Source organism: Heterodontus francisci, chromosome 1 (assembly GCF_036365525.1).
Source record: "Heterodontus francisci isolate sHetFra1 chromosome 1, sHetFra1.hap1, whole genome shotgun sequence".
Classification (NCBI taxonomy): Eukaryota; Metazoa; Chordata; class Chondrichthyes; order Heterodontiformes; family Heterodontidae; genus Heterodontus; species Heterodontus francisci.
Genome location: NC_090371.1, coordinates 175507796 through 175566964, shown reverse-complemented (window position 1 = coordinate 175566964; position 59169 = coordinate 175507796). Strand labels below are relative to the sequence as shown.

At 43.4% G+C, this 59169-nt stretch overlaps 1 protein-coding gene across 2 annotated transcripts; it reads left to right on the top strand.

The window, feature by feature from the left end:
• Positions 1–2645: 2645 nt before the first annotated feature.
• Positions 2646–58283, top strand: tmem175 (transmembrane protein 175). 2 transcript variants are annotated; one of them, XM_068038919.1, is made up of 10 exons: positions 2646–3043; positions 35393–35431; positions 37153–37250; positions 37545–37596; positions 41238–41273; positions 41666–41749; positions 46158–46322; positions 50342–50420; positions 50811–50940; positions 56768–58283. In XM_068038919.1, the coding sequence occupies exons 1-10, from the start codon at positions 2816–2818 to the stop codon at positions 57429–57431; spliced, it is 1575 nt and encodes a 524-aa protein (XP_067895020.1). In that variant the 5' UTR covers positions 2646–2815; the 3' UTR covers positions 57432–58283. The 2 variants fall into 2 exon arrangements, with proteins under 2 accessions (XP_067895020.1, XP_067895030.1); XM_068038929.1 differs by lacking the exon at positions 46158–46322.
• The last annotated feature ends 886 nt before the right edge of the window (positions 58284–59169 follow it).

Genomic DNA, 59169 nt, shown 5'->3' with positions numbered 1-59169 from the left:
TTCGCTCCCCGCGGCTCTCTACGGCCTCTCGCTTCGGCCCCTCTCCATTCAGCCGTTCCCTCCAGCTGCGGATGCCCAATCCAGTTGCTTTCTCCCCTACCCAGTTGCTTTCTCTACTTCTCCACAGTACTTCAGGCATTGCAACTGTTTGGTCCCTGCATTTTGCATGCTCCCTCTCCCCACCCCTCCCCGCTCTCCCCACCCCTCCCCCTCTTCACCCACCCCTCCCTCTACCCCCCCACCATAGTCGAATATCTGAAGTGCAGTTGCAAAGTCGGGGAAATAGCATGCAAAACAAAACCTCAACAATTCTGGGTTTAATTATTGAAAAGTTTTATTAAGTTCATTAAGTATCCGAGGAACTGCTGTGCATGGATACATGAGTGTTGTGTCCAGCATTCCCGTTAGACAGACAGGCCGAGTCTCTGCTATGCACAGCTAAAGAGATTGTTCCTGGAGAGCCTTGAGGTGAATAAACGCTTGGCTCTCTATCCACTACTGTATTGTCCATGTAAAGAAGGCAAAGTCACAAGAGTCTGAGCTCAGTCTATTCTTGGTGAATGTTCCCCAAGCGCATCCCAATGTGCATTCCCAATTCATCCATAAATGCAATGTTCCTTTCCACATCGTGATGAGCTCCGCAGCATGATCCAGTTGCCTTCGTTGCTTGAATGCTGACCTTAAGTCTCAAGATTGTTTTCTCGACGGCATGTTTTACATGAAAAGAAATAAAGCAAATCAGAGTCAGAGCTTGCCTCCCTCCATCCACTGAAATTACTGTTGTGCACACCTTTTTAAGTTCTGCAGTGAAGGCACCAATTGATAACGTCGCCAATGAAGCACTTATTACCCACCTCAGATGCAGGAATCAGCACATCCTTGCGTCCTCTCCCGCACTGCCTCCTTTGCTTGAACGCCGTCCTTAAGTGTCAAGGATTGTTTTCTCAAGGGCACGTTTTACATGAAAGAAAATAAGGAAAGAACATCAGTGTCAGAGCTTCCCTCCCTCCAATGAAATTACTGTTGAGCATGCTTTGTGTTCTGCGGTAAAGACATGAACTGATAACACCGCCAATGAATCACTTAGTACCCACCTCAGCTGTAGGAGGCAGGATGATGTTACTGCCCCTATCTCATGATGGTTCAATGCTGCTCTCAGGGAAAACATGAATGATGTGAGGGTGCTGGAAAAGAAGCACATTTCTTTTGGGCTATGAACATAAAGCTGGCCATTTAGCCCAGCAGTTCCCTGCCAGTGGTTATGTTACTCGTGCGTCTTTCCATCCATTCTCATTTAATCCTGCCTACTAATATCACCAGTTGTGTTCACAGCAAGAGCATTCACATTTTTGCTACCACTGGACACGGCATGCTTGTTTCTTTTAGTGCTCAGTCTCTTCTTGCTGAATGTTCCCCAAGTGCTTGACCCCTTTGGACGCCCTCTCTGCTTGACAGGCAGCAACTGGCAATTGCGGAGTCTCACAAGGCTCTGCATGGTTGTTTCAACGTCGGATGGGGAAACAGGTGGCTCAGTGTCCATGAGCACTGCCCTGATGGGTGTAGGAGCAGGTAACTGTGTGCCCATGAGCACTGCCCTGATGGGTGTAGGAGCAGGTAACTGTGTGTCCATGTGCACTGCCCTGATGGGTGTAGGAGCAGGTGACTGTGTAACTGAGCAGCAAGGAGAGGGTACCGCAGGTAGGGGAAGTGGAGATTTGAACAGGCTGGCATATGTATGGTCCATCAGATCATTAGGCCAGGGGGTGAGACGCTCAGGATCCAGGGTTTGTGACACGTGACTGATGTCCAGTGCGCGGCCACCTCCATCCGAAGGTGCTTCCGGGCAATTGTTGGGCATAGTAAATGGCTCCATCTCATCAGCCAGTCCTTGCTGCCAGCGGAGAGTCTGTTGCCGCAGCCAGTCCAGTCTCCTCATGAATGCTGCCGTTCCACTCTGCAGAACGGCCTGTTGTAGCTTGTACAATTGATCTGAAAGCAAGCGGTATTTTTCATTGTGGCTGAGGGGCCTTGGCTGTTCCTCTGTAATCACAATGGCAGCAGCCATGCCTGTCGTCGTTGGTGTCTGAGATGCACGCCAGCGACAATTGGGGGCGAGCCCGTCCAAAGGCAGACCCAGATGCCTCTGCACAACAACAGCATCTTTGCAGGGCAACAAAGTCTGAATGGAGAAGATGCAGCTGCAGGTAGCCTGGCCATCATGTATCTGCAGTGTGTACTGTTTGGCGCCAGAAATCACAGTCACTGTGCCTTCATCCTGCTACATGCGGTGGCCCAGACAATGGACATGTTTTCAGAGCAACTTACAAAGGCAGAGCAACTTACCTTGGAACAATCTCCTGTGTCAAATAAAAATGAAGCAAGTCTCCAAAACGAATAAATAATTCAGATAAAATGCGAGAAAATGCCCGACGAAACCTCCCCTCCTTCCACTTTCAAAAAGACGCGCCGAAGCTTTGACGCATGCGCAGAGGCCAAACTGGCACGTCGGCGAGGAAGACGAAATAGCGCGATGAGGAGACTGTGTACGCATGTGCGTAACGCATCATCTGCGCATGCGCACCGCCGTCCTGGTAAGCCGACCGCAGCTCATGCGCAGGGGGCATGAGACCGTCTGCGTATGTGCGCACCGCGGCGCATCCTGATGACGTGTCTGATGAAGTCGCGTTGTCATGAATTACTTTGGCAAACGCGCGCCCAACCGCCGTCTGTGCCCGCGAAGGGTGAATGACAGGCACGAGCGCGGCGGGAGGAAGGCTGACGGTCGCCAGGTGAAGGTTCGCCTCTTGCCGTTGACATGATGTCGGTGTCGCCGCATGGGGACGGGGAGGCCATTGAGGAAGAGGCGAGGCCCCTGAGCCCGTCTGCAGCCGGAACCGAGTCTCTGTGCCTTAGTCCCAGCCCGAGTCCGCCCAGGGGGTTTGCAGAGGGGCATCGAGGCGGCCAGGGCCACGGCAGCGAGCAATCATCGCACAGGCTGCTGGCTTACAGCGATGCACTGATCTCTATCATAGCCACTGTCATGGTAAGAGGGGCAGTGACAGGCAGCAGGGGCGGCGATGTGGAGTTTGGTTTAAATTCTGATTAAATTGCATTAATGCCCAGTCAGAAAGGCGAGGGCGAATCAGCATTTCCTTCGCAGACGAAGTTCCGGATAATCAATCACTTGGGAGAATAAGCAAGAACAATCTCGAATACATGGTTAGGCTGCGGCATTATTGCAAGTGCAACCTTTGTAATAAAACATGAAAATATTTTGTTGAATCTCATAATTTTTACCGGTATGCCACTGCTGCCACAGCTAGCCTTTTATGCAGTTTTGTGCTTTCAAGTACAGTTTTTTTTTAAATCAGCATTTTAAACTAACTGGATGTGGAGATTGACCAAATAATCATGAGTGGTTTGTTCTTAAGACAGTTATGTGGCTACAAAGCTGAGGCATGAAAAATGATTTATTAGAATACTGTACAAACTTTATGAACTCAGGATTGCATAACCAATTCATATATGAACGAAAAGTAAAATCACAGCAGATGTTGGAAATCTGAATTAAGAACAAAAATACTGAAACACTCATCAAATCAAGCAGTATCTGTGGCGAGAGAAACATGGGGTGAACGTTTCTGCTCAATGCCCTTTCATCAGAACTGAAAGGTCATCAACCTGAAATGTTGACCCCATATTTCTCTGTCCACAAATGCTGTGTGGCCTGGTGAGTATTGCCAACATTTTCTGTTTTTATTTCACACTTTGAGCTTGTGGCTTATGTAGTTGTGAGAATAGTTTATCTTCCTATAAATACTACTTGCTGTCATTTGTCCTCATTAACCAATCTGGGTTCATATGCTTAATTATTAATTACCAGTTTAATCACTAAATCTGAAAAAACAGGGGAGTTCTCACATGATCTTGGCTAACATTTAGTCAAGGATGGGCTAGGGTTGTTTTCCTTAGAGCAGAGAAGGCTGAGGGGGGACCTGAATGAGATATACAAAATTATGAGAGGCATAGATAGGAAGAAACGTTTTTCCTTAGCGGAGGTGTCAATAACCAGGGGTCATAGATTTAAGGTAAGGGGCAGGAGGTTTAGAGGGGATTTGAGGGAAAAAAAATCTCACCCAGAGGGTGGTTGGGATCTGGCACACACTGCCTGAAGGGTAGAGGCAGGAACCCTCACAACATTTAAGAAGTATTTAGATGAGCACTTGAAACGCCATAGCATACGTCTACAGGCCAAGTGCTGGAAAATGGGATTAGAATAGATAGGCTTGATGGCCAGCACAGACACTGTGGGCCGAAGCATCTGTGCTGTATAACTCTATGACTCTATTTATTCTTCAGTCACCAAGAGCAGATTAACTGGTCATTCATTTATTTCCTTGCTGGTTGTGAGATGTATGCGAATTGGCTGCTGCTTTTGTCCACAAAACAAAGGTGACTACACTTCAAAAGCAATTCTTTGGCTTTATAGGGCTTTGGGATGTCCTGAGAATATGAATAGTTCTATATAGATGCTTGTTTGTTGTTGAATCCTGTGGCAGGTACTTCTTTTAGTTTGTCAAGTAAATGCAGATCTTTATCCAGCCCTTTCCAAATCCTGGAAATGAGAGAATATTGTATAGTATTCTATTCCCTTTATATTAAAAATAGGTGCAAGAATTCCGTATCTGCTTTACCACTAAAATTAACTAATACCCCAAAATGTAACCCCAAGTATTCTGTGTGATGTTTATTATGCTGAATAAATTTATCTTACCTCAGAAGCTTCTGAAAGTCTTCAGGTCGTGAATTGCTTAAATAACAATGAACAATTGAAGATGTGTAAACAAACAAATATTTTAAATTACATAAATTTGATGCAGCAGGGTCATAATTAGATCCTACAGGATATAAGTAATATGCCACGTAATCAAAACACAAATAATTTTAAGTTAAGCCTCAACTTGCTTGGGTTGCTAGATAGATATGCTCAATAAGCACATGGTATTTACAAAAGGTGACCGCGGTGACTGCAACAACTACCGTGGAATCTCCCTGCTCAGCATAGTGGGGAAAGTCTTTGCTCGAGTCGCTCTGAACAGGCTCCAGAAGCTGGCCGAGTGCGTCTACCCTGAGGCACAGTGTGGCTTTCGTGCAGAGAGATCGACCATTGACATGCTGTTCTCCCTTCGTCAGATACAGGAGAAATGCCGTGAACAACAGATGCCCCTCCACATTGCTTTCATTGATCTCACCAAAGCCTTTGACCTCGTCAGCAGACGTGGTCTCTTCAGACTACTAGAAAAGATCGGATGTCCACCAAAGCTACTAAGTATCATCACCTCATTCCATGACAATATGAAAGGCACAATCCAACATGGTGGCTCCTCATCAGAGCCCTTTCCTATCCTGAGTGGTGTGAAACAGGGCTGTGTTCTCGCACCCACACTTTTTGGGATTTTCTTCTCCCTGCTGCTTTCACATGCGTTCAAATCCTCTGAAGAAGGAATTTTCCTTTACACAAGATCAGGGGGCAGGTTGTTCAACCTTGCCCGTCCAAGAGCGAAGTCCAAAGTACAGAAAGTCCTCATCAGAGAACTCCTCTTTGCTGACGATGCTGCTTTAACATCTCACACTGAAGAGTGCCTGCAGAGTCTCATCGACAGGTTTGCGTCTGCCTGCAATGAATTTGGCCTAACCATCAGCCTTAAGAAAACGAACATCATGGGGCAGGACGTCAGAAATGCTCCAGCCATCAATATTGGCGACCACGCTCTGGAAGTGGTTCAAGAGTTCACCTACCTAGGCTCAACTATCACCAGTAACCTGTCTCTAGATGCAGAAATCAACAAGCGCATGGGTAAGGCTTCCACTGCTATGTCCAGACTGGCCAAGAGAGTGTGGGAAAATGGCGCACTGACACGGAACACAAAAGTCCGAGTGTATCAGGCCTGTGTCCTCAGTACCTTGCTCTACGGCAGCGAGGCCTGGACAACGTATGCCAGCCAAGAGCGACGTCTCAATTCATTCCATCTTCGCTGCCTTCGGAGAATACTTGGCATCAGGTGGCAGGACTATATCTCCAACACACAAGTCCTTGAAGCGGCCAACACCCCCAGCTTATACACACTACTGAGTCAGCGGCGCTTGAGATGGCTTGGCCATGTGAGCCGCATGGAAGATGGCAGGATCCCCAAAGACACATTGTACAGCGAGCTCGCCACTGGTATCAGACCCACCGGCCGTCCATGTCTCCGCTTTAAAGACGTCTGCAAACGCGACATGAAATCGTGTGACATTGATCACAAGTCGTGGGAGTTAGTTGCCAGCATTCGCCAGAGCTGGCGGGCAGCCATAAAGACAGGGCTAAATTGTGGCGAGTCGAAGAGACTTAGTAGTTGGCAGGAAAAAAGACAGAGGCACAAGGGAAGAGCCAACTGTGCAACAGCCCCGACAAACAAATTTCTCTGCAGCACCTGTGGAAGAGCCTGTCACTCCAGAATTGGCTTTTATAGCCACTCCAGGCACTGCTTCACAAACCACTGACCACCTCCAGGCGCGTATCCATTGTCTCTCGAGATAAGGAGGCCCAAAAGAAATAATTTACAAAAGTGCAAGTCAACTTGGTCAAGGAAACTTGGTATCTGATATAAAGCGTTATGATCCATTATTTTGTCACCTCTACATCAAACGGTTATCTGCTTTAATTTTAAAAGTGCCAAGAATTATTTTGAGTAAGGTGCTGTAAATTAGGGTTTTCAGAATTAAATTTCTGAAAAGTGTAATGTGCTATGCTTTTAGTTGAGTAGATTTCAGATGATTTAATTGAGTTTTGTGTGGTTTTACCATAGTAGAAAGGGACAATTATCCTGACCATTTTAAAGGAATTGTATGCCTTGTCTTATATTAAAATAAAGGGATACAATTTATATTTTTAAAGGATATATTGGCCCAGATTTTGCTGGAGCGTGACTTGTTAAACTTGTTCGTGCACTTACAGGTTTAAAAAAAAAATTCCAACAAGTCGCTGGAAGTGCAAGCTGATAAGGCACACAAGGACAACAGGACATCTGGGACTTTGGTGAACAATTGGGACAAAAGGCTTTAGAGAGGATGCAGAAAAGATTTATGAGAGTGGTTCCAAGGATGAGGGACTTCAATTACGTGGATCAGTTGGAGAAGCTGGACTTGTTCTCCTTAGAGAAGAAAAGGTTGGGAGGAGATTTTATAGAATGTTTAAAATCATGAGGGCTCTCAACAGAGTAGATGGAGAGAAACTATTCCCATTGGCGGAAGGGCCAAGAACCAGAGGACATGATTTAAGGTGGTTGGCAAAAGAACCAACGGCGTAATGAGGAAAAACTTTTTTACTTAGCGAGTGGTTAGGATCTGGAATGCACTACCTGAAGGTGTGGGGAAGCAGATATAATCAGGGCTTTCCCAAGGGGATTGGATAAGCACCTGAGGAGAGAGAATTTGCAGAGATACGGGGAAAGGGTGAGGGCATAAGATCAGCTGAGTTTCTCTAGCAGAGAGCTGGCACAGACACAACTGGCTGAATGGCGTCCTTCTGTAACCATTCTGTGATTCTAAAACAGAGTAAAGAGGGTGAATTAGTATGGGTGAATTCAATGTCAAATCAGGTAAGTAAAGTGAAATAAAGAGAGGGATTAAGAGATGGAAAAAAGAGACAGAAAGGAAAATGAAAAAAAATTAAATTTGACACTTTTAAAATGTCCAAGAACATCACACACTTGAAGGAATGAGACTCCACATGTTTAATCATTCTGGGCAGTCATTTACAACTATCATAAAAGCAAAATACTGCGGATGCTGGAAATCTGAAATAAAAACAAGAAGTGCTGGAACCACTCAGCAGGTCTGGCAGCATATTGTTTGCCTTTGTTCCATGACCTTTTGGTCAGCTATGTGGCCTTGTCCAATCTACACCTTCTTCTTTGTATTCTCTTGCCCCACCCCCCCCCCCCCCCCCGCCTCACTTGCTTATAACCTTTTACATTTCTAATATTTGTCAGTTCCGAAGAAGGGTCACTGACCCGAAACGTTAACTCTGCTTCTCTTTCCACAGATGCTGCCAGACCTGCTGAGTGAATCCAGCATTTCTTGTTTTTATTAACAATTATCATGTTGTTAAAAGGGTATTTACGCTGTCAATTATTAAACCTAACTTTCTGCAGCGAGTTTAATGGGCAATTATTGTGCAAATACACCAACTTCATGAAATCATGGGGAGGTTAAGGGCGAAATGCTGTTTTGTGAAGCTAATGGCAGAGCAGCACAAATCAGCCAGCAACTTGTGACAATTTGCAATTCACAGGGTATCTCTTCCTCACTAAATTGGCTGATTTTCAGATTAATAATGGCATGCGTCATTCACATTTTTCTCCAGCACATTCTGGGCAGTAATTTAAAGGATTTGCTTCTAGTCCAGGCAATCGCACTTTCTGGCCTGAAACAAGGCAGCTGTAGTGATGTGAGCTTCTTGGCAGATTGCAGGTTGTCAAAGTTCCTACCTGCGAACTATCATGTGTTGTGAACTCTGCTGAATATAGTATACTGGAACTAGTTTATTGTGTTTGACAACTTACATTCCTAATTGGTATTATGCAGTTATTTTAGGGGAGGACAGTTTTGCTCTAGATGTTACTGTAGGATGATAACGCTGATTTTAAAACACTACAATGTCCGTATGAATTTAAGTGCAGATCACAAGATAGACACAGATGAGGAATGCCATGTACAGAAGTTAAAATCAGTAAAATTTTAAGATATTAGCAAGTGATTATTTTAATCGTGATCTGGTTATAGCATGACTTTTCTTGACTCAGTCAAATTTTCCTGTGTTCACATGACAGCATACATTCCTACCATTAAAGTATTTTTTTGTAAACAAAATCAAGTCTTCCATTTTCAAGGAATATTGCACGATAAAGCTAAAAATGAAATTTACAAATTAAAACCATGATTTTCCACCTCAATGTACTTTAATATTAAAAGAATAACATTGATCACTCAACTAATTTATCCAGCCATACAGACCAGGAAGATTACATTGCTCCATGTTAGAAAGAGGGAAATTGCCCAGGGTTTTCTGTTCCTGAAATAGTATTTTATGTAAGGTCTGTTTATTTCCTGAAAAATTACGTGTTAGCACAAATAAAAACTGTCTTTTTCATAATTAGCCACATTTAACATATTAAAAATACAGAATCAGAACAACTAAACAGTATATCTATAGTACTGTTATGCTCAGGTGAGGAGGGGTTGTATGGTTCCTCCCCTCTTTTCCCTCCTTGTTTGACTGCAATAGGTTTACTTTCCTTTTGAAAAGAATCTACTTACCAATTCAGTGAGTGTTTGACTGTTTACTCGCTGTGTTCATAAAAGAACCAATCAGACAGGTTTTCTTGAGCTTAACAAAGAAAGAGGTTAGCTTTATTATATTTAAACCGATCTAAGTAAAATAATATACTTTTGGACTTTCTCTCTCTCACACACACATGCATAGATTACAGAGTGGGGGAAGGATAGATTGGTCAAATTAGAGTCCAGAGAAATAAAAGGGGTATACAGTTAGTGAATGTTGGTGACTTGGCTGGCTTCAGGCTGAATTCAGCATTCTTATGACTTTCCTTTGGTGATCCTGATGCTTCTGATTTAAAGATATAGACAGTTGATTTGGCTGTTCTGGAGACAGTAGTGCAGTGTTGTTTTCCTCCAAGGAATCACTGTCTGCGGAAGGGGTGTCCCTGGGTGGTCATGGTTAGCAAACGGGGATCGAAGCTTGCAAGGTGGGTTGGAGAGAGAGGGAGGAAGGATGGACCCCACTCGAGTCTCCGCTGCTTGTCTCCCTATTGCAGAGAAAGCAGAGCTTAAACACACGAAGGATGGGCCTGTCACATGACCATCATCCAGTGATTCAAAATGGTCATTACTCGTGTCTTTCTCCATTGTTTAAGTGATTGTGTTTAAGGAATTCCCATTATGGCTTGATGAGCTCACGTCTGGGAACCCCCTCTCTAGGGTCCCACTGTCCACGTGTTTAGGTTTAGTGGTTCGTCTCCACCAATTGAATACCTCAGCTGATTGCCTTGATGTCTTGTTGATGGGGACAGGATATGTGGTTCACTCATATTCCCCAGGTCATTGTCCTTGATGCGTCTTTACACACATGGTATCTCCATCTTAATGAATTGGAATGTGGAAGGTATAGTGATACAAATTGGAGTAGCCATCTTTAGGTGCAAGTTCAAGTCACCTTTAGTCTCTGTTATTTAAAATTCAATTTAGGTTTCTAGCCGGTGGATTAAAAATCATCATTTGACGTAAAGCATGTTTTCGTGATACCTCCATACCACGTGAAATGAAATGCGACAACAGGTGAGAAATGTGTCTAGGGGTCTTTTGCTGTCTTTACCTGGTCTTATTGTAACGGTTTTATTTTTAAACACACTGATTTTTGAGATCCCCCTTTTGTGAATCTTTGTTCACAACTTTCCAATTATAAGGCAAAAAAAAACACACCAGGTTTTCTCAGGTTTAAAGAGGAAAGAGTGAAATTTATTAAAACTTAAACTCTAATACAGTTAACACCTAGAGATATACGACACACCCACGCTAGCTTGCACACACGATATACACATGCAAATAGGGACAGAAAAGAGGAGAGGAAAACAAAGTATAGAGGGGTTTGAGGCAATATCAGAAGAGTTTCTTCTTTAATGTGCTGCGAGCTCACTTGATTGTAGGTAGTCTTGCTGTTCGGGGCCCAGTGTTCGTCTTAAACCTTGTTCATGTGGGAGACTTCTCTCTTTGAGGTGCACGTGTTTTCAATGGATTCCAAAGCTGGTGAGAAATGAGATGAAAGCAGACAGGAAAGAGGTCTTCTCAAACCAGGAGCTTTCTGAGTTCAACTCCTCTGTTGGAAGTTCAAATTCAAAACCTGCAACAATCAGTCATGTGACCAAAACTGGTCTGACCACTTCTTCTGTGTATTGGGGAAGCAACGACTGGGTCCCCATTGTTCCAACACTGTCGGTTACTATGCAAAGGTCTTTCCAGTCAGGGGCTTGCAATTTTAAGTTTGAATGTTCATGTGGCGAAATCATGTGTGCCTCAGTTTTGGCAGGTGGGGGGTTTGCCTAACAATATAAAAACAACTATACACACAGATTCATCCTCAAACAGTCACTTATCAATCTTACACTGTTATAGCTATGCTCTGGTCAAGTTTTCATCCGATGATTCTGGATTCTATGCTGAGTTAAACTTTAGATAAAGCATCAGCTATCACATTGTTTTCCCCTGCAATGTGGGTAATCTTTAGGTGGTAAAGTTGCAAAAGAAGGATCCATTGATATAGCCTTGCATTCTGTGTTTTGAATTTCTCCACAAGTGTTGTCTGTATAAGCTAAGGTCTCTCTGTTTCCATTTCGGACATTTGCTTCAAAGTGCTTGAGAGCCAGTAACAGTCCCAGAGTTTCCTTCTCCACAGTAGAGTATCTCTTTTGACGTCTGCTTAATTTTTTGGAGAAATACCCAACTGGTCTCTCGATGCCTGATCCATCATGGAGCAGGACAGTAGCTACCTCTAGGTCACTAACATCAACTTCCACTTTAAATGGTTTGTTAATGTTTGGAGCTGCCAGCAGTGGTTTGTTGGTTAAGATGGCTTTCAGCCTCTCAAAAGCTGTTTGGCACCTCCCTGACCACACTAACTTCGTTCTTTTCTATAACAAGTCTCTCAGTGGGGCAGCTATAGTCCTGAAATTTGGGACGAACCTGCGGTAGAACCCACACATCCCCAAAAATCGCATTATTTCCTGTTTATCGTAATGACGGGAAAATCCATCAATGCCTGTACCTTTGCTGCTCTGGGCAGCACACGCCCTTGACCCACAACATGCCCTTGATAGGTTACCTGAGCTTTAGCGAACCAGCTCTTTGCAAGATTTACCTCCAGGTCAGTCAACTGTATCCTTTGGAAGAGGGCTTCTGACTGGTCTAGCTGGTCCCCCAGGTGTCACTGTATACAAACAGATCATCCAGGGACACTACACAGTTGGACTGGCCAGCCACTACCTGGTTCATAAGCCTTTGGAAGGTGGCTGGGCAATTTCCTAATTAAGACGTCACCCGGCACTGGAATAAGCTGTCTCGGGTGATGAAAGCCGCAATCCCCTTAGCTCGGGTGGTTAAGGGAACCTGTCAGTATCTTTTTAACAAGTCTATTTTTGTTATGTAAGTGATGTTTCCTGCTCTATCAATAGTCTTCCAGGCAGGGAATCAGATAGAAGTCAGCTCTGGTTACTGCATTAACATTTCTGTAATCAATGCAGAGCCTTGTTGAGCATCGGGCTTGGGCATAAGCACAACTGGGGAATTCCAGGTGCTTTGACTGGGCTCAATCAGGTTGTGCTCCAGCATGTACTGAATTTCTTCCGAACCTGGGTCAGTTTCCCAGGACTTAGGTGATAGGGATTTTATTTTATGGGAAGGGTCTCCTTTATCCACATTTTGTGGGGCTAGGGTGGTGTAGTCTGGTTTATGCCTGCAGATCGCTTTAAACACTGTGAGCAATCTTATTAGGTCTCTTCTCTGTTCTGCGTTTAAATAGGAGAGAATGGTGTCTAACATTTCAGTGTTAGCTAACTGGACGGTGGGATTTGATATGGGAATTGTCCAGGCCTCCCTTGAACTCGTCCTCACTGTCCCTTTTGCCCTCCTCTTTCTTGACTGCCTGACAGAGCTGTGCTTGTTTGTCCCCTTCCTGGCTGTGATACTGCTTTAACATTTTGACGTGACACAACCTTTGCTTTTTCCTAGGTCTGGGGTGTCAATTAAATAATTCACCTCGCCACTCTTTAATATTCTGTATGGGACAGTGAACCGGGCTTTCAGTGACTCACTTGTATTGGTAGTAGCACTAACATATGGTCTCTGGGCTGAAATGTTCTGGCTTTGGCATGTTTATCTACCTGCCTTTTCATAGCTGTCTAGGAGGTTTTAAGGCGCTCCTGACCCACCGGCACAGGCTCTCTTGAGCTGCTCACAGAGCACGGAGATGCAGTCTAACATAGAGAATTCATCCCTTTGCTCTAAAAATCGCTCCTTGATTTGTTTACGAGGACCTCTCGCATCGTCTCCATAAACTAATTCAAAGGGACTAAAGCTGGTGGACTCATTGGTGAGTCCCTGATAGCAAACAGGAGAAAACCCAGCCCTTTGTCCCAGTCATGGGGGTACTCAGCATTATGCCCTAATCATTGTCTTTAGGATCTGGTGGTGCCATTCCAAAGTCTCTTGTGACTGTGGGTGGTAGGCTGAGGACTTTAGCTGGGTTATGCCCAGATTACCCATGGCCTTTTGAAAAATACTGGGCATAAAATTTGTGCCCTGATCCAACTGGATCTCGGCAGGATGGCCATATCTGATAAAGAATTGGGTTAGCCCCTCCACAACTACATTGGCAGAGATAGTTCTTAGGGAAATGGCTTCTGGAAATCTGGTAGCCACATCCATAATGGTGAGAAGATACTGGTAGTCGCCTTTTGTTTTTGACAGGGGCCTCAACAATCCACCAGCACCTTGCTGAATGGTTCCCCAAAAGCTGGTATGGGAATTGGGGGTGGAGGTTTTATTGTAGGTTGGGGCTTCTCCACAACCTGGCACACGTGGCAAGTTTTACAGAACTCCACTACATCCTTGTGGAGGTGTGCCCAGTAAAAATGCTGGCTAATGCGGGCTTGGGTTTTTCGGATACCAACATGTCCAGCTATTGGAATCTCGTGGGCTATCCTCGGCAGCACCACTACCTGGTGGACCACTCTTTGTCCGCAAGTCTGTGAGGTGGTCTCCACTTTCATTATCACCTCACTCTTTAATTAGTAGCACTCTGGAACTCCCTCAGCTTCAGTTTGGGCAGTCTGTGCTAACTTTTTTAACACTGGGTCGGCTTGCTGAACCTCGACCAAGAAAGACTTACTTAACACTTCCTTTGGCTGATTTAAATTTCTGAAGAAGATTTCAGCTAACCAGACAGCAGGGTTATCTGTCTGCAGTACCAGTTCAGCCTTCTCTGACGGAGCTTATTTGGCCATGGACTGGATCACCACACAGTCCAGGAAAATGCCAAGGACCTTCTCCAGTAACTGCTCTGTCTCTCTGACCTCGTTCCGCCTCTCTAAGCCCACTGGGCAAGCTATCACCTTCACCCCTGCCAGGTCATTACTGAGGAGCAGGTCAACCCCGTTCACAGGTAAACTAGGGACAATCCCCATGGTTACTGGTCCTGAAATAAGATCGCACTCTAGGTACACTCGGTATAAAGGTATTTGTATATGCCTTCCCATGATACTGTTCACTAATACTTTGGCATTCAATGTCCTTTCTGGGTGAAAAGTCATGCCTTTTCCCAGCAGAAGGGATTGGGTGGCTCCTGTATCCCTATGTATGAGTATGGGCTTAGTTGCCTCACTCGAGGGGTAAGGGGTCACTTTTCCTTTAGACACAAAATCCTGGTAACTCTCAGGGATTTTGTTAAGTCCTCTTGCACTCTCAGCGGTGCATTTACAGGGACTTACTGCTGCAGCCTGGTCAAGGACCCTTTTCCTGCACTGGTCTGATGTACCCCGACTAATCGTATGGGTTTTTCCGCATAATTTCCAGCAGTCAGCTCAAAGGTGACCTGCCTTGTTGTAATGGAAACACACAGGTTTTCGGGCATCACGCCTGTTCTCAGCACTTCCTTTTTGGCCTAAAGAGGGCCCCCTGTATTTCCAGCTTTACCTTCTTGCCCAGGGCTGATCATCCTCCTATCATCCTACCTTCTATCCTTTTGAGGTTTTTGGAGGTGACTAAGGAAAGGTTTCCCTTGGGGCAAGGGCTTGTGGACAAGCTCATAAATCTTCAGCCAGAGTTGCTGCTTGCCTGGCTTTTGAAACGTTTTATTCCTCCACGTGGGTTTTTATGGAAAGGGGAAGCAAGGTTTTGAACTCCTCAAGGAAGATCACCGCTCTGAGGCGTTCATAGGTGGACTCTTATCTTAAGCATCTGTATCCAACAGTCGAAATCGAGTTGCTTAACCCTTTCGAACTTGATATAAGTTTGTTCAGGACGCTTACGGAGAATTCAGGAATTTTGACAGTACACCTCCGTAGAGGCCTGCTTTAGGTTGGGAAAAAGAACCCGACCGAACCACAGCAGAGCCGAGCCTGACCCCGCCCGAGTCCCTCCGATTTTGCCCCGAGTCCGACCCGACCCAAACCCGCCACTACACGACCCGACCATCCCTTTACTTACCTTCCTGACACTGATGTGCAAGACATCATAGTGATATCACTCGCTCACTGCGCAGACTCTGTTTCGTCCCGGACTCTCAGCTCCGGTAAGTTTTTATATTTTTATACTGACTAGCAGAGCACTTACCCTGTGTGTCCGGCCTGACCCGAGCCCGAAAGCCAGTCCCAGAAGATGGGCCTGACCTGACCCGAACCCGACACATGTCGCTGGGTCCCGTCGAGTTCGGGTCGGGTAGCAGGCCTTTACACTTCCGGTACCAGCTTGTATGCGCTCAGGATAGCATTTCTGATCATCTCATAGTTTGATGAACTCTCATCGGACAATAGAGAATAATTTCCTTGCGGGACGTTTTGCTAGTGCTGTTGGGGAGTGTTTAAACTAGTTTGGCAGGAGATGGGGACTTGAGGGTAGATTCAGTTGGAACAAAGTCAAAAAATGAAAATGGAAGGCAAAACATTAGTGGATGAGTCTGGAAGGAAGCGGAAACAAAGGTTAGAAAGTAAAGAATTTGGCAGTGCTCAAGGGTATCTATTTCAATGCAAGGAGTAAAGCAAAGCAGATGAGCTGAGGGCACAGATAGACACGTGGCAGTATGATATGCTAAGCCAATGTGTTTTGTATGATTTTCTTTAATCCACTGACTGGAGATCTGAATTTATATTTTTAAAAGACAAGCTGTCAGCAAAGTCATCCTTTCAGCTTAAGGTGATCACCTAATTTGCAGTGCTTGTGAGGAGAGAGATGAAACATGTGCTAATATCCCAGCAAGAACCACGACCCAGGAAGTTTAAAGGAACAACCTGTTCTCTCAGGAAGCAGGGAAATACTGCCAACTGCTATGTTTGTATGACTGAGTGACTGTCATGTGACAAGCCCCTCCCCATGTGGTTTTTAAGCTGGTGTTTTCTCTGTTCTTGTTCTGATCATTAGCAAGTAAGTAATCAAGCACCTACTGAATTGGCCAGGGCATTCACTTTAAGAAAGAATTAAACTTGTTATGGTCAAACAAGGAGAGGGAAAAGAGAGAAGCCCTTCGACCCCTCCTCAAGTGAGGAGGGGTTCTCTTAATGGAAAGTCAGCTTGGTAGGTGTTGGAATCAAGTTGCTTCAAAGCAATACAGGAATTTGTCAATTCATGTTGTTTTTTCAAAGCTGCAATTACATCCTTCAGTGAGTCTCCCATTAGCAAGGCACTTTAATGAAACCGTAGCGATGGACATGAAGGTATGGGATAAAGACAAAAACATTTTTCTTCTACATTTTATAGAGGTAGCGACTAGATCCAGTCTGTCGATGGTAATTTATAGTAAAGACAAAAAGATAATAGGGGACAAGATAATGGAAAGGTGGACAGGAACGGGACTGGGAGCACCGGCTAGGTTTCTATCTGACAATGGAGGAAAATTTGCGAAAGATGAGTTCAGGAGTATGTGTGAAGATATGAATATTGTAGCAATGCACACGGCAGCAGAAAGTCCTTTTAGAAATGGGATTTGTGAGAGAAATCATGTCACTATTGACAAAATGCTTCGAAAAATTTTAGCTGACCAGCCAAATTGTAAATTGACTACTGCTCTGGCGTGGGCAGTACAAGCGAAAAACACACTTCAAATGGTTGGGGGCGACAGCCCCTATCAATTAGTTTATGGCAGGAATCCGAAAATACTTTTGGTAACGTGGGATCATCCCCCGGCTTTAGAGGGGATTACAATTAGTTCAGTTTTTGCAGAAGATTTGAATGCCATGCATGTAGGGAGAAGAGCACTTATTAAGGAGGAGGTTTCTGAAAAAATCAGGAGAGCTTTGAGCTATCGGATCAGGCCATCTGAAAAGAATTTTGATACCGGGGAGATGGTGCATTACAAAAGAGAAGGGCAGAAAGAATGGAGAGGCCCAGGAAAAGTTATAGGCACTGATGGCAAAACAGTGATTTTGCAGCATGGCAACCAAACTGTTTGAGTACATTCCTCGCGGCTTATTGGCACTGATTATACATTAACAGAATCTGAACAAATGATGGACACTGATGATGCACTATGTATTTCATATGCACATATGTCGGACCTTTGCGAGCAACAGATTGTGGCAGATAATAAAAGCAAAATACTGCGGATGCTGGAAATCTGAAATAAAAACAAGAAATGCTGGAACCACTCAGCAGGTCTGGCAGCATCTGTGAAAAGAGAAGCAGAGTTAACGTTTCGGGTCAGTGACCCTTCTTCGGAACTGACAAATATTAGAAAAGTCACAGGTTATAAGTAGGTGAGGTGGGGGTGGGGCAAGAGATAACAAAGGAGGTCTAGATTGGACCAGGCCACATAGCTGACCAAAAGGTCACGGAGCAAAGGCAAACAATATGTTAATGGTGTGTTGAAAGACAAAGCATTAGTACAGATTAGCTGTTAATACACTGAATATTGAACAGCAGCAAGTGCAAACCTGAAAAAAACAGTGGGTAAGCAAACTGAACAAACTAAGATGAAATGAAATAAATACAAAAAAAAAATAGATTGTAAAAAATGTAAAAAAGAATGTAAAAAAAAAAGGAAGAAAAAATAACTAAAAATGAAAGTAAAATGGGGGGCTGTCATGCTCTGAAATTATTGAACTCAATGTTCAGTCCGGCAGGCTGTAGTGTGCCTAATCGGTAGATGAGATGCTGTTCCTCGAGCTTGCGTTGATGTTCACTGGAACACTGCAGCAATCCCAGGACAGAGATGTGAGCATGAGAGCAGGGGGGAGTGTTGAAATGGCAAGCAACCGGAAGCTCAGGGTCCTGCTTGCGGACTGAGCGGAGATGTTCCGCAAAGCGGTCACCCAGTCTGCGCTTGGTCTCCCCAATGTAGAGGAGACCACACTGTGAGCAGCGAATACAGTATACTACATTGAAAGAAGTACAAGTAAATCGCTGCTTCACCTGAAAGGAGTGTTTGGGGCCTGGGATAGTGAGGAGAGAGGAGGTAAATGGGCAGGTATTACATCTCCTGCGATTGCAGGGGAAGGTGCCATGGGACGGGGACGAGGTGGTGGGGGTAATGGAGGAGTGGACCAGGGTGTCGCGGAGGGAACGATCCCTTCGGAATGCTGACAGGGGAAGGGAGGGGAAGATGCGACTGGTAGTGGCATCACGCTGGAGGTGGCGGAGGATGATCCTTTGGATATGGAGGCTGATGGGGTGAAAAGTGAGGACAAGGGGAACCCTGTCACGGTTCTGGGAGGGAGGGGAAGGGGTGAGGGTAGAGGTGCGGGGAATGGGTCGGATACGGTTGAGGGCTCTCTCAACCACAGTGGGGGGGAAATCCTCGGTTGAGGAAAAAGGAGGTCATATCAGAAGCACCGTCATGGAAGGTAGCATCATCAGAGCAGATGCGTCGGAGACGGAGAAACTGGGAGAATGGAATGGAGTCCTTGCAGGAGGTGGCAGATAATGGGCTGACTGAGAGTGGACCAAGTGATAGTGAAGATCCAGATAAGGCTATTTATCCCAAAGGTCAATTACCAAAAGTTGGGACGAGAGTGACATATATGTCAGAAGGAACTAGTGAATGGAGGGAAGCCACCATTATAGGAAGGGCAGAAAGGCCACAGGGAAATACAAACGTTGGCTGAATGTGCAAGGCAAGGGACAGGATATCAGACCTATAGATTGGCAAAAGGAAGTGAAAATGTGGAAGGCCAGAAAATGTAGTGCAAGTTCAGACAGTGGGCCTGAAGATGATCATAGTCCAAGGAAAAGGTCACGAACTTGTGAAAGAAAGGAGGACAGGTCGAGTAGTAGCAGTCCAGTTAGGGATAAGAACTCTAGTAGGGGACGTGGTTTCACAAGAGCAAGGACCAGAGAGCAGATGAGGGGTGCCACAAGAAGTAGGAGGCCTTACGATAGAGAAGCTCTGGTGGCTACTCACAAGTTAGATGGTAAATTGATAAAGGATGTCAAGCAAAAAGAGCTTGACAGTTAGAGAGAGTTTGGCGTATACACGGAGGTGCCAGATAGAGGACAACCAGCATTGTCCCATAGATGGATCTCTACAGAGAAAGTACTTCCCAATGGTACGTATAAAGCGAAGGCCAGACTTGTAGCTCGGGGACTTGAGGAACGACTAAGCGACCAGGCAGTGGACTCCCCAAAAGCAGAAAAAGCAAGTTTCAGGATTTTCCTAGCCCTTTTAGCGACACATTCGTGGGAAGGTAAGTCCATTGACATCAAAGCAGCATTTTTACAAGAGGAGAAATTTAAAAGGGAAGTATTTTTAAAGCCTCCAAAAGAAACTGGAGATATAGAAGGAAAATTATGGAAGCTAAACACGTGCATTTATGGGCTAAATGATGCATCCGGGCTGTGGTATTTTTCAGTTAGGTCCGTCCTGCTAAAAGCTGGTTGTATTCAACTAAAGGTGGATCTGGCAATGTTTTATTGGTACTATGAAGAAAAACTTGCAGACATTTTCTTGATGCTCGTGGACGATTTTCTGTAGGGAGGATCTGAGGCATTTGAGAAATTTGTGGTAGATAAAGTTCTGCAGGAATTTAAAATTGGAAGTCAGGTGTCCGGAGCTTTTAAATATATAGGGTTGAATATTAGGCAGACTAAGTTGGGAGCAACACTAAATCAACAGTCTTACTGAGAGAAAGTTAATAGGATCCCAATAAATCGGGCCAGATCCTCACAAAAGGAAGACTCTGCAACCAAAGAAGAAGTAGTCCAGTTAAGGAGCTTAATTGGGCAGTTGAACTGGTTGTGCACACAAACTAGGCCAAATTCTTGCTGTGATGTGTTAGAGTTGAGCACCATTCTGAAACATGCTACTGTTGGGGAAGTGCTGAAAGCAAATAAGACATTGAAGAGTTTGAGTTTTGACAAATGTACAGTCATGTTTCCAGCATTGGGTGACCCAGAAGAAATGAAATTAGTCATTTTTAGTGACACCTCACACACTAATCTTCCCAATGGTTATTCAAGCGTTGCAGGGTTCATTATATTTTTGGTGGGAAGAAATGATAAATGTTGTCCATTAGCCTGGGAGTTGAAGAAAATAAAGAGGATAGTTAAAAGCACCTTGGCTGCTGAGACACTTGCATTGATAGAAGCGATAGATATGGGTATGTATTTATTGAGTATTTTAAAGGAATTCTTATTTAAGGGGCAATCGGAGAAAGGTTTTCCTATAGAATGCTGCTTAGATAACCATTCTCTCTGGGACAATGTCCATTCGACAAAAAGTGTCACGGAAAAGAGGTTGAGGATTAATGTTGGAAAGAAAAGAAATTTCCAAAATAAAATGGGTTGACGCAAGTCATCAGTTTAAAAAGAGAGGTGCTTGTTCGAAAAAATTGTTAGATGTCCTTGAAGAGGGCTGTCTTGTGTTATAAGTTAGGAAAACTTGGAACATTTTTTATAAGGTAGCTTTTTCTTTAAAGAATATTTTTTAAAGGGGGGAATATACAGCATGTTAATGGCTGGTGCTGAAAAATGAATCATTATGTTGTTTTTTATTTATTTTGTGTATGCGTATATATATATATATGTATTTAATTTAAAGAAAAAAGAGGAATCTGTTAGGGTCTGAAGTTCTGTTAATGGATGATAGCTGATAGTTCAAGATTATAGGGTGAACAGGTGTTGGGCGTCAATTAGTTAATTGTATTCAAGTGTGTATATATAAAGAAGAGCCAGCCAGCACAGACTGTGGGGGTGTTTGGAGAGCAGAAGTGTGGCAAGCAATAAACAATCTCCACCAGAGCATCCTAGACTCAGTGTCTTCTTCACAAACAGGCTTGGAGGTTTCTCTAACACATTGTACCTTTGTTTAAAAAGGGAGCGAGGGATAGACTGAATAATTACAGGCCAGTCAGTCTAACCTCAGTAGTGGGCAAATTAATGGAATCAATTCTGAAAGACATGCTAAACTGGCATTTAGAAGGGCACGAATTAATCAAGGATAGTAAGCATGTATTTGTTTAAAGGAAGATCTTGTCTGACCAATTTGATTGAATATTTTGAAGAAGTAACAAGGAGGATTGATGAGGGTAGTACAGTTGATGTGGTCTGCATGGGTTTTAGCAAAGCTTTAGACAAGGTCCCATATGGCAAACATTTTTTTTAAAGCCCATGGGATCCAGGGAAATGTAGCAAGCTAGGTACAAAATTGGCTCAGTGGCAGGAAACAAACGATAGTTATTGACGGGGTTTTTGCGATTGGTAGGCTGTTTCCGGTGGTGTTCTGCAGGGCTCAGTACTGGGTCCCCTGATTTTTGTGGTCTATATTAATGTTTTGGACATAAAAGTAGGGGGCATGATTAAGAAGCTTACAGAGACACAAAAATTGACTGGTTGATAGTGTGGAGGATAGCTGTAGACTAGATAGCTGTAGCCCTGACGACCACGTGTGCAGGAAGTGTATCCATCTGCAGCTACTGGCTACCCGCATTACGGAGATGGAGCCGCGGGTGGATTCACAGTGGAGCATCCACGATGCTGAGATCGTCATGGATAGCACGTTTAGCAAGGTGGTCACACCACAGGCAAATGCTGCAAAGGCAGAAAGGGAATGGGTGACCGCCAGGCAGAGTAGAGGAAGGCAGGTAGTGCAGGAGTCCCCTGTGGCCATCCCCCTCTCTAACAGATATACCGCTTTGGATACTGTTGGGGGAGATGGCTCAGGGAAAAGCAGCAAGAGCCCAGTTCATGGCAACATGGGTGGCTCTGCTACACAGAAGGGGATGAAGAAGAGTTGCAGGGCTATAGTGATAAGGGATTCAATCGTAAGGGGAACAGACAGGCGTTTCTGCGGCCTCAAAAGAGACTCCTGGATGGTATGTTGCCTCACTGGTGCTAGGGTCAAGGATGTCTCTGAGCGGCTGCAGGGCACTCTGAGGGGGGAGGGTGAGCAGCCAGTTGTCATGGGGTACATATCGGTACCAATGACATTGGTAAAAAAAGGGATGAGGTCCTACAAGGGAGTTAGGATGTAAATTATAAAGTAGGACCTCAAAGATAGTAATCTCAGGATTACTACCAGTGCCACGTACTAATGAAGGCAGAAATAGCAAGATATATCAGATGAATATGTGGCTGGAGAAATGGTGTAGGGGGAGGGATTCAGATTCCTGGGACATTGGGACTAGTTCTGGGGAAGGTGGGACCAGTACAAGCTGGACGGGTTGCATCTGGGCAGGACCGGGACCAATTTCCTCGGGGGGCTGTTTGCCAGTGCTGTCGGGAGGGGTTTAAAATAGAATGACAGGGGGATGGGAGTCTGAGCAGGGAGACAGAGGAGGGGGAAACAAGGCTAGAAATGAAAGATAGAAAGGTAAAAAGCAAAAGTGGAAAGCAGAGAAAACAAGGGTGAGAAACAAATGGGGCCATTGTGCAAAATAAAGCTAAGATGACGAACAATGTTAAAAAGACAAGTCTAAAGGCATTGTATCTTAATGCACAGAGCATTCGCAATAAGGTAGATGAATTAACAGCACAGCACGATGGGCCAAAGGGCCTGTTTCTGTACTGTATGACTTTATGACAGCGCAAATAGATATAAACGGTTATGATATAGTTGCAATTACGGAGACATGGCTGCAAGGTGGCCAAGGATGGGAACTGAACAGGAGTATTCAACATTTAGGAAGGACAGGCAAAAAGGGAAAAGAGGTTGGTAGCGTTGTTAGTAAAAGAGGAAATCAATGCAATAGTGAGGAAGGATATTGGCTCAGAAAATCATGATGTGGAATCTGTATGGGTGGAGCTAAGAAACACCATGGGGCAGAAAACATTGGTGGGGGTTGTCTAAGGGATGGCAGTAAACAGGAAATTAGAGATGCATGCAATAAGGGTACAACTGGAATCATGGGTAACTTAAATTTACATATAGATTGGTCAAACCAAATTAGCAATAATACTGTGGAGGAGGATTTCCTGGAGTGTGTACGTGACAGTTTTATAGACCAATACGTTGAGGAACCAACTAGAGAACAGGCTATCCTAGACTGGGTATTGTGCAATGAGAAAGGATTAATTAACAATCTTGTGCGAGGTCCCTTGGAGAGGAGCGACAATAACATGATAGAATTCTTCATTAAGGTGGAAAGTGAAGTAGTTGAATCTGAAACTAGGGTCCTGAATCTAAATAAAGGAAACTACAAAGGTATGAAATGCGAGTTGGTGATGGTAGATTGGGGAACTTTACTAAAAGGGTTGACGGTGGATAGGCAATGAATAATATTTGAAGAACATGTGCATGAATTACAACAATTGGTCTGGCACAAAAATAAAACCGGAAAGATGGCTCAACTGTGGCTTACAAAAGAAATTAGGGATAGTATTAGATCCAAAGAGGAGGCATATAAAATTGCCAGAAAAAGCAGCAAGTATGAGGATAGGGAGCAGTTTAGAATTCAGCAAAGGAGGACAAAGAGGTTGATTAAGCGGGGGAAAATACAGTATGAGAGTAAACTTAAGGGGAACATAAAAACTGACTGTAAAAGCTTCTATAAATATGTGAAGAGAAAAAGATTAGTGAAGAAAAATGTAGGTCCCTTACAGTCAGAAACAGGGCAAATTATAATGGGGAACAAAGAAATGGCAGAAAAATTAAACACATACTTTAGTTCTGTCTTCACAAAGGAGGACACAAATAACCTCCCAGAAATGTTAGGGAACAAAGGGTCTAATGAGAGGGAGGAAATCAGTATTAGTAAAAATTAGTGCTAGGGAAATTAATGGGGTTAAAGGCTGACAAATCCCCAGGGCCTGATAATCGACATCCCAGAGTATTAAAGGAAGTGGCCCTGGAAATAGTGGATGCATTGGTGGTTGTCTTCCAAAATTCTATAGACACTGGAGCAGCTCCTACGGATTGGAGGGTGGCAAATGTAACCCCACTATTTAAAAAAGGAGGGAGAGTAAAAACAGGGAATTACATACCAGTTAGCCTTACATCAGTAGTGGGGAAAATGCTAGAGTCTATTATAAAGGAGGTGATAGCAGAACGCCTGGAAAACATAAACGGGATTGGACAAAGTCAGCATGGCTTTATGAAAGGGAAATCATGCTTAATAAATCTACTGGAATTTTTTAAGGATATAACTTGTAGAATAGATCAGGGAAACCAGTGGATGTGGTGTTTTTGGATTTTCAGAAGGCTTTTGATAGGGTCCCACATAAGACGTTAGTGTGCAAAATTAAAGCACATGGGATTGGGGGTAATATACTGGCATGGTTTGAGAATTGGTTGACAGACAGGAAACAGGAGAGTAGGAATAAACGACTCTTTTTCCGGGTGGCAGGCAGTGACCAGTGGGATACCGCAGGGATCAGTGCTTGTGCCCCAGCTATTCACAATATATATTAATGACTTGGATGAGGGAACTAAATGTAACATTTCCAAGTTTGAGGACAACACAAAGCTGGGGGGGAATGTGAGCTGTGAGGAGGATGCAAAGAGGCTCCAGTGTGATTTGGACAAGTTGGGTGAGTGGGCAAATGCATAGCAGATGCAGTGTAATGTGGATAAATGTGAGATTATCCACTTTGGTTGTAAAAACAGAAAGGCAGATCATCAACGCAAGCTCGAGGAACAGCATCTCATTTACCGATTAGGCACACTACAGCCTGCCGGACTGAACATTGAGTTCAATAATTTCATAGCATGATAGGCCCCCCATTTTACTTTCATTTTTATTTTTATTTTTTTACATTTTTTTTTGTATGTTTATTTTATTTCATCTTAGTTTGTTCAGTTTGCTTATCCACTGTTTTTTTTTCATGTCTGTATTTGCTGCTGTTCAATTTTCAGTCCATTAACACCCTATCTGTACTAATGCTTTGTCTTTCAACACACTATTAACATATTGTTTGCCTTTGCTCTGTGACCTTCTGGTCAGCTATTCTGTGGCCTTGTCCAATCTACACCTTCTCCTTTGTTATCTCTTGCCCCACCCCCGCTTTACTTGCTTATAACCTTTGACATTTCTAATATTTGCCAGTTCCGAAGAAGGGTCACTGACCCAAAACGTTAACTCTGCTTCTCTGTCCACAGATGCTGCCAGACCTGCTGAGTATTTCCAGCATTTCTTGTATTTATTTAAGGCAGATTATTATCTGAATGGTGATAGATTGGGAAAGGGGGAGGTGCAATGAGACCTGGGTGTCCTTGTACGCCAGTCGCTGAAAGCAAGCATTCAGGTGCAGCAAGCAGTTAGGAAGGCAAACGGTATGTTGGCCTTCATTGCAAGAGGATTTGAGTACAGGAGCAAGGATGTCTTACTGCAGTTATACAGGGCCTTGGTGAGACCACATCTGGAATATTGTGTGCAGCTTTGGTCTCCTTATCTTGCCATGGAGGGAGTGCAAAGAAGATTTACGAGGCTGATTCCTGGGATGGCAATATTGACGTATGAGGAGAGATTGGGTTGACTAGGCCTATATTCACTAGAGTTTAGAAGAATGAGAGGGGATCTCACAGAAACCTGTAAAAGTCTAACAGGACTAGATAGGCTAGATGCAGGGAGGATGTTTCCGTTGGCTGGGGAGTCCAGAACCGGGGATCACAGTCTCAGGATACGGGGTATGCCATTGAGAACCAAGATGAGGAGATATTTCTTCTCTCAGACGGTGGTGAACCTGTGGAATTCTCTACTGCAGAAGGCATTGGAGGCCAAGTCATTAAATACATTCAAGAAGGAGATAGATATATTTCTCAATGCCAAAGAGATCAAGTGATATGGGGAGAAAGCAGGAACAAGGTACTGAATTAGACGATCAGCCATGATCTTTTTTGAATGGTGGAGCAGGGCTGAAGGGCCGAATGGCCGCCTCCTATTTTCTATGTTTCTATGATTACAGGAAGATATCAATGGACTGGTCAGGTGGACAGAAAAGTGGCAAATGGAATTCAACTCGGAGAAGTGTGAGGTAATGCATTTGAGGAGGTCAGACAAGGCAAAGGAATACAAAATTAATGGGAGAATACTGAAAGGTATAGCGGAAGTGAGGGACCTTGGAGCAAATGTCCATAGATCTCTGAAGGTAGCAGAACAGGTCAATAAGGTGTTTAAGAAGGCATATGGAATCTTTTCCTTTACTAGCTGAGGTATAGAATATAAGAACAGGAAGGTTATGCTGGAACTGTATAAATCATTGGTTAGGCCACAACTTGAGTACTGTGTGCAGTTCTGGTCATCTCATTACAGAAAGGATATAATTGCACTAGAGAGGGTACAGAGAAGATTTATGAGGATGTTGCCAGGACTGGAAAAATGCAACGATGAGGAAAGATTGGATAGGCTGGGGTTGTTCCCCTTGGAACAGAGGAGGCTGGGGGGAGATTTGATTGAGATGGACAAAATTGTGAGGGGCCTGAATAGAGTGGAGGTGAAGGGCCTATTTACATAGCAGAGAGGCCAGTGACTAGGGGGCATAGATTTAAAGTGATTGGTAGAAAGATTAGAGGGGAGATGAGGACAGGTTTTTTCACCCAGATGGTGGTGGGGGTCTGGAACACTCTGCCTGTAAGGATAGTAGAGGCAGAAACCCTCAACTCATTTAAAAGATGTCTGGATATGCACCTCAAGTGCTGTAACTTGCAGGGCTATGGACCAAATGCTGAAAGTGGCATTAGGCTCGGTAGCTCATTTTTCGGCCGCGCAGACACAATGGCTAAGTGGCCTCTTTCTGTGCCACAAAATTTATATGATTCTACGATAAAGGCATTCAAAAGGCATTTGATACAGTGCCACACAACAGACTTGTGAACAAATGTGTAGCTCATGGCATAAAAGGGACGGTAGCAACATGGATACGAAATTAGCGGAGTGACAGGAAGCAAAGAGCAGTGGTTATTGGATGTTTTTGAGGCTGGAGCAAGGTTTGTAGTGGAGTTCCCCAGCGATCAGTGTTGGGATCCTTGTTTTTCCTGATATATGTTAATGACCTAGACCTTGGTGTACAAGGCACAATTTCAAAGTTTGCAGATGATATGAAACTTGGAAGCATTGTGAACTGTGAGGAGGATAGTGGCTTGGGCAGCACAGTGGCGCAGTGGTTAGCACCGCAGCCTCACAGCTCCAGCGACCCGGGTTCAATTCTGGGTACTGCCTGTGCGGAGTTTGCAAGTTCTCCCTGTGACTGTGTGGATTTTCGCCGGGTGCTCCGGTTTCCTCCCACAGCCAAAGACTTGCAGGTTGATAGGTACATTGGCCATTATAAATTGCCCCTTGTATAGGTAGGTGGTAGGGGAATTGAGGGAAGGTGGGGATGTGGTAGGAATATGGGATTAATGTAGGATTAGTATAAATGGGTGGTTGATGGTCGGCACAGACTCTGGGTCGAAGGACCTATTTCAGTGCTGTATCTCTAAATAAATAAATAGATAGTGTAGAACTTCAAAAGGACATGGACAAGTTGGTGAAATGGGCAGACAGGTGGCAGATGAAGTTCAATGCAGAGTCATGTGAAATGATTCATTTTGGTAGGAAGAACATGGAGAGACAATATAGAATAAAGGGTACAATTCTAAAGGGGGTGCAGGAACAGAGGGACCTCGGTGTAGATGTGCATAAGTCATTGAAGGTGGCAGGACAAGTTGAGAGCGCAAGGTGTGGAACTAATTTGGATAGCTCTTTCAAGAATCCAGCACTGGCACAATGTGCTAAATGGCCTCCTTCAGTTCTGTAAGATTCTATGATTCTCCATGGAATATAATGGCTACTCATTTACAGTTTTCATAGAATAATGGACAGAGTTGTGAAACTGAATCCCAAAGTATCAGAATATAGCTGAATAAACATGGTATTTGATGCTTAATCAGTGGCCCAGATGTTATCTTTACATGACATAAACACTCCTGTTATAAAACAGGAAATCCTTGACTCACCAAGTACAGTGCCACGGGAGATCTACATATATGTGTGTATTCACTTCTAAGTCCTCCCAGCTACTGTTCTTCACAGCTGCACCCATTACAAGGCCTCTAAAACATGGACCTGTCATCTGACCATAACCCTTAACCTAAACACTCTTCTCACTCCCTTCTACTACATAGGGCTACCTGCCAGCTACATGCCAAACAAAATAGGCTATGGACAGAGCTAAGCAGTTCCACAATAAATGAATCGGAGAAAAGCTCTATACCCTTGCCACAGTTGAGAATGGTGATGGACAACCAAGCAACTAACAGAAGGAGGTGGCTTCATGAACATTCCCAGCAGCAACTATGCTGGAGCTCAGCATGTGAGTGCAAGAGGCCAGGCTGAAGTGTTTGCCAGTACTATTAGCTGAAAGAGCTGAGTGTATGATCTTGGTGTTCTCTGGAGGTTCCCACTGTTTTCGATACCAGTGTCAAGCTTTGGTTCACTCCATGTTACATTAAGAAGTAGCAGAGTGCCGTGGACACTTTCCAGTTGTAGTGCTGAAGACCTGTGCACCAGAGGTAAACGCATTTCTCACCAAGTACAGCTATGACTGTGGCATCTATTCGACAGTGTGGAAGGTCTCTCGGGTATATCATGACAGAATAAACTAATCCAGCCAATTACTATTTGGTTAGCTTCCTTTCAATTATCAGTAAATGATGGAAGGAGTCATCAATAGTGCTTTCCAAGCAACACTTATCAATAATCTGCTTACTCACGCGTCGTTTGTGTTACACTAGAACCACTCGGCTCCACACATGAATGGAAGTGCTAAATGTTAGAACAGGTGAGATTAGTTGCCCCTTGATATCAAGGCTGCATTTCACCAGTATGGCGCCAAAAAACCCCAGCAAAACTGGTCAGTGGAAAAACCCTTTACTGTCTGGGGTCATACCGAAGAAATGGACAATGGTCATAGTTGTTGGAGGCAGTCATTGCAGGATATCACTCCCGCAATTTCTCAGGGAAGATTCCTCAGCCCAACCATCTTCATCTGCTTCATCAATGATACTCCATCCTCCATAATGTCACAATCGGGATGCTTTCTGATGATTCCACTGTTTTCAGCTCCTCTTATAATGAAGCAGCCCCCAAAAACGGGCAGGTTTGGGTCAAGTGGGATTTTGAATGTTAAAGATCTGACTCTGACCCCAACACCCATTTCCAGTTTAACAGAGAGCAGAATGAGGGGGTTGGGGGCAACCAATTTGCTTGCAGTCGACGGGTTGATAATTTAAATATTATAATGAGACTACGTTTAACCACTATTTTAAGTTGAACTCTGGCCGGCCACTTTTCCAGTGGCTAAAGGGAGATGTGGACTTCTGAATCCAGGAGCTAACTGCCTTTCCACTTAACAGCTGGAATCAGTATACCTGCTTCGCCAACCCACCATGATTGGACCCCCTGAACATTCAGACCTCCCCCCCCCCCCCCCCACCTTTGCTTTAGCCTCCATGAGGCCTCAAATCTCACCCCCACAACCTTTCTGATCTCCCCTCTACATTGGCTTTTGATCTTCCTTGCGGCCTCTAATCTCCCCCAGCCCAGGCCTCCAATCTGCCTGTGATCTCTGATCACCTCCTGCTCTGGCCTCCAATCTGCCTCTGGCTTCTGATCACTGCTTGCTCCAGCCTCACATTTGCTCTGGATTCCAATCAACCCCTGCCTCAGCCTCTGATGTTGCCTGGTTCTGGACTCTGATCACCCCATTTTCCAGCCTCCGACATTGTCTGGCTCCGGGCTCTGTGCTTCCTCCCGCTGCTCCCGCCAAAAGTGCCATTAACACTAATGTTGCAAAGGCTATCTGTGTTGGAAGATAAGTGACTAGTAGAACCAGCAAGAAGAGAAAATGGGGGAAACGAAGAAAGGTTAATCCAATGGTATATTGTTAGATATCCCCACTAGCAACATAGTTAAGTACTGAAGTTAATATCACGTGTCCACTTGGAGTATTGGTCTCTGGTAGGGCTCTAATCACCAAAGATTTTAGTAAACATCTTAACATAGTGCTGTTAGTTTAATCAAAAAATAAAAATTATATCCTATCAAAGTTATATATTGAGTTATTGAGTAGTTTAGGTACTTTGCACATCATGTTATCTATTATGTTGAAAATATTTAAAATGGAGCTAGAAATTAATTCCTCAGTTGAAGAGGTGTCTTGCACAATTCTAAGAACTGTTTTAGTGTGTTTCATTGTTGTCTTGAGCATGCAGATACAGATTGTGTTGACCTCTAACAAAATTTCATAATTGATTTGTTGATTGTTTGATTGCTCTTTTGAGCAGGCAGGTGCGCAGGCAGCAGGTCGGGTGGGGTGAGGGGAGGGTGTCTTCCTTTAAATATGAAGATGATGTTTTGATGTTATCGGGTTCAAGTGCCATTTTAACCCAAGACCTACAAGGGGAAGCTGTTGTGGATATCCTAATGGCAAGTAAGAACTGGGTTCAGAAAAGGCTCAGAAAGGGTGGTTAATTTGATTTTCTTGTGGTTTTTATGTGGTTCAGAAAGAACAGGAGTACTCGTCCTGACCCCACAAAGAAACATTGGGCCTTCCTTGTCCTGGGATTCCCTCTGGATCTCACAATCATAAAGCTCTCCTCAGTAGTCCAACCTGAGAGCTGGGACATTTCTTTCATGTCCTCAGTGTTGGCCTCCTGCCACTCGAAATCTTGCTCCTGCCCACCAGCCAGTTAGTGCTTTCCACTGGGTTCGAGGAGGGATGATGCTAGGACCTATGCAGATGAGACCCAGGAGTTCAAAACTATTGGGCATCACTCTGTGGAGGGCTGGACAATTTGCCATCTGGCTTACCCCTTGGCTGCAAAGCTCCCAGCAGGGATTTAAAATTGGGGTTATAGTCTCTGATGTGTAGTTGTTTTGAATGCAGCATTTGGCAAACATAGTATAGATTTTCTGATCAATGTTATAAAGAAGGCTGATTGGAAAATCTAGGCTGTGATCTGTTTAAGGTTCTACCTTGCATTTCCAATCAGATCAATCTGGAAAGAGTTAAAATGTAGTACGACATATGTCCTTATCCTGGAATATATCGCATTTTTGAAGTATATTTACAGCATGCTGTTCACCTAACCAGCTCCAGCTAGCTCCAAGGTCTAGAGTGAGGGAGCATGGATACAAGATTAAATGTAAGAGACTTAGGATGGAGAGCAGTAGAAACCTTTTTACACAGTGTTGTGAGGCTGTGGAATGCACTACCAAAGTTAATGATTAAAGCAGAGACCTTGTCAAGCTTTAAGATTGGTTTAAATAGGTGCTTGAAGGAAAGGACAATAAAGGGATATGGGAACAGAGCAGGCAAATGGGATTAGGGTTATCGTTCATGTGCAAGATAAACACCAAAACGGACTGTTGGCTGAACGGTCTTTTTCTGTTATAATTTCTGTATAATCTTTTCTCGTGGAAAAGTAATAGACCAGAGCTTGCTGGAAAAATGATGACATGTTAATGACATCACTATTAATGAACAAACTGGCCAGCAAGTTAATGGGATTAACAGATACTCCATGAGCTGTGAATCACCAGAACTTGCTGGTCAGTTTACACCACTTTGCCATTTGCTTTGCATAAATGGTATTTCGCCCTTATTTTTAGGAACTCACTAGATTTTCACATTAATTGCTCATTAAACTCACCACAGAAAGTTTAGTCTTGTAATTAAGATCGTAAATACCTTTTTAATGGTGCGATAATGATGCAATCAACCTCTCCAGACTAGAAAGGAACAATTTAAATGGTTCATTCCCATTCCTGCATGTTGTCATTTATTCTTACAGATTTTAAAACTGTCAAATTAGAAATGTTTACTTTTTACTTACTGTTTTGACCCTTTGTGCTCTCTCTCTCTCTATCCAATCTTTCTTTCCCTTTTTATTTCTCTTTCTGTAGATGATTTGGCTAATTCTCCCTACTTCTCCATGATTTTTTTTATTATTCGTTCATGGAATGTGGGTGTTGCTGGCTATGCCAGCATTTCTTGCCTATCCCTAATTGCCCTTGAGAAGATGGTGGTGAGCTGCCTCCTTGAACCGCTGCAGTCCTGCGGTATAAGTACACTAACAGTGCTGTTAGGGAGTTCCAGGTTTTTGACCCAGCAACGGTGAAGAAATGGCAATATAATTCCAAGCCAGGATGGTGTGTGGCTTGGAGGGGAGCTTGCAGGTGGTGGTGTTCCCATGCATCTGCTGCCCTTGTCCTTCTAGGTGGTAGAGGTCGTGGGTTTGGAAGGTGCTGTCGAAGGAGCCTTGGTGATTTTCCGCAGTGCATCTTTTAGATGGTACACACTGCGGCCACTGCACGTGGGTGGTGAAGGGAGTGAATGTTGAAAGTGGTGGATGGGGTGCCACTCAAGCGGGCTGCTTTGTCCTGAATGGTGTCGAGCTTCTTGATTGTTGTTGAAGCTGCACCCATCCAGGCAAGTGGAGAGTATTCCATCACATTCGTGACTTGTGCTTTGTAGCTGGTGAACAGGCATTGGGGAGACAGGAGGTGAGTTACTCACTGCAGAATTCCCAGCCTCTGACCTGCTCTTGTAGCCACAGTATTAATGTGACTGGTCCAGTTCAGTTTCTGGACAATGGTAAAACCCCCCCCCCACCCCCCGCCCCCAGGATGTTAATAGTGGAGGATTGATTGATGGTAATGCCATTGAACATCAAGGGGAAATGGTTAGATTCTCTCTTGTTTGAGATGGTCATTGCCTGGCACTGTGTGGCGCAAATGTTACTAGCCACTTATCAGCCCAAGGCTGGACATTGTCCAGGTCTTGCTACATCTGGACACGGGTTACATCAGTATCTGAGGAGTCCCGAATGGTTTTGAACATTGTGCAATTATCAACGAACGGCCCCACTTCTGACCTTATGATGGAGGGACGGTCATTGATGAAGCAGCTGAAAACGGTTGGGCCTTGGACACTACCCTGAGGAACACCTGCAGTGATGTCCTGGGACTGAGATGATTGACCTCCAACAACCACAACCATCTTCCTTTGTGCTAGGTATGACTCCAACCAGCAGAGAGTATTCCCCACTTCCCATTGACTCCACTTTTGCTAGGCTCCTTGATGCCATACTGGGTCAAAATCCTGGAACTCCCTTCCTAACAGCACTGTAGGTGTACCTACCCCACATGGACTGCAGCGGTTCAAGAAGACTGCTCACCACCACCTTCTCAAGGGCAATTAGGGATGGGCAATAAATACTGGCCTGGCCAGAGATGCCCACATCCCAGGAACAAATTTTAAAAAAACTCAGTCAAATGTAGCATTGATGTCAAGGGCAGTCACTCTCACCTCATATCTGTTTCTTTCTCAGTCCTTAAATTTCATTGGCTAAGAAGAATACACAGTTAGTTCTGCCGTTCACTGAGGTTCCAGGTGCCCCATTGCTCTTGCTATGCCATCAGTCTAACATCAGTGGTAGGGAAATTATTGGAAAAAATTGTGAGGGACAGGATTAATCTCCACTTGGAGAGGCAGGGATTAATCAGGGATACTCAGCATGGCTTTGTCAGGGGGAGATTATGTCTAACAAACTTGATTGAATTTTTCGAGGAGGTGACTAGATGTGCAGATGAGGGTAAAGCAGTTGATGTAGTCTACATGGACTTCAGTAAAGCTTTTGATAAGGTCCCGCATGGGAGATTGGCTAAGAAAGTAAGAGCCCGTGGGATCCAGGGCAATTTGGCAGATTGGATCTAAAATTGGCGTCGTGGCAGGAGGCAGAGAGTGATAGTCGAGGGTTGTTTTTGCGATTGGAAGCCTGTGACCAGTGGTGTACCGTAGGGATCGGTGCTGGGACCCTTGCTGTTTGTAGTGTACATTAATGTTTAGACGTGAATATCGGAGGTATGATCAGGAAGTTCGCAGATGACATGAAAATTGGTGGTGTCGTAAAAAGTGAGGAAAGCCTTAGATTACAGGACTATATAGATGGGTTGGTAAGATGGGCAGAGCAGTGGCAAACGGAATTTCATCCTGAGAAGTGTGAAGTGATGCATTTTGGGAGGACTAGCATGGCAAGGGATTATACAATGGATGGTAGGACCCTAGGAAGTACAGAGGGACCTTGGTGTACCTGTCCATAGATCACTGAAGGGAGCAGCACGTACAGATAAGGTGGTTAGGAAGGCATATGGGATACTTGCCTTTATTAGCCGAGGCATAGAATATAAGAGCAGGGAGGTTATGATGGAGCTGTATAAAACACTAGTTAGGCCACAGCTGGAATACTGTGTACAGTTTTGGTCACCACACTATAGGAACGATGTGATTGCACTGGAGAGAGGAGATTAACCAGGATATTGCCTAGGCTGGACCATTTCAGCTATGAAGAGAGACTGGATAGGCTAGGGTAGAGCAGAGAAGGCTAAGGGGGGGACCTGAGTGAGGTATACAAAATTATGAGGGGCATAGATAGGGTAGATAGGAAGAAACGTTTTCCCTTAGCGGAGGTGTCAATAAACAGTGGGCATAGATTTAAGGTAAGGGACTGGAGGCTTAGAGGGGATTTAAGGAAAAGAATTTTCACCCAGAGGGTGGTTGGAATCTGGAAAGCACTGCTTGAAGGGGTGGCAGAGGCAGGAACCCTCACAACCATTAAGAAGTATCTAGATGAGCACTTGAAACGCCATAGCATACAAGGTTACGGGCCAAGTACGGGAAAATGGGATTAGAATAGATAGGTGCTTGATGGCCGGCACGGACACGGTGGGCGGAAGGGCCTGTTTCTGTGCTGTATAACTCTATGACTCTGATTATCCACTCGCATTTCCAGAAAGTTACGGCACAAAAGGCTTTTGAGCTGGAGGATGAGGAAAAAAATGGCATACTCTACAAAATGCTTCGCTCCAGCAAGATCTAACTCAATAATTTGTGAGCATGCTGCACCTGTTTTTTCACTATGACATGAATATGAAATAGAATCAGGCTGCAGTTTAAGAGAATGCTCTGTAGTTTGTCCACATATTAACTAATGGTACTGGTAGAGTACCAGGAAAGCTACTCCATTTGCAGTGAATTAAACTTTTTGGTTGGTGGTAATTGTAGTAATTTTGCTGCCCTGAAGTTTTTAATACAAGATTTTAAAATGTTGGACCAAAGCAATAATATACTTTTAAATTTGCTGTGTTGTGTTTGTTTCCAGATTTTGCCTGTGTGTCATACAAAAATTAGAGCTGATCAGGTAATATACCTCTTAAAACTTAAATATAATTGTTTCAAAATAAGTCATCATGTTTATTTATGTGATATTATGTAAGTGTGCATGAATAGAATGAATTTCTATTTTTCTCATGTAAGAATTTGTATTTCTGTTGGTATAATAATCAAATCTATGCAACAGAATGCCAGTAACAGGATACTGCAGTTTTTCCCCCTTTTTCTGATAAAGCAGGGCAGGGAGAAAGAAAACCATAACATGCAATATGCAATAGCCTTGTGCTGAACTTTACCACCCCCGCCACAACCCCCCCCCCGCGTCCTGCCAATGTCGGGGGTCATGGTGGGTGGGGCCTGGAAAATGCCACGGGACCCGGCACCGGGAAAGGCCTGCCTATATTACTGGCGGCGGCAAGGACTTGTGGCCGCCGCTCGCGACGGGGCCAAAATGTAAATATTCTAATAGATGCTAATTAAGGAATAATTACTTACCTCGTCGCGCTGGCTGTCCCGCTCCCATATTCCAGTCGGTGGCCAGCACTCCCGCGCCATCCGATCCCTGACCAGTAAACCATTGTAGAAAGCTGGTGGGGAGGAAGTAAGTTTTCAGGGTGTTGGGGGGCAGGGGATAATAAAGTCTTGGGTGAGGGGGGGAATGGTCGTGATTGATAGGTAAGTTTTCTTGGCGTGGGAAGAGGGCAAATAATAAATTGTTTAGTCATTGCGGGGCTGGGAGAGGGGCTTGATTCTTTCATTAAATTTATAACTTTAATTTGATATAACTTTGATCTGGAAGGGTTTGAAGCTTTTTAAAAATGGCGCTTGTGCAGTGGCGCCGGACGCTATTGCCGGGGACAGAGCACCCACCCCTTGCACATTATCGGGGGGGGGGGGGGGGGGGGGGGTCCAACCTGCCACTTAAATGAGTCGTCGTGTTAAATATCGCGGCGGCTCCACAGAGTAATTCTCGTGCGTGCACCCTGCCGTTCTTGAAGCTCAGCAGCGAGCTGGTAAAATGCAGCCCTTTGTTTTAGAAGTAGTACCCTGCCTCTGAGTTAGAAGGTCATGAGTTCATGCCCCATTCCAGGATTTAATTATATAATCCAAGTTGACACCTCAGTGTTGTACTGAGGAAGCACTGTGTTGCTGAGGTGGTGTCTTTTGGGTGAGACGTACTGTCTGCCCTTTTAGGTGCACATAAAAGCTCCCATGGTACTATTCAAAGAAGAGCTTGGATTTCTCCCCATGTCTTTCTCAACCAACACCATCAAAAATGGATTAAGTGCTTATTCATCACATTGCTTTTTGTGGATCCTTGCTGTGTGCAAATAGGTTGCTGCATTTGTCAACAAAACAACAGTGACTGCCCGTCAAAACTAATTAATAGATGATAAAATGCTTTGTGGTGTCTTAAGGACCTGAAATGCAAGTTGATTTTTTTTCTCTATTCCCAGGCCATTACCTCATGATGAGTGAAGAGCAGTATTTGCTGCAGAGGTCTGAAAGCCAGAGATACAATTCCTGTACAGACGGGAAAAAAGCGAATTCATACACTTGTTCTTAATAATTAAATAACTTGTCTTTTATGTTGAATATGAAGCTCATTTCAGTTTAATTATAATCCTAATATGAATGTTTACAATCCATGGAGGTACATTTAGCAGCTGCCATACAGGTATGCCATATCGTATTAGTGTACATTTTGATGACATCCACTGCCAGATAACATTATATTTTCTAAACTAGGAACTGGAAGAAAGTCTGCAGCAGCTTCTTACAACCAAAATAGCTGTGTACATTATGACATTTTTAATCGTGACTGTAGCTTGGGCCTCACATATCAGGTAAATATTGTTTTTACAATTGCGGTACAGTTTAATTATTAATTTACTGTAGAAACAAGTACTGTGCTTAGCAGAAAAAAAACATAGATGAGTACAAGGCCTCATTACTGTAAGTTATGTGAAGAAATGTTGCACGAATACTTTCAGGTACACCACTGAGTTTTATTAGTATGAATAGGATGGTATAATGTATTCCTATTTCGAAAAATTTCCTATTTCCAGTTTTTATTTTTAAAATTTGCATTACTTATGAATACAGAAATGCAAATTTTAAATATCTCAATTTTTTGATAGATTGTTCCAAGTCATTGAACGAATAGATGATGTTCTTGCCCTTCTCAACTTGGTGAGTATACAATCTTCACTACAATCTGCCTCTGAATATCACACTAACTAAATTGAGCACAAGTGTTGTTCACAATTGTGAAAGAATGCTCGTAACTTGCGAGCATTGGTCAGATGCTGCCTTTTTAAATTGGCTGTGTTTGCTGACAATGCAACCACTAGGTGGCGCAGTACTTGCAAATGCAGCCTCTTCCACTGGAACGTCACTGTTTGCGACGTTCAGGCAGCTGCCAGGATTAAAGATGGCGCTGCTCAATTTATCACAGAAAACCAAATGGAACCCGAAAATCCACTCAATGACTGCCAGCGCCGCCTCCATCCCATACCCAACAGTCCCCTGCTTCCTTCTGCTATTTAGCTTCTCTATCGGTTCCTCCTGCTCCCGCTGACTCCCCGCTGCCTTCCCTTAAGCACTCGCTACAGCCTCGCTGGCTCCCCCCCTTCCATCAGCCAGTCACTCCACATCTCGCCAATGCTCCTGCTCTCCAGCTGCTCATTTTCTGCCCCGCCCCGCTCTCCGGCCACTCGGTCCCTGCTACCCAACACCCCACCCCAACCCCGCCAGCCATTAGCTCTAGGCCACGCCACTTCCCTCCTCTCGGCCACGCTCCCACATTCAGTATCGTCTCCGCGCACCGCCTGAAGAAGCAAGGCGGGCCGTAAGGGGTGATAGGGCGACATACGAGCGAGTGGCCAAGAGAAGGGAAGTGGCGTAGCCTAGAGCTAGCAGTCAAAGGGGGGTGGGAAGCAGAGAGCGAATGGCCGGAGAGTGGGGTGGCGGGTGGGGGGAGCGGAAGTGAGGAGCGAGCGGCCAGAGAGCGGGATGGGGGGTGGGGGAAGCAGGGAGCGAGCAAGCGGAGAATGGGGTGGGGGTTGGGAAGCGGGGAGCGAGTGGAGGGTAGTGGGGGAGAGCATTGGCGAGGTCTGGAGCGAGTGGCTGAGGCGGGGAGGAGATGGTGGGGGGGGAGAAAGCGTCGAGCCCTGGAGCTTGTTGTCGAGCGGGAAGAGCAGCCAGTGGGACGGGAGCGGGTAGTTGAGTTAGGGGGAGTGAGTGGCGGGGATCGTTATCCCACGCATGCGCCAATTAGTCCTGGCAAAAGCTGAGATGGTAGGTTGCGCATGTGCAGCATCTCTGAGAGTCGGAGTCCGTTTGCGCATGTGCGCAGCTTGGAACACTCTGATGACATTGGCGGGCCACAGCGTTGTCAGGAGTCACTTTGTTTTGTATCACACTCTGTGCCCCCTCTCAGGTGGATGTAAAAGATCACATGGCACTACTTTGAAGAAGACCAGGGGAGTTCTTCCCTGGCTAATATTTATCCCTCAACAAATGTCACTAATAACCAGATTATCAGGTAATTATCACATTGCGCTTCATGGGGCCTTGCCATCCTCAAATTGGCTGCCACATTTCTGACATTACACCTCAAAATTAATTAATTGGCTGTAAAGTACTTTGGGGTGTCCTGAGGTCATCAAAGCTGCCATATAAATGCAGGTTCTTAGAGTCATGGAGAGATACAGCACTGAAACAGGCCCTTCGGCCCACCGAGTCTGTTCTGACCAACAACCACCCATTTATACTAATCCCATAATAATAAAAGCAAAATACTGCGGATGCTGGAAATCTGAAATAAAAACAAGAAATGCTGGAATCACTCAGCAGGTCTGGCAGCATCTGTGGAAAGAGAAGCAGAGTTAACGTTTCGGGTCAGTGACCCTTCTTCGGAACTATACTAATATACTATATATTAATCCCATATTCCCTACCATATCCCCACTTCCCTCTATTCTCCTACCACTACCTACACTGGGGGCAATTTACAATGGCCAATTTACCTATCAACCTGCAAATCTTTGGCTGTGGGAGGGAACCGGAGCACCCGGCAGAAACCCGCGTAGTAACAAGGAGAACTTGCAAACTCCACACAGGCAGTACGCAGAACTGAACCCGGGTCACTGGAGCTGTGAGGCTGCAGTGCTAACCACTCCGCCACAGTGCCGCCCCAACTTAACCTATACTTCTACAATACTAGTGCTGTGTTGTGACCGATGTGAACAGACAGCACAGAATATCATTATCACACTCAGGACAGATGATGACGTGGGCATTCTGCTTGTGACGATGAGGTGAGAAAGCTGTCTAGGGGTCCCTCTCAGCCTTCACGTAGTCTTACTGTAACAGGGTTTGATTTTAAGCATGCCATGTTTTGAGCTCCCCCTTGGTGAATCCTTGTTCACCGCTTTCCAATTATAAGGCAAAGAAACAAGCACAAACTGGATTTCTTAGGTTTAACGAAGAAAAGTGAAATTTATTAAACTTAAACTAAAAAACTCTAATTCGGTTAACACCTACAGATACACGCCGCGCCCCATGCTAGCATGCACGTGCGATACGCACATGCAAACAGAGACAGAAAAGAGCAGAAGAAAAATAAAGTGGAAAGATTTGAGGAAATCTCTGAAGAGGGTTTTCTGTTACTGTGCTTTGAGCTTGCTGTAGTCCTTGCTTGTAGGTAGATCTTGCTTTTCATTGGGGCCCAGTATTCTTCTTAAATCTTGTTCACTACAGGAGACTTTTCTCTCTTGGGGTTCATGTATCGTCAATGGATTCTGAAGCTGGTGAGAAAGAGATGGGAGCGAACAGGGGAGAGATGTTCTCAGTCCAGGAGCAAAACTGCCTTCAAATTCTCTGGCAAGTTCAAAAAAACCTGCAACAGCCAGTTAATCATGTGACCAGCTGGCCTAATCAATCCTGGCTCTTGTCCTAGCAGACCTTGGAATGTCTCCTCTCCATACAATACCTGGTGATCAAAGGTCCATTGTGGGTTAAATTGGAGCAGTGAATAGCCCTTTTTTCCTTTCAAGTACCGTCTGTCAATATGCAAAATTGTCTTTCCAGCCAATCTGGCAGCCCTTGTCTTCCAGCATTCTCTTCTTCCCAGCAACAATTTGAAATTTAATGTCCATGTGGCAAAATTAATATGCCTCATTCTTGGGCAGGTGGGGGCCTGCATGACAATGTGCATGTTTAATGCATACACCCTGTACACATATGTATAAGCCATACAATGCAACAGTGGCATTTTCAACCTGTTTTTTGTTACTAGTTCTACTTTTTTTCTTTTTTTAAATAAACCTGTCTTTTACAGGTATCTATACAGAGTGATTTGCAGCCAGACTGAATTATACTGGCAGTTACATTTTACTTTGGTTTAGTGCCAAGTAAGTGAGTGTGGGTTTCCTTTGTGGCTCAATTCTCGTGTTTGTAGAGTATGAGCAGGAGCATCATTGCTGTTCAACAGATTTCATACTATGTTTAAAAAGTGCCTACCAAATCACTGTTAAAACAGGACTTAGCACTGATCTAAAGTTGTACTGCACCTGATGTGAAGCCCAAGTAATGTATAGCTATCTACTAGAAGTGGTTTAGCATCCCATATTTTCAGTTATTCAGGAGACAGATTGAGACCTGACTCTCCAATTATCTTGACATTATTTACAACACTGTAAATTTTAGATTAGTTTGTATTGAAGCAAAAATAATATATAACGGGAACCTTATTTGGCATTGGTGTTGTACATCACAGCCTCAATCTGTATTGGTATCTAAAATGATGTAATATTTCTGTTTTCATTTAGGCATGTATGATGCTCATAACCTTCCTGCCTTATACAGTAAGTAGATACATACAATAAGTAGATACATACTGTAGAAGCTGCAACATCTACAGTATATATGAATAGGCCATGTCACTGTTTTAAAGCAGTAATTTTTGTATATATATTCCTTTTGAGAAAATGTGCATTCCTTTGATATTAATTTTCAAATGGTTGATTTTGCATGGTAAAACTTTTTATAAGTTCATTAAATACACATGCTGTTCAGTCATTTTGTATTTACCTTGATTTGGTGGTAGTTAGAATTCTAGACAATTTAATTCATGTCAGTGTTGAATTACAGATTTTCTTAGTAACATTACTAGACTTTAAAATATATTCTAAAATGTAAAGTCTAATATATCTACAAACCACTGAAGCTTGTTACTGAAATATTTTTTCCTCCTTAGTTTTCTCTGATGGCCTCATTTCCAAATGACGCACTTGGAATTCTATCATTTTGTGTTTGTGCCATTATCATTGGATTAATTCAGGTATGGATCAAATGCATATTGATGTGGCTTGTATCAATCTGCAGAAAGGGACTAATAATGCGGGGTTGAAGTTCCTTGGCCTTTCTGTCAAAATCCAATGGGATGGCCACAAAATCTCCTGGGACCCAGATACACTTGGTGCTGGTCTTATGTTACAGTTTCCCGGATAATCTTGTGGGGATGGAGTCACCCCATGCCCCTACAGGACAAGAAGTTTAACGCAGTGGAAACTCCCACAGGCAGGACTTGACATGGTTATGCTTGGTTCTACAAGGCATACTTCAAGGGCAGCCAGCAGTGGTGGGGCTTCACACATCCAGTTTCTGAGGAATAACTGGAATTTTGTAGCCAGCTGCTAAGATGATGTCCTCTATTGCTTTGTACTGTTGGGTAGAATTTGTTGATGCTTTCGTACCTGTTTGTTTTAAATGGATTAGTATCTGTTAATATTGTGGAGAGAGGAATGTGTTAAAAACACATCATCACTGAGATAAAGGAGGAAATTTTAACTTTCAAAAACAGGTAGGTTTGGGCCAGAGTGAAAGTAGTAATGTAAAAAATCTTAAACCTGAATGCAACCCATCTCAAACTCACACACTCCTGATTTTAACAGAGATGGGGGTGGGTGACCAACCAGCTCCCAGGAGGCATGAAACTGCGTGCCTCAAGAGTTTTTCTCTGTTCCAGCATTAACGCTGTCTGAGTTTCCTGTGCCTCAGGAAACTAGGCAGCTAAAAAGAATTGAAGACTGCTGCATGGAACAGCTTGTCCAGCACTGTTTGTGGGCCAGGTGGAACAGGAATACTTTTGCCCATACCACCTAGCAAGCCTGTCAACATCGCCAGTGATCGGACCTGCTCCTTCTGTCCCCACGATCTGATGTCCTCCGTAGCTCACAATCTCCTCCCACCCCTCCCCCATGTTCTTCATAGGCTCTTTCTATGATCTTCCTCCCCTCTCCTGATCTCTCCAGTTCCTGTGATTTTCTCCCCTCCTTCCACGATCTTCTTTCTTCTACGCCCAATATCTGTCATCTTCCATGATCTTCTCCCTGGATCTCTGGCCCCTTCCACAATCTTGTCCTCTCTTCAACTGATCTCTCCTGCCCCCCTGCTTGATGATCCTTCCACCCCTGATCTCTCCCTCCTTCCTCTCCATTCTTCTGGGTTATCTAATGGCTAAATTGCACCCCTTCTCTGACCACACCGCTCCCTCTCCACCTTCGAGTTAATATCTGCGCCAAAGTCTCTCCTTTTCTCCATGGCTAGATTTGCATATTGCAATACTGTATTATCCTATCCTAATCTCTATTATTTGCTTCTCTCTGACCACAGACCTACCTTCCAATCAATCTGGCCATGTTTGGAAAACTACCGCTGATTGAAGTCACACAGAGCACTACTTTTGGATTGCATCATTAAACCACAGACCTTTATCATGCTTCTGCCTCCTTGCAAAAAGTATCTTGAAATACAACATTTAGAAACTATATCATAAGTCCTGAAACCTTGGCTTCGATATGTACTGAAACATAAACTGCACAAGTCAGCTTGCACTCACTTATTGGGCTCCATAGGTCAAGTAACTTATTTATCAGTAAATTAAAATGAGTCATACTTGATATTGCACTTTATATTTTTTTTAAATTCATTCTTGGGATGTGACCAGTGCTGGCAAGGCCAACACTTATTGCCCATCGATAATTGCCCTTGAGAAGATGGTGGTGAGCTGCCTTCTTGAACTGCTACAGTCAATGCAGTGTAGGTACACCCACAGTGCTGTTTGGAAGGGAGTTTTAGGACTTTGACCCAGCGATAGTGAAGGAACGGGATATAGTTCCAAGTCAGGATGGCATGTGATTTGGTGGGTTTGGAAGTTGCGGTTGAAGGAATCTTAGTGCATTACTGCAGTGCATTTTATAGATGGTACACTGTTCCCATTATGTACTGGTGGTGGAGGGAGGGAACGCTTAAGGTGGTGCATGGGGGTGCCCATCAAGTGGGTTGCTTTGTCTTGGATGGTGTTGAGCTTCTTGAGTGTTGTTGGAACTGGACTCATCCAGGCAAGTGGAGAATATTCCATTGTACTCCTGACTGTGCCTTGTAGATGAAGGGCAGGCTTTGGGGAGTCGGGAGGTGAGTTACTTGCTGAAGAATTCCCAGCCTCTGACCTGCTCATGGAGTCACAGTATTAACATGGCAGGCCCAGTTAAGTTTCTGGTCAGTGGTAACCCCAGGATTTTTGTGCTGGATTTAGCAATGGTATTGCCATTGAATGTCATGGGGAGATGATAGATTGTCTAGTTTTGGAAATGGTCATTGCCCGGCACTTGTGTGGCGCATGCAGCAAGACCTGGACAATATTACTTGTCATTTGTCAGCCCAAGGATGAATGTTGTCCAAACCTTGCTGCATGCTGGCATAGGCTGCTTCAATAACTTGAGGATTTGCAAATGGAACTGAACACTGTGCAATCATCAGCAAACATCCCTACTTCTGACCTTATGTTGGAGAGAAGGTTATTGATAAAGCAGCTGAAGACGGTAGGGCCTAGGACACTACCCTGGGAAACTCCTGCAACGATGTCTTTGGGGATTGGGGGGGTTGGGGGCGGGGAGATGATTGGCCCCCAACAAACACAACCATCTTCCTTTGTGCTAGGTATGACTCCACCCACTGGAGAGTTTTCCCCCTGATTCCCATTGTCATGCTAGGCCCCCACCTGCCAAGAATGAGGCACGTTAATTTTGTCATGAACATTGATTTTAAACTGTTACTGGAGTGAAGAAAGGACTTGTTAAACAGATCAGCCATGGCTGGAAAAGACATTTGCATATTAACAGACAGTGTTTGGAAGGACAAAACAGCCATTTCCTGACACATTCAACCCACAATGGACTTTTGATCACCAGACATTGAAGGTGGGGAGCTCGCATTCCAGGTTGACTGCTAAGATGGCCAAATACACAAACTGACATGGTCAAATCAGCTAGTCACATGACTAACCTGCTGGGCAGTCTGAGTTTTTTGAATTTGTACAAACAGTTTGGGCAGAAAGTCTGTTTGCTCCTGGACTGAGAAGATCTCTTTCCTGTCTGCTTCCATCTTTTTCTCAATAGCCTCTGAATCCACTGAGGATGCATGAACCCCAAGAGAGCAAAGTCTCCTACAGCAAACTAGGTTTAAGAAGAATACTGGTCCTCAGCGAAAAGCATGAACCATAACAACTCTTCAGATATTGCCTCAAACTTTTCCACTTTATTTTTCTTCTGCTCTTTTCTGTCTCTGTTTGCATGTGTGTATCGCATATACATGCTAGAGTGGGGCGCGGCGTGTATCAGGCATCAACCGAATTAGAGTTTAAATTTAATAAATTTCACCGCGCCTTCTTTAAACCTAAGAAAGCCTGTTTGTGCTGGTTTCTTTGCCTTATAATTGGAAAGCAGTGAACAAGGATTCACCAAGGGGGAGCTAAAAAAATGTTGTGTTTGAAATTAAACCCTGTTACAGAAGACCAGGTGAAAGCTGAAAGGGAACCCAAGACCTCTTTCTCACCTGGTCGTAACACCATTGACTTCAATTTCACTAGGGCCTCCTGATACCACTCTCAGTCAAATTCTGCCTTGATTTCAAGGACAGTCACTCTCACCTCACCTCTGGAATTCAGCTCTTTTGTGCATGTTTGGACCAAGGATGTAATGAGGTCCGGTGGTGAGTGGCCATGGCAGAATCTGTGTGTTGGTTCAGTGTACCACCCAGTTTAACACTTTTGTTATGTTTTATTGTCTGCAGTTTTCAGTTAGACATTATCTTATGACATACTGTCATATTGATTTCAAAATTACAAAACATTTTGTTTGCTTTGTTCAAGAGAATAATTGCATTTATGTTTAGATCTCTGACGGCTTCCTTGATGACTCAGTGGGTAAATGCACCATGTTGTGATGTACTGAGCCATAAGGAATAAAAAGTTCTGGAGGTTTGATCCATAGTTTGTGCTGAACTGCTTGTTTTTTAACTGCAGCACCAATAGGTGTACAGTTACCCTCAGTGTTCTAGGATGAGGCAGGGTGAAAAGAAAACAACCACCATTCCTAATCCTAATCTCTGTCCATTGACTGCTGCTGTAAAATATGCACTCGTGGACATTGGGACAGACAGGCTCATGTTCAGTTGTTCTCCCCTGAAGTAAGAGACCTGTTGTATCCAATTGTCTAGACTCACAAACTAGTGTTGCTGTCATCCATGGAAGTGTAGGCCTACGTGAGACACTGAGAAATTGAGGAAGGAGGAAAATGTGTACTTTTGGATGTCCTATAACTAGCACACTCAAATGATAATAGTGGTCTCTGTAACTGTTAGAGAAGAAACTTCAGAGCTAACTCCTCCTCCTTCTAATTTTATAACAGGCTGTAATTGTGATTTATGGATTCCGTCGACCTTACTTATTGAATGCTCATATCTGTGCATCAGAAGATCAAATTTCTTATAAGTACCAAATTTTAAAGATGATTTTACGAGCTCCAGCTCTCTTCCTTTTAGCAGGGATCTTGTCCTTCGTCTATTGTCCAGTGGTAAGTTTTTTTTTCCTCTGCTCAGTTTTAAAGTGCTCAGATTTGTTTGTAAATATGTGGCACCTTCAAGAACCACACTTGTAAAAAGTTATCTGAAATCAGAAGTTTGCAACTAAAAGGTCCATGAACATATGAAACAAAAACAGAAAATGCTGGAAATAGCAGGTCAGGCAGCATCTGTGAAGAGAGAAACAATTAGCATTTCAGGTTGTGACCTTCCAACAGAACTGTCAAAAGTTAGAAATGTAGTAGATTTTAAGCAAGTGAAAGGGGTGGGGGAGAAAGAAGAACAAACAGGAAGGTTTGTGATAGGGTGGAGGGCAGGAGAGATAATGCAAAAGGTTTCATGGTACAAAGCCAAGAGCATAGAGTTCAATAATTTTAGATCCTATCCTCTGACCCTTTTTTATTTTACTTATTACATTTTTTTTGCTGGTTCATTTCCCCCCACCACCCCAGCCTTGTTTCTTTCTTTGTGTTTGAACGGTTGCTATTTGGCCATTTACACCTTAGCAGACACATCTTTTGTTTTTCACTTGGTTTTGCACCATGAAACATTTTGACATTTAATCTCTATCACAGACCTTCCCTTTGTTGTTCTTCCCACCCTTTCACTTGCTTGAAACCTCTGTTTCTGTCTTCACAGAAGCTGCCTGACCTGCTGAGTATTTCCAGCATTTTCTGTTTTTGTTTCAGATTTCCAGCATCTGCAGTATTTTGCTTTTCCCTGAACATATAACAGTTCAATTGGTTAAATTAACATCAGCCACACAAAAGCATGATCTCATAAAAGCTGCTAGTTCTGATGGTGTAGGTGCTCCGATTCAAGCTGAGAAACCAACTGTTTAGCTGCCTCATCTATTTTAACTCTGCCTGCTAACTGCCGTTGACCCATGTGAGTAGAAAGCTGTAACAATTGCGCTTACTGGAAAAAAAAATCAAAATCAAACTCTCAATTGCTAGAGACCAGTATTATACTGCTAATCATGGCAAAATAATAGAAAACAAAGTGAACAAAAAGCTTTTGCAACATCAGAGTCTCTGTAAGGTGGTTTATTGTCTTGCACTAATTTAATTTTAAAGAAAATTGATCAACTAATGTTCCTCATCTTGTTGTCTTGAAATTAAATAATTTAACATAAGTTAAAACATCATACCTCATCATTTCAAGAGCCTTTAATTAAATATAATATTCTGGTCTCATTGAGAAGCTAGCCTCTTGTGGCACATCTAGTGACCTGCTGAACCAAATGTGTACCTTCCACAGATGACTTCAGTGCTAGTCATGATAGATTTCTTAGCCTTATTACTATTTCAAATGTAGTGAATCCCTCAAAGAAATGTTCTGGAACTGTCTGTTGTCTTTCTGTATGACTTCCCCTTCATAGAAAGCTTTCTCAGACAGCGTAATCACCTGTCAAGTTACTCCTTGTATGCAAAAGTTCTCATACATCATTAATCATCACTGGTAGAACTACTGTAACCAGAGTTTACATTACATTATGAAGAATGTCTCTTCTGTTGGTAATTTATTACAATGGACTAAAATTTCCTGTAAATTGGAGCCAACTAGGCATTTGTTTGGGCATAGTGCAAATTTTTGGAGCAGACGGTCGAGAAAATTGGGGTGTAAGTGACAAACGCCCGTTTTCACATTCTGCCCACATTTCTTTGATCTTTTGTGCCAGTTCTTCAAAACCTCTGTCCTTTGCTCGTTAACATAGTTCTGCCTCATGCAAAAGACTTGCAATTACACTATTTCAAAATGGGTGTAACTTTAAACCCAAAGTTTTAGTCACAACAAGACCCAAAGTTGTATTTCTGGCATTTTTGTAACAATTTTCAACATTTGTTTTATACATTTTTCTTCACTGGGAACTGCACTTTATTTTCAGTGAATGCACTGTCATGCTGTCTGCATAAGTCACATTGGAAAAACTTCCATGATTCAGTTTTCTCAAACATACATTGTCTGATATATAAAAATTATGGCTTCAAACAATAATTTTCATATGTAAAGAAAGAATATATGGCATGAGTTCCACGCTATCCTCGGACCCTGATTGTTAACACTCATTTTTGCATTCAGGCTTATGCAATGAGAGTGGCCGAAAATTTTGACATAAATTGTTGATGGTAAAATGGGCTTGAATTTTGCATGATATATTGGCATAACTTGCCAAATACATCTCCTCAGAAAATGGCCATATTGTCCAACTTTTTATAACTATTGGGGTCAAGTTTATGTGATATCTGTTCTTATTGCTGTCTCCATTGCACTGCATTTTTATGCCACCTGATGAACCAAAAGAAAATTTAGAGCAGATGTAGGCCTCACAATTCAGGGAATGTCCTGCTACGTGTGGCCATGTAAAACATACTGTTAATCGTTGTTGGACGAACTGGGTGGAAGTTGATGTTCTCCTCCCACTTCTATGATGTATAAGTTCCAGCCACTAAGAAATATGTCAATTTAATTTTTTGTGACTCTCATACCATGGGCTGAATTTTACGAGCGAGCCGCAAATCGTGGCGGCACACTGATGGCGTTCTTCCCATGCGGATGCGCTGTCGCTGAGCCCCCATAATATTTCGCGCGGGGGCTTATTTAAATGGATGGGGCGGAGCAGCCGCCCCCGATGACGTAGAGGGCAGGCGCTGTCGCCATTTTTAAAGGGCTTCAGACCCTTCAGTCTCATTTAAATTTTTAAAGGTCCCATTTCAAAGAAAACTGCAGAATGCTTTTAATTTTACTATGATTCCCCTCTCCCACCCTCCACTGCGTCTTCATTTAATAATTTGACATATCCCCCAAAAAAACACCTTTTGATATTCTGAACTACCCCTCCCCCGACTTCAGCACCTTTTACCCTCAATGCCATCCTATCATCCCCACAACCATAACAATAGTTCTCCCCGCTTCCCCCCTCCCGCCTTGAGAATTAAACTCCTACTCCCTCCCCACCAGTGTCTCGCCTCGGTTCCCCAAACGGGGATTTGACAGCGCAGGACTTCCAGCCACTGGCTGTAATATTGCCGTGGGACGGCTGCCTGGTCCAAGTAAGTTATTTAATATTTATTTGCATTCATTATAATATGCAAATGAAGGCTCCGCCACCATGCAGCGAAGGGGTGGGTGGTGTGTGGAGGGGCGCTCCAAGGCCTCGACGCTGCCGGTTAAATGTGGCGGAGCCTTCCCGGCGTTGGGGGTTATGGCGGGCCTCTCCCAGAAGAATTTTCCATGCCCCACCGCCATGACCTGCGACGTTGGACAGCCTGTAAAGTTCAGCCCCATATTTCTGGACAGTTTTTAAAATGTGGATATTGTCAGTTCAGACATAGATCTATGAAATAACCTACAAGTGATTCAAAGTGATGTTCTTAGAAGGGAAAAAAATCTCAAAGCCTCCTTTATCTTCTAGTGATATTCATGAAGTTCATGAGGTTTATAGTTTATGAATTCATTCTTAGCAATACCCCTACCTGTTAGATATGCATTGAATATCTTAGCATTCACTTGCAGGTATGGATTATGCTTTATGTTGAACTGATGCAGTGTTATAAATAATAGGACTGATTCTACACTCCAGTGGGATGCAGCACTCACAGGGCGTGAGTGCATGGCAGGAAATCCCTGGTGTACAGGCCATTATTTCTAATGTAAAGATAAGCATGGGCTGTGCACCCATAATTTTCTGCCCTGTGCTCTCTGCGGAAGTTCAAAATTGGCACTAATATGATTACACAAATTCGATACGCATTCAAATTGCAGTGGCACATTTTCTCCTCTATACAGTAGTACAGTGACAGAGTATATAATATAAAATATGTGAATCAAAGGCAGTATCATCATATAGGCACAATGGACTGAATGGTCTCCTTTTGTGCTGTATTTATTTTATTATTTTGGCTATTCTGTATCTTCATTTAAATTAGATTACCAACAGCAGCATATTTTATGTTGTATTACGGTATGATCTCACATTGCTTTTCGTTATTCGCAACTTTCTTTTTCTCAGGCGTATGCAGTGCTTGCACTTGTCATCTTTCTCCCATACATTACTCAGTGTACACAGTGGTGTAGGAACAAAATAAAGCGTGAGTATATGAATTATCGTGTAAAGCCACTTTCTGCATGCTTATAGCTATATTGTCCCATTTAGAAATTTCAATCCCTAGGAAGGACAATTGCTATTCGGAACAGCAAGATATCATTCCCTGCCCCCACCTCCCACCATTATCAGTGGAGTGACACAGTGATTGTGGAGATGTTTACAATAAACTATCCTATCTTTCCCTAGAGGAATGAGGAGCCATGGTTGGAAGTGACAATGGGGATAATTTAAATAAATACTAAAGGAGTACAACTTTTACATCTGTTTTAATGAAAATTGTGTGATTTTCCTGCTTTAAATGAAAGTGTATACAAGTTGAGCTGGGGAAGAGAAAACAACAAAGTTTATTTACGTATTTTCTATTTCATGCAAGGTCCAAAGGAACTTCAGAGAGTGCCATTTTACACATTTCACCCAAACGAGCCACTGAGCAAAGAACGTGTGGAAGCTTTTAGTGATGGGGTGTTTGCTATTGTAGCAACGCTTCTTATTTTAGACATATGGTAAGTTTTCTATCTACATCAGTTATGTCATTCGGCTTTTCAACCACTTGCCACGTTTGGTTCCGTTAGCTAGTTTTAACTTTTTAAAAATTGATACAGTTGTTGTCATAGAGTCATTTATACCACAGAAGGAGGCCATTCAGCCCATTAAGTCCATGCTGGCTCTCCACAGAACTACTCAGTGAGTCCCACTCCCCTGCTCGATCCCCATAGCCCTGCAATTCTATTTCCTCAAGTGGCCATCCAATTTCCCATTGAAGTCATTGAGTGTCTCCGCTTCCACCACCCTTGTGGGCATTGGGTTCCAGGTCATGAACACCTGCTGCGTAAAACAAGTCCTTCCCCATATTCCCTCTGCATCTCTTACCCAAGATCTTCAATCTGTGTCCTCTGATCTTTGTACCATTAGTTAATGGGAAAGTTTTTCCTTGTCTAAGCCATCCAAGCCTGTCACAATCCCGCATATATTGGTAGAGGCCACTAATGGAGTATTCAACCATGCCTAGCACTGAACTGTAGATTCCTAATCTCACCAAAATTGGCTTAATTAGAACTAACAAAGAGAATACAGTTTCTTGTCTGTTAACCCCTTTAATGATTTGCTCATTCAGCATTCTGATCTGTTCAGTCAGATTTGAAAAGTCAATATTTTACTTATTTTCAGATTTGGAGTTAACTTAATACGTGGTCAGATTTTAAACTTAAACTATCTTCACAGTAATAGACAATACAGAGTTTGTTTGGTCACAGATCATGGCAGACCAGAGATCATTGGCAGTATAGTTATAGTACAGCTAGGGGAAGGTTGCCCAAGAGCATAGAGGACATAGAAAGTGCATGACTTGCAGGGAGTACTCCCCCAGGCAGCCAATGTATCTGGATATGGAATCATAGAAACTTTACGGCACAGAAAGAGGCCACTTAGCCCGTCATGTCTGTGCCGGCCAAAAAACAAGCCGCCCAGTCTAATCCCACCTTCCAGCATTTGGTCTGTAGCCCTGCAGGTTACAACACTTGAGGTGCATATCTAGACATCTTTTAAATGAGTTGAGGGTTTCTGCTTCTACTATCCTTTTAGGTTGTGAGTTCCAGACCCCCACCACCCTTTGGGTGAAAAATATTTCCTCATCTTCCCTCTAATTTTTCTACCAATCACTTTAAATCTATGCCCTGTAGTCAAAATTGCTCTGCTAATGTAAATAGGCCCTTCACATCCACTGTATCCAGTCCCGTCACAATTTTGTACATTTCAGTCAGATCTCCCCTCAGCCTTCTCTGTTCCCAGGAGAACAACCCGAGCCTATCCAATTGGCTTGCCAATATTCTTTCATGTCCTCTCTTAGCTTTCCTAATTTCCTTTTTGATTTCACCCCTCCACTTCCTATACTCCTCTCGGCTTTCTGTAGTATTGGGTTCTCGGTGTCGGACATAAGCTTTCCTTTTCTGCTTTATCTTACCCTGTAAGCTCCTTGACATCCAAGGGGCTCTAGATTTGGCCGTCGCATCCTTTTTCTTTGTGGGAGCATGTTTACTCTGAACGCCTTGAATCTCCCTTTTGAATGCCTCCCGTTGTTCTGACACTGATTTACCTTCAAGTCGCTGTTTCTAGTCCACTTTCGCTAAACCACTCCTCAGCTTAGTAAAATTGGCCTTGCCCCAATTGAGAACTCTTAACTCCTTATCCTTTTCCATAATTATGTTAAATGACTGAATTATGATCATTACTGCCAAAATGCTCTCCCACTGCCATTCCTTCCACCTGCCCAGCCTCATTTCCTAAAACTGTGTCTAAAACTGCATCCTCTCTTGTTGGACTTGATATATTCTGGCCAAAAAGGTTCTCTGGAATGCACCACAAGAGTTCTGCTCCCTCAATTCCTTTCACACTAAAACTATCCCAGTTAATATTGGGGTAGTTAAAACCCCCTACTATCACTGCCCTATTGTTTTTTCACTTCTCAGAGATTTGCCTATATATCAGCCCTTCTATCTCCCTGTTTGGGAGTCTATAGTACACTCCCAGCAGTGTGATTTGATTGCCCCTTTTTTGTTCCTCAGCTCGATCATATGGCCTCATTTGATGAACCTTCCAACATATCATCCCTCCTCACAGCTGTAATAGTTTCTTCGACCAAAATTGCCACTCCCCCTCCTTTCTTAACCCCCTCCCTATTGCATCTGAAAACCCTGTAACCAGGAACGTTGAACTGCCATTCCTGTCCCTCCTTCAGCTATGTTTCTGTAATAGCTATGATATCATAGGAAAAGAGGGGAGTAGTAGCATGGAAAGAGGCACAGTTGACCAGGGAGGCTGTGTGTCCAACCTGGTCCGTGAGGGCAAGGTTAGACTGTCAACTATTGACAAAGCACACCACAGTGTTTTTCCAGCCATGAACAAGGGACTTCCTAGAATTTATTTATTTATTTAGAGATACAGCACTGAAACAGGCCCTTCGGCCCACCGGGTCTGTGCCAACCAACAACCACCCATTTATACTAATCCTACATTAGCCCCATATTACCTACCACAACCCCACCATTCTCCTACCACCTGCCTACACTAGGGGCAATTTACAATGGCCAATTTACCTATCAACCTGCAAGTCTTTGGCTGTGGGAGGAAACCGGAGCACCCGGCGAAAACCCACGCAGTCACAGGGAGAACTTGCAAACTCCGCACAGGCAGTACCCAGAACTGAACCTGGGTCGCTGGAGCTGTGAGGCTGCGGTGCTAACCACTGCGCCACTGTGCTGCCCAATTAGCCACTTTGTTTAAACAATTTCTGGACAATCAATGCTTTCCTTTCTGCATAATGGAAGATCAATGAACTGCTAGAAAATCTGATCTCACAAGCAAAGCAAATGAGCAAAGCTCCAAAGTCTAGAAAGAAGGAATCAAACGGAAAACTTAATTGAGTTACATGAAATATTAAATCGTGTCGACAAAGTAAACCCAAATTATTACTTTAAAGAAAACCAAACAAACATAACTTTAAATTGGAATATAGTACATTTATAATAGATATTATAAAAATTTAATTACTTTGGAATATAAAATGCCTAGAATAGTCTACCATGCTCGAAAGTGTGGGCAAGAACATGTGGTAAGTTCAAAATGGAGCCTGATGCTCTAATGGAAGAGGAATGAGCTTTGTTCGGCTACATATCCTTTTCTTATCCTTGACATTTTTCTATTCTCATAATTTTATTCAGTTATGCAAATATCTTGGTGTATGCTTTGCTGGTGATATTACTTCTTGTACGATTGTGTTTGAAAGAGCAGCGTCAAGGGTGGCCACATAAACAACTGGTGAGCTGCATTGGATACAGAAGGCCTATAACTGTATCTGCAATTAATCGTGAGGCACCTGTGTCATTGCAGGAGGCTTCCTTTACTAGAATTGCTGTGGTCTTACTCAACTAAAAATTGGTGTGTCTTGGTTTTTGGGCGCGGGGGCTGTGATTTGCACCTGCCTGTACTGTTTCCGAATGAGGTGCGCCCACCTCATTTCCATGAATGTAGCGTGGCTCCGAGTGGATCCCATGCTGCACTATTCTCTGTAGCACTGTCAGAAGTCTCTGCACACCACAGGGGCCAAGTCGCGTTGTGAACAAGCCACGTGCTCCAGACAGCCTTTCCTTTTTAAAGGCACAGTACCTATCAAAGGAAAGTTGCAGTAATGCACTGAAGGCTACTGGATAATTGCTTTGGAATACTCAGGGTCCGGGGAGATGTCACACCATGTCAGGAAAAGGACTTCCCGCTTCAGTGATGCGCATTGGAGGTACTGGTGAGACACGTTTAGGCAAGGAGAGACACCATATTTTGTGGGAGCAGGAAGCCTTTGATGCAGGGCCTCAGAAGGAAATTGGAACAGGTGGCAATGGTGGTTAAAGCCCAGAGTATCGCCCTCCCCCCCCCCCGACCCCGAGGACATGGCAGTAGCGCAGAAAAAAGTTTAATGACCTCACTCGGGTGGTCAAGGTGAGTGAATGCACCTGCATATCACATCTCAGACCCACCACACTTCCCACGTTCTCAACACTGCCCAATGCACCACATCCCCATCACTCATCCAGAAGTATACCCTCGCACTCGGGTCACGCCGCTAACATCCTTATACTACACCTCATCCATACACATCTGCCAGCCGTGCCAGCTGCATACACATCTCTCCATGATTCCAAAAACCTACAGCTATTTAATACTGTCAGGCTCATCACCCGAACACAGTGATTAACTGTCACTGACATTCTGCTCACTGTCTGGCAGGAGAAAGTGTCTCACAACAATCAGGAAAGCCAGATGACCAGGGCATCTGCATCCCTTCACCATACTCGAGGAGATGGTCCAACGAATCATTGTAACTGATGCCACAGAGTCAGTGGCATCCAGTTTTAAAAAAATTTGTTTGTGGGATGTGGGCGTCATTGGCTAGGCCAGCATTTATTGTCCATCCTTAATTGCCCTTTAACTAAGTGGCCTGCTGGGCCATTTCAGAGGGCATTTAAGAGTCAACCACATTGCTGTGGGTCTGGAGTCCCATGTAAGTCAGACCAGGTAAGGACGGCAGATTTCCTTCCCGAAAGGACGTTAGTGACCCAGTTGGGTTTTTACAACAATTGACAGTGGTTTCATGGTCACCATTAGACTAGATTTTAATTCCAGATTTATTAATTGAATTCAAATTTCACCATCTTCCATGGTGGGATTCGAACCCATGTCCCCAGAGAATTAGCCACCCGCGATCTTGAGGGCCCGCTATGATCTTCGGCGCAGCGGCTGGCACTCCCACACCTTCAGATCCCCGTCCAGGGAAACAAGGTGCGACACTGGTGGGGAGTGGGGAAAAGTTAAGTTTATCAGTGCGGGGGTAGGGGACGGAGTCAAATAAATGTCATGGCTGTAGGGGATGGTGGGAAGGGTTGTACTTTAAACTTTGTGCAGTTTGTGGGGGGAGGTCAGATGTTAAAGGTAAGTGTTTTTGGGGGGGAAGGATAAATAGTTAATGTAATTGTTATGGGGTGGTGGGAAAGGGGCCATTGCTGGGGATGGACAGCCTGCCTCCACCATGTGATTGGGGGAGGGAGCAACCCCGTCTATTTAAATGAGCTACAGCGCTTAAGAATATTATAATTGTTACTATGGCAGTCATAAGTTACTCTTGGAATACGTTCAGAATTCCACAGTTGACTTTGCATGTGTCCCCTTACAAGTATCTTTTTAATTGCAATAACTTAGGAATGAAATATAGTGATTAAATTATGCAGTAGGACAACTCTATAACAATGTATCCTCCACCCTCTGTACATTCCAACTTCTGCAAGATTCTGCTATACATATCATGTCATGTATCGCTTCTCACTTTCTGGAGATTACATTTTCTTCGTAATTCTCAGTCAATTACATTTGAAACTTTCACCACCTACAAGTTCCTCCATGACCTCTGCACCCTCCATCCCTTCATTCCTATATCCTTCCCCGAATACTCTTCCTCTGACTCCAGCCTTTTCTGCTTTTCCTCTCCTCCATTGGTGGTAGAGCTTTTAGCAGCCTCAGCTTTCTCTTCTGAGCTCACTCTCTAAATTCTTCTACCTTTCACCTCTCACTCCACCTTTAAAAACCATCGCAAAACCTATTTTATTGCCCAAGATTCTGTCAACCTTTCTGATTTTTCCCTTCCTGACTAAGCATCTAAGATATTTGGGATGTTTTTTATGGTAAATGCAAGATGTATATGTCAAGTGCTCAATAACATTAGTCACGAAGTGAATTAATGGATTTATTGATTTTTCTTGTCGTTTTTTTGGCATATTCTTGTTACAGTGAGGACAATGTTCCTGAACGTAAAGAGGTTGCAGAGAAGTTCCATGGCAAACTTATTGAAGCACTTAGTGAGTATGGTCCAGAATTTCTGGCTTATTTTGGTTCATTTGTGACTGTTGGCCTTCTCTGGTTTGTTCACCATTCACTCTTTCTGTACATCATAAAGTCAACAAGACTGATGGGGCTCTTGAACACATTTTCGCTGGCTTTCATTGGTGGACTTCCATTGGCCTTTCAGCTCACCCATGAATTTGCCGCCAAGTCACGTAATGAGCTTGAAGCCATTCAAATCAGTTGTGTTATAATTTTTCTTGCAAGTCTCTTTCAGTTTGCAATATGGGCTGCAGCACTTTACAATGCAAAGGAAACCCTACATCGCCATATTCGATATGGGGGAAAAGAACATGCATTTATGTTTGCCAAGCTTTCACTTTATCCTTCTGTGACCTTTGTTACATTCTGTCTGACATATGTTTTAAGTAAGTTTAGTACTGAAATTTTCCATTTGATGCAAATTATTGTTCCTTTTGCATTTATTCTTTTACGAATCATTGTCCAAATTGTTCTGGCTATTCTGACATGGTTAATGGGTCGATTAAAACCCAGGACATCAATATTAAAAGAGGAAGAAGAATCTGTCATCTCTGTAAGTGAAGCTACATAACGGTTCACTTGCTGTTGCGAGCACCCAGATTCAAAGCACATGGTTTAAACATTCATATACATGAAGGCTACAATCATTTGACCCATTTCCATTATTACTATTTTTATGTAGCACTTTAACACGTCAAAGCCCATCAAAAGCAATTTATGGATAGAAACAAAATATGCTATTGTATAATCCTGTTGTGTGCCAAGGAAATGGTAGAAAGTGACTTTTCTTGGTTATCAAAGTAATGTTACATATTTTATTACTAATTTTTGTCTGTGTTCTACACATGTTTCATTTTGGTGTTTTTAAAGGTTGAATAATTCTGTAATTCTGTAATTTCAGTTTAACTGTTATAGTAAGAATATGGTTCAGTAAAATTTTCAAAAGTGATTTCTACATTATGTAAAGGTTCAGTTTTACCCCTTTGCTTTACTTAAAACAATATTTTATTCTTAATTACCTGGCTTTCATTATTGTGCTTTTCTACAAAAAAAAGTATACAATATTATCTCTTAATCCAGAGTGTCAAATCATGTAGAAGTCAGTTACTAAGAGTGTTTAGTTGTTTTGTCAATTGTTACATTTCTTTAAGTACGAAACACTCTTAATGTGAAAATCCTGTTTACCCTGATGCAAATAATCATTCTTTAGCAAACTAATCATCTGAAACAGTATATCTGTTCTTAGTGTCTTTTATAATTTAAGTGGTTGTTCATTATTGCTTAAATGATGTTGCAGCTATAAAACTAAGTAATCTGAAAAGGCATGGAAATAAATTGCAGGATAAACAGTGTATTTAATAGCATTCTTTGAATAAACAGGAAAAAATATTTTGCACTGCACAATAAAATTATGTAAAATGCTGCCGCAGTTTTTCATTCTTTGTACATGTTAAAATTTTTAAATACTTGTCTTCTGATATTAGTCATTCTGAAAGCTGTTAAAATTTAAACTAACAATATATTACTGATAATATCCAGTTGTGACAATTTTAAATAAATTCCATTTACTTGTATTATACGAAGTTGTTTTCTTTACCTCCAAAAGAAAATGTATGAAAAGCTTTCCTTATTGAAATTGTCATTGAAGAGGAAGAATTTAATAGTGTTTAAGAGCTAGCATATTTTGCAATAGCCAAACAGACTACATGATCTGAATACTCATGACAAACGTATCTACTCCAAAATTCATGTTATGCTTTTTTTCCACTTCTATTATAATTCACCTTTAGTGCAAGTTAGATCTATTTAGAGATTGGACAAACAGTAATGAATGTTAATTGATCTATTTCATTCTTCGAATGTTGTTCAATCTCCCTTCTAACTTCAATTCTTTCTCGGCCAGCTTTGAATGATTCACAGGCTGGGGAGGTCATGTGATTGGTATGGCCCCATTTAAGATTTAAGAGTTTTTAAATGGACGCTGTCCTTTTTTGAATTATTTATTCACAGGATCTGGGTATTGCTTTCCTTATTGACTTTGAGAAGTTGATGGTGAACGTCCTTCTTGAATACTACAGTTTGTGTGGTGAAGGTACTCCCAGAGTGCTGTTACGTCGGGAGTTCCAAGATTTTCAACCAGGGACGTTGAAGGTCTGGCAATATATTTCCAAATCAGGACAGTGTGACTTGGAGGTGGACTTGTGGTGTTCCCATGCTCCTGCCACCCTTGTCCTTCTAGGTGATAGAAGTCACATATTTGAAAGGTGCTGTCAAAGAAGCCATGGGGAGTTGTTGTAGTGCATATTGTA

Excerpts from the sequence above, each read along its gene's own strand:
- tmem175 (XM_068038919.1), top strand. The coding sequence starts at position 2,816 with ATGATGTCGGTGTCGCCGCATGGGGACGGGGAGGCCATTGAGGAAGAG. Across the intron at positions 41,274-41,665 it reads TAACCTTCCTGCCTTATACA|TTTTCTCTGATGGCCTCATT; the intron begins GTAAGTAGATAC and ends TTTCCTCCTTAG. Across the intron at positions 41,750-46,157 it reads TTATCATTGGATTAATTCAG|GCTGTAATTGTGATTTATGG; the intron begins GTATGGATCAAA and ends ATTTTATAACAG.